Source organism: Trachurus japonicus, chromosome 15 (genome assembly GCF_045865225.1).
Source record: "Trachurus japonicus isolate A0001 chromosome 15, Traja_1.0".
In the NCBI taxonomy this organism is placed as follows: Eukaryota; Metazoa; Chordata; class Actinopteri; order Carangiformes; family Carangidae; genus Trachurus; species Trachurus japonicus.
Window position 1 is genome coordinate 6,281,893 of NC_140921.1, and position 72,089 is coordinate 6,353,981.

Genomic DNA, 72,089 nt, shown 5'->3' on the forward strand with positions numbered 1-72,089 from the left:
ACACACACAGTCAAAGACAGGCTTGCATGCGAAAACATGAATCATCTTGTAAACAGTTGCCTGTCAGAGGAATATTTTAAGATGGATGAAGGAAGCACAAGGTGAAAGGTGAATGAGCTGAAGAAAATGGAAAATGTGGCTCCGAGCCAGAAGTGCAAAGAAAAACAGTGAGACATACATATACATTCTTAATTTTTTTTGCCAAATACATTTTTAAGATTAAGATATTTTAAGATAGAAAGATATTATTATTAAGAAATGAACTGATCCAAAGTATGACAATTAGTGAGATTTTAAGATTTTAACCGTAAACAGTAACAACACAAATGAAAGCAATGTTTTGCAAAGGGATGCCACAGGGCTGTGTAATAGTCCCACTGTTAATTGTTACTTATCTTGGGAGAAATTTAACATTGCAAAAATGTGTTTTTACTCTGATATATTTATTCATTCATGTTTTGAGAAATTTCCAGATTCATATATATGAAAGGTTTTTTAGATGTATAGATGAGAGACTTTTCTCATGGAAATGTTGAAATACAAAAAGGAGTTTCACAACAAAGGCAACAGCCTCACAAGACAATTTATGTAGTTCCTTGATGCTTCCATCTTCCTTGATGATAGTAATAAAAAAAAATCTATGGTTTTTACAACTTATTCACAGCTTCTAATGTTTCAGTCAGAACAGAAAATGTCTTGTACAATAAACTCAACTACAACAAACCACACGTGAAGCCAGTGAGGCAGGGTAAGATCAGTATGCTTTAATAATAAGATATCAGTGCAGAAACACAAACTTCTTATCGGGTTAAATCCCCCTTATAGTAATAACAATGATAACAATATATGATAATAATAAGATCAATATGATTTTTTAAGCATAGAATGCAGAATCAGCTAATATTACTGTACTATATGACATTGACAAAAACAGAAATAGCTGAACATGGATCCCATAAGGAAAACAAAAATGCTGCTGTTACACAAGACACAACAAAATGCTGATACTGTCATTAAAGAGAGAGTGTGATGAATGAACAGATTAAAACCTGAAACTTTTTGTCACTTTTGTTTGGGGGAAAACTCTTCAAGCAGCACAGTTTGATGAAGACTGGTGATGAGCCTCCTAGAGTGAAAGTAGAGGTCTAAAGCCCCGCCCATATTTGGTTAGCATCCATTTCACTAACATCTCACTAAATTCTCATACATTTGCATTATTCCATCTTTCTGAGTCTCTAAAATCCATTTTTGGTGTCATCTATATTCTAAGATGGACAAATATTTACTACACACTGACACAGGGCAGTAAAACTTTACAATTTCTTCATTCTGGCAACAATAAACAATGTTAGCATTTCAAACAATGCTAACAGAGGTGTACTTTTTGAACACCAACAAGAGACCTTGTTTTTTTTAATCTTGGTTAAATAATTAAAGTGCATAAATTTGTACATTTCTAAATACAAATTGTTAGTCTGATGCTAGTGGAGCAAAAGCTAGCCAAAATATGGGGAAGTGGGGCTTCTCCTCTGTCTACACTTTATATTTTTAAAATCAACTTCCATCTAGCCAACTCTTTCCACATACAATATGCAATTTAGGATAAATCTTATCAGCGAAAAAGGCCGTCTGAGGTGCTGTTCTTCTTCCATGTGCATGTTTCAAAGCACTTAATGTAGATTTCTAAAACCCTTAAAGTTGCCATAACTTTTTAAAGTCTTGAAATACTCCTTATGATCCTACACCATCTGCAGGCGTCTCTTTACTGTCCAATCTGAGTGCCGTCTTATCTAATGCAATTGCTCATGTATCAGGAGAGAAAACAAATGAATTGATGTTGTTGAAAGAAAGTGAAGAGAGATGGAGAGTGAGAGGAGAGATGGATGAGTGATGGTGTTGAGTGGAGAGATATGCATCAGTGGGCAGGCTGAGCAGGATGTACCTCTCTTCAACTCCACATCACTCAACATGGCCTCTCAGGATAATGTCCATCCTCATTACGACTAAAAATCAAGTTTTTTTCACCTTGGGTTTAATCGTTATAGCTTTGGACTTCAATATCATCGCTTTTTGTTTGTTTTTCTTTTTTTTTTGCCTCTAAAAAAGGTACAGTTTCAGATTTGTCTTACAGTTTTACTCCAGATTTTAGTTTTATCAGCATTTCTCCTGGTTTGAAGACTCTCAAATGTGTCGAACACTTTGTCAAACACTTCTGACCCCCTCTGATATAAGAGATCTCTTACTGTGCAGTCAAGTCTCATTCAACTAAACCTAAAAACCCACAAGCAGCTCCATCAACAGACAGACTGTTAGGTCGTTTTGATGAGCTGGGGAATCCATTTCCTTAAAAACCTTTAACACAAAATTTGACTCGTCATCACCAGGGGATCTACAGTGGGTTCTACTGGGGGTTTCTACTGGGATATAGTATGAGGTTTCTAATGTATGTTCCATCACTAGGCTACAAAAGGAGCTGTGGACTACAAAACCAGGGGCTTTCATTATGAAAATCATCCCAACTGTGACGGTCGAAAGACAAAAGGTAAGCAGACCCAACAAATGCAAAGCTTCTGCTGTAATATCAGGCTTTCTTATCAGCTGGCTTTTAATTGGCAACAATCATTGGGAGATACAGTCAAATTAACGTTGCAAACAAAATGGAAATTTAAGAAATGCAACGTCAACTTACAGTAGGATCATTTTCAATAATAAAATAGCCCCTGTGCTGAAGGACGTCATCTACAGGTACAGGAATCAAACTGTGCTCTTGAAGGGTGAACTCAGATATGAGTTAAGACAACCACAAAGTCATGATAAGGCACATAATATGGATTCAAATGAACGTTAAAGAACATCTCAGCATGACATGAAGTGGAGAACGTAAAAATACAGTGTTAGTGGATCCAAGAGATGTAATCAAAGTTCTAAAAATGACATATATGTGATCTATGAAGCACCATTGCTTTTACAGTATATATAGTATATGCAACTGGAAAACTATGCAATTAATTATGTGGCAACTTCACCTTTTTTACAATATTCAAAATGCTACATATCTGAAAAATGAAACTTAGAAAACCGATATTTATCTTTAAATCTGAACTTTTTTTTCCTGTTGTTATTCTCTTTTTTTTTGTTTGTTTTTGTTTTATCTTCTTAAAGCAAGAACAAAAAAACAGTACTGGCCAGCCAACAGATTCAATAGATATTTTAGGATAAAACTCTGGAGGAAGAATAAAAAAAAAAATGCCACAACATGGAAAAACAGCACAAGAGGACACAGCACTGCGAGGGATCTACAGGGATAAAGGACAAAGTACCAAAACACATAAACACTATCTTCAACATTAGTTTTGTCTCTTTTTTTAAAAATACGTAACGTATATGTGTACAAAGCTCTATAATTCATACTCAAAAGTGGTCACCACACAAAGACAATTACCTTGAGAAAAGAGTGAGATTAAGAAAAAATAGTTTGAAAGCACAAGAGAGGAAACTGTGAGAGAAAAATGTCGAGAACTTGTTTTCAGTGAAATAAAACTGCGGATGATGACCAAGATTTGGGTGAAAACGAAAGTATTTTTTTTTACTTTGAAAATAAAATTCAGCTCCATTCCTACTCTTTTAGTCCATCATCATCATTCTTTGTTTTGATATATTTCGGTGTTGAAGCTTCCTGGTATTGGCGGCCACTGTCACTGTGGAAATAGAAGGAAAAACTGGCCTTGTCCGAATCACAAAGAATAATAATACACATGCACTCCACCTTCAAGTCACTTCACAGGCTGCTGCTGCTGCTATGTACATGTACAGTATGTGTCATCTGAATGAGTAAGTGATTATGTAGTTGACCTCACACTGTCTGGTTTCTGCAATGGTGTGCACAGGGGTGATCTAACAGTTTACAGGGCCTAAATATAACATTAAATTGGTGATTTTTCAGGTGTAGCTCTATTTATTTATTTATTTATTTATTTGGCTCTGATGCCCACCTACTCATCTGGCCCTCTGATTGGCCAAATTAGACTTCCTCTAGTTCAACGTTACATCATAGGTACTGTAATAGGCTGGGAATAGTCAGTCATTTGTGGACTGCTTTGAATGGCAAAGCTTGTAAAATGTAAGTTTAGCTGCTCCTGCTCTGCTCTTGCATGTGTCATATTTTGATTTATGGATAAAGTTGTAGTAATTGAACATATTTAACAATGAAAATATTTGTGTATTGTAGTCCTACAGCTTTATAATAGAAATTGTACTGTAATTCCATTTCTAATTCAAATTTATGTGAAAAGCAGACTTCATGTTTATTATTATATTTTATTTGAGAAAGGCGAGTTTTAAAAGTCTGCTGGTGGATAAAATTAAATTTAAAAAAATAATAACAAAATGTGAAACTATACACTATACTTATGTAGGGAGCCTAAATAAAACCTACAGTAACTGTAGTAGAGGTCGCCCAACCCCCCTTACATACTGTATACTGTAACCTGTGCACACACCTGGTTTTTCCATATTGCATGCCTGTAGAGTGTGTATGTGTGTGCATGTGTGTGTGTTTGTGTGTGTACGCCTGTGACATAAAATCGTGTGAACTCTTACAGTGTAAGTGTGCAAGCCAGATTCCTTTGTACAAGCTAGCTTTGTTGCTGACTATTAAATGAAGTAATTGCACAATAAGAACGAACCCTGTAGTCACACCAGAGTGAGAAACATGTTAAGATCAATCAAGGAGGATGAAAAGATAGAAAACACAAAAGTTAACAATATTCAACTTAAAGTAGAGTAGGCCTACATGTATTGCAATATATGTTTATTAATGTGTCTGTGAGACACACAAAAAGAGAATCTGGTAGGTCGAGTAAGAACATAAAAAATAAACGAGAGCAGTATTGATACGGTAAAGTGTCCTGTCGATTTTGGATTACATAACGTGGGGAGATTTGATAAAAGTTAAAGTGTCTCAATTCAATAACAGAAATATAGACTAATTATAATAACTAAAATAAAAATAATAATGCATATGTAATTAAAATTGACCCAAACTGATGCACGACTCCTGTTTAACACCAGTTTAACGTTGACTTACTGCTCTACAGCTGCTGATGTTGACGAACAGTGACTGAGTTGGGACAAGAAGAGACACTTTGATTCTGCTTACTGATGATCCTGAAATTTAAATATCATTAAAGAAGACGTGAAGTGTGTAATGATGCAAAAATGCAGAAATATAGAAGTTTAATGCTGTTTTTTACCTCAATTTTAAATAAAACTAAACTTGTCTTACAGACAAGAAGCAAAATAATATCATTCTGTTTTGTGCAAAATACAAGCTATTTATTCTTAAGAAAATTCAACTAAACACAATTTGCAAATGTTTCCACTGAGTTACGTGAATTTTGGTGGATGTTCTCAGATGCCATAATTTAAATTTTGCAAAATATTGTTTCAAGTTCACTATTTCAAATTGCACTTAAAGCAGCGTCATAGAAACACACCTATTGATATATTAGAATAGAGATAAATGTGATACTTATAATAAATAAAATCTTGTTCACAAATATCTATTAATTATTTTCCAGTCTTTGGTCTAATTTCTGCTGGTTTCATGTTATGTATTATTTCATAGTTTTATCCCTTCTGGCCTCTAACGATGATTACAAATTTTAAGGATAAAATAACAATAAAAAGTATTACCAGCGTTGTTGTTATGTTGCACCTTAGTTATCAGAAAGTTTGGGAATCAATGAGCAGAATCAAAGGCCGTGTTTTGTAAAAGAATCCTCGGTTCTTAATGATTTTATTAAAAATGGCTACAAGTCAGAACCAATTCACGGTGCCCAACTCCTGCTCGACTTGAAAAGTGGTCTGGGGTCTAACTGCTGGTCGAAATGCACTAAGTGAAAAGAACACAGTGTCTCTGTTAATGTGTAGGTAGTATAGTATCCTCTCCTCTGAGCTAAATGAGGCAGCTGGTCAGGAGAAGGTATAAGGCTGGGAACCGAGCTGCATAGAGTTCAAATCAGGGCTGTAGTTGCCCACATCCCCACATCCCCTCCCCCATCGTGGTTTCCCACTGTAGCCACGGCAACAGGGAGTAGCTGGTAGGACGTGGTGTATGGCTGTAGGTGTTTGGGCAGAGCTTGCCGTGTCTAAAACCCCGTTTACACCAAAGACCCGGCGGCGGTGACCAGACAATTTGTGACAACACAGGACATCGTTTTCTACTCTCTTGGTAAATTGTCCCGTGTTAGCCTTTTTATTCCCCCCCCACCTTATCTTATACATGTTGGGTTAGGGTTAGGGTTAGGGGTCTCTGTGTGGTCAGCTCAATCTCAATGCAGGGCAAAACTCTCGCACATCAGTGATCAACTTGCATCTGATTTGATTTAGTAGCGTAAGTGGCTTGACCCTGATGTCTCAGATTGTTTAGTTTAGATGGTACAGAACGACAGAAAGAACCAGTGTGGGGGGCCGAGTCACATCAGCTAAATAAGGCAGGATGTGGTTATGAATACCATTCCCTATAGGTACTGTAGCTTAACCTCAGGACTTTCAGAAAAAACTCCCAGAGGCATGAAGGTGAAGATTTAGGCTCTACAGTAAGTCTCGGGCTGCAGGTTGAGGTTGAGGTTCAGGGCCAGGGTTGAGTCCGGGTCAATGGTGGTGGGGTTTAGGGTTTGGGGTTTGGGGGTCTAGGAGGCTCTAGGAGACCTGGTCCAGGGCTCTCAGCAGGTCACAGCCCTGGAGGAGGTGCAGGTTTCCCTGCAGGGGGACGTTGACCTCGCAGTCGTAACGGGTCAACTCCGGCAGACAGGAGGGCTCAAAGGAGGGGCCCAGCAGACGACTAGCGATACCTGGAAAACCACAAGAGGAAGAGGGTCTGTGTGAGTGATTTAACACTACAGTCTTAAGTTTATCAAGTCATTATGGTCTGTACTAGAGACATAGAAATCTGATATTCCTTAAAACTAGCAAAGAGAATCTGTCAAATGTTGTCCATTTTCCTATTTAAAGTTAACTTCTTCAAGAAATGTAACAGTAAATATTAAAGTACACTGCAAAAACTCTCATTTCTATTCAAAACTAATCTCTTTCCACTTACTCATCACCTAATTAACTTGTTTTTAGATAATTTTCACTTGTTCCAAACAAATTTTCACTTGAAAGCCAGTGAAAGCAAGTGTTTTGTGCTTGTAATAAGAAAGAAAAACTTGCTCCACTATCAGATTTTCCTACTTATTTCAAGTGAAAATATGTTTGAAAGAAGTAAAAAAGTGTCTAAAAACAAGCTACTTTTTAATGTAATGAGTCTTATTTTAAGTATAATGAGATTTGTTTTGACTAGAAATGACATTTTTTGACAAATATTCTTGGTAAGATATTTGAGTTTTTGCAGTGTATAAAAAGAAAAACTAAACTTCTCTTAGAAAAACATGAAACAAGTTCAATTGTACTGGAAAGAGGTTGAAATAATAATAATGCACTGGCACATTTGTCTCCTAAACGACCTGAACAAATCAATCACAGCATGAAATGATTCAATAAGGAGTCTAGGTAATTTAACTCTCTTGAAGTCCGTTCAGCTCACCCTCGCTCTTGTTAGAAGGCAGCATGTTGTAGTTGTTGGTGTAGCTGCAGCTCTTTTGGGGAAAGACTTTCTCGTTCAGACCGGCAATCCCGTTTCCGGGATACTGAGACTTCCTGTGCTGCTGCTGCAGGGAGCTGAGACACGAGGCCATGCTGCCGGGCATCATCCTGCTCATCCCCGACTCTGAGAGAGGAGAGAGAGAAAGGTCAGGTGTGTAGCTGTGTGTGTGTGTGTGTGTGAGACAGAGAGAGAGAAAGAAAGAGAGAGAGATGTTGTCCTGACACTTCACTCTTACCTGTGAGTGACCCTGCGCTGAGGGAGCGATCCATGACGACACAGCTGTCGCCCCTCATCTTCTTCCATGTGTTATCTGATGGCTTATTTTCACCCTGAAAAAACAGTGACACAGACACTTCACCATGAGCAGCAGACACAGCTTTGTTTTTTTTTTAAAAACTGAAAAACTATCCTTTCCTTTCTTCAGGGTTGAAGGAATATTGGTCTTATTATAAATCATGAAGTCGTGATTATAAATGTTAAAACCTTTTTTGTATGCATCGTGATTTGTTTAAATTTCAAGTCACATTACTTCCACCATTTGTCTGTTAATAAGCAACTTACTTTAAAAACTAGACAAAGTATAGTGTATATGCTTTTTTTTTTTTTGCATCATGTTACCAGAGAATCTCACAACTCACAAAGCTATTGTGACGTCATCTACCTCATGCAATAGAAGCTGTGCAAACCTGAAGTTGCCTACTTGAATTAAAATATAATGTAATATTGTGTCAAACTTTCCCTATAACCTCTGGAGCTGTATATCTGTTTGTCTTGGTTATTGTAATGTTGTTTCTCATGCACCTTATTTTGAAATGTCTTATGTCAGGGCTAATGAAAGGAAAAGAAAACAGTCTCATGTAGTTGATATTTGAATTTCTGCGTGATTGAAAACCAAAAGAGACGAGTAGAGCTGAGCTGAGTCAGTCTGCGTGAGTCGTCGTCATCGTTAGAGAAACTCACCACAGCCATCTGGGTGAAGGAGCGCTTGAAGCTGTTGGTCATGGCCAGTCTGGCGGGACTCATGTCTCTGTAGGCCTGCACGAAGTTGTCGATGGACCTGCACACAGACACATGAGCAGAGTTAACATCTCATTTACTCTTTGCATGCTTCTGATTCTTTCTCTTTTTTTCGTTGCATCATCACTAGGGGTGGGAGAAAAAATCGATTCACATAAGTATCGATTTTTTTTTTTTTTAATCGATTTTTTGGGGGGGGGATTTCTTTTTTTAATATTGTGCAATGTGCATTTGTTAGCCTTTTTTACATACGGAGAGTACAGGTTTTGAAAAGGGTTTAAGTTCACTTTATAATGGAGTATGTTAATTTATGGGCTCCTACAGTATTTGTGTGCAGATAAATGTTAAAATGTAGCAGTTTACCTCAGTCTATATCTCATTTTGTCAGAACGGTTTCAGAAGCCTGTTTTTTCTATATTTAAATCGAATCGGCATCCAAAAAAATCATAGAAGAATCGAATCGGGGAGAAAAGCGTATCGCCCTAGCCAGCCGTATAATCATCACCTCTGTTTGTGCATGAGATGTGTCATGTTCTGTTGACAGGACGGGCGAGTCTCTCCGTGGTCCATCAGGTAGGCCTTGGCGGCTTGTGGCTGTTGCTGCTGCTGCTGCTGCTGTTGGTGGTAAGTTAACAGAGGGTCCGGTGGCCACTGCAGATTCTGCCGGCCGCCCATGGAGGACAGTGGGGTGCTGGCCGGGGCCCGGTACGGGGGGTTCTGCATGTGCCCCAACATGGGGAAGGAGCCCACGCGGGGGCTCATGGTTCCCGGGCCGGAGCCTCTCTTCTCCCCCGTGGCCCAGGACGCAGCGGCCGTCTGGGGCTGGTAGAGGCCTTGGGGCTGATGAGGAGGGGAGGACAGGGGCTGGAAGAGGCTGGTGATGTTGCTGAAGCTCTGCTGCTGGGATGTCTGGCGTGTTTTCTGCAGGCTGCCGTTCCCCATGGATACGCCCGGACCCGGAGGAGGACCACCCTCCTCCAGCAGCGGCTCCGAGGACTCGGGGATGATGGGATTCAGCTGGAAGTCTTCTCCGTCCATGGGGATGTAAGGAGCCAAAGTCTCCAGGTCCAAGTCACTTAAGTCCCTCTGGGAAAGTGAAAGAAGAAGACATGGTTTTTGCTCAAAATGAAACAAAAAGTACTTTCGACAAGATCGGACCAAAGTTCGAAAACCCCAGGAGAGAGGAGTGATGCCCCGAGACCACCTCAGAGGAACTTTGTCTGTGGGATTATCTAGTTATTTTTACTGTTCAGACTGGAAAGGGTAAATATGACACTGCCAAAATACTCTTCATTGTTCAGAATAAAGGGATAGTTCAACATTTTGGCAAATTGGCCCATTGCCATAATCACTATAGTCATAGCAGTAGGTTTGTTACCTTTAATTGTCGGTGCAAGCTATTTTTAGAACGGCGGAGCAGAGCCGTAAGCTGCTCAGAGCTACGCTACGGAGGCTCATGGGATTTCTTGGTTTCCCTCATCAAACTCATCAAATACACAATCCAGCAACTCCACAACGCTCTGGTGGACAAGTTGTGACCTGCACATTCACCACGCTATGAGATAATAACACAACGTTACCACACAGAGTCGTTTTAGAGGGAAATACAGAGACTGCTTGATGAAAAACTGACCCCGACGGGAACGCGCATCAGCGGTTTTGCATGAATTTACTGCTATGACTATAGGGATTATGGCAATGGGCCAATTTGCCAAAAATGTGGAGCGATGGCACAATCAGGAAACACACCTCAGTGTTTTCAGCACTGTCGTCCTCTGTGTCCAGAGCAAACAGCTTCTCAGTCAGCTCCACCTTCAGGTCGCTCTCCACGGAGCTGTAGTAGTCACCTGGGCTGCTCGGCTGCAGAGAGGGAGGGAGGAGGGGATGATGGATGGGGTTGAAGAGCAGCAGAGAGGAAGAACAAGAGAAGCACAGAGGAAATCAGAGAGAACAGAGTGCAAAGAGAAAGAAACACAGAGACAAGGAGCGAGAAGTGAGTTTTGACAAAGGCGCCATTCACTGCTAAGAGCCTGTGGCTTCCAAATATCCACCCCCGTTATTCTCACACACACTGCCCACTGTCGGTGTCCTTTACCCCCCCCATCATCCCCACTCACACTCTACCCCCCCACCCACCCCCCTCACCTCACTGAACACAGAAAGTAACAATCTATGAAACAAACACAACCGGGTCCTTCGCCCACAAACTAATTACTCTTTTCAACATCATTGTGTCTTATATGAAAGAGTGGGTTGGTCTTCTCTCACTTCTCGTAGAGAGCAACATTGCCTCTTGTTTATTTACAAAGCACTGATCGGGAAGCTCCCAACCTACTTAATGTCTTTGTTACACTTCAGTCTACCAAGACCCACCCGCTCAGCATCATTCATCAGACTAGACATCAGGAGGGAAGAAAGCTTTTAGCTTCTTTGCTTCTGCAAAAACTCAAAATCTTACCAAGAATATTTGTCTTATTTCTAGTCAAAATGTCATTTCTAGTCAAAACAAATCTCATTATACTTAAAATAAGACTCATCACATTAAAAAGTAGCTTGTTTTTAGACACTTTTTACTTCTTTCAAGCATATTTTTTACTTGAAATAAGTAGAAAAATCTGATAGTGGATCAAGTTTTTCTTTCTGATTACAAGCACAAAACACTTGCTTTCACTGGCAGATTTTTCTACTTATTTCAAGTTAAAATTAGTTTGAAACAAATGAAAATTATCTATAAACAAGTTCATTTTTTAGGTAATGATTCTTATTTTAAGTGAAAAGAGTTTAGTTTTGACTAGAAATGAGACATTTTGACAAGAAATAAGACAAATATTCTTGGAAAGATTTTGACTTTTTGCCGCGTGAAACAAACACAACCGGTCCTTCGTCCACAAACTAATTACTCTTTTCAATTTACCGTGGAGCAGCTGCTGAGGCTCGGGGTGGCGCTGCTCGGCGGCAGCGGCGGCTTCTGCTGCACCGTGAATGTAGCCGCCGCCATGTTAGCCATGTCCCCTGGAGGCGCAGCGGGGGCCGGGGTCTGGCCCGGTGCCGGAGGAGGAGGGGGAGCGGCGGCCTTGTGGCTCTCGCTGGCCCAGGATGGAGCTCCGGGAGGCAGCATGGCAGCGGCCGACACCTCGAACTGAGGGCGAGGAGCTGAAGGGAGACAGGGGGAAGAGTAAAAACACTGTGGAGACGCTGCAACAGCTGAGGCCAAATCTGAAGCTACATATACGTATATAGTATATATATATATACAGTATATACAGCTCTGGAAAAAATAAAGAGACCACTCCAAAATGTTCTTAATAAATCAGCCTTATCTCTACATGTATAGCAGCCATCGATTCCAGTGTCTATTGAACTCCAACACAAGCTCACCTCACTCTACTTCGCTGCTCACCTGAACCAAATCATATTTAACGAGGAAGAAAGATTATAAATAAAATTTAAAAAACACACTGCTGCGATTAAAAATTGGGATTATTCCACCAATTTTGATTTCTAAACTCTTCCTAAGTTTAAAAAGTAGTGTTGTGTTTTAAAATGAATATTAACTTGTTTTTTTGCATTATACGAGGTCTTTTTGTTATTTTGACCTGTTGCCATTTTCTGCAAATAAATGCTCTAAATGACAATATTTTTATTTCCAATTTGGGAGAAAGTGTTCATTTTACTCAAACACATACCTATGAATAGTAAAACCAGAGGAACTGATCATTTTAAAGTGGTCTCTTAATTTTTTCAAGAGCTATATATATATATATATGTATTTTTGTATCCTTGTTTTACTAACTGTCCAGGGTGTCATGGTTCACAGGGTCACAATGCCGCACATTATCCTCCTTTCTTTGGCTTTTCACACTACGTAGGTTGTTGATTTCATGTGCACAGATATTTTATTTGGGGTGGACAGTCTATTTATTTATTTATTATGTTTTATTGTGTCTTTTATCTTTAGTATTTTGTCTTTTTATTGTGTTTTATGGTTTTTATTTACACTACTCACAAAAAGTAAGGGATATTTGACAAAAATATCTTGTCAAATATCTAATACCTATAAAAAGTTCATGCTACAGTGAACTATCATGAAAGCCTTTTAAGTAGAAGGATGCAATGGTCATTTCTTTATCTCAAACAAAAGCTGCCTAACAACAGTGGTGGCTATCACAACAAAAATCTCAACGTCTCATAACTTGATCAATTTGATCAAAGTGTTGTCTTGGTCTCATGATGTCAACATGTGAACATGGTGGAGAGGAGAGGGAGAGAGAAGAGGACTGTATACAAACTGTCATTGAACCAGAACATTTAGTGGTTCAATGACAACTGAACCACTAAATCAGATGGTGCTTGTGTTTTTTGTGGTTAATCACCTTGTTAGAGAACAGCATGTTATTCAATAAGTACTGAAACATTGAACAACTGGACATGTGCATTCAAAAGTTTAGAGAAGGTTAAATTAAGTTCACCTGTAAAGGTTATAGTGCATTTTAGGTGCATTCTGAAATGTAATCCAAACGCCAAACATCCCTAACTCTTTGTGAGTAGTGTACCTGTACAGCACTTTGGAAACCTTTGTGTTCATTTAAAATTGTGCTTTATATATATATATGGATTGGATTGGATCTCTGACATCACCAACAGACACGTTTACAGAAGTGGATACAGACCGAAGTCGAGGGAGACAATGGTGTCTCCGGGCGTGGGAGCCAGCTGGGCCAAGTCCTCCGGCTCCTCTTTGAGCTTGGTGAAGAGGGTTTCTCCCGGCTCTCCGGTCACGCCTGCGCTTCCGGCGGTGAAGAAGCTGCTCATGTGACGCGGCTTGAACAGGGACTCCATCTGCTCCAAGGAGAAGATCATCGACTTGTCCTCGATGTCGCTGCAAAGTTGTGAGAAGTGAAGTTCAGGATTGGTTGATGTGAAGATGCAGCTACAGTATTGAGTTCCTACCTCTACCTTTTTATTTCTTTCTGCTCACCTGAGGACATAGTTTACGCAGACGATGCACTGGGGCTGGGAGTTGCGGCTGTTGTATATGACAGTTCCCTGCGTTTCAACCCAGATGTAGCCTCCGTTCTTCGCCAGCATTCGGTACCGACCGCTCACGGCCTGACCCTTGGTGCACACTGCAGAGAGAGAGACAGAGAGACAGAGAGAGAAAGGGAGAGTAGAGTGAGCTGTGAGTGCACAGTGTTTTTGGGCCACAAAAGGAGCTGTAGTATGGAACTGATCCATTTGCCCATGATCATATTCAGACTGACAGCCAGCCATAACAGCCAGTTGTGGTCTCAGCACAGAGACGGTTACTTTTATGGTTTGACGTTGCAGAAACAAACGTCGTCTTCGCTTCCTGGTCTGATCAAGTCTTTTATGATCGTAATATAATGAGTGAAGTGTCTCTTTCAGGTGAACTGGCACCGGTGCCAAGCCTCAAATTAGGATGTTGTTTCCTCCTGTCCCACATAGTGAGACTTGAAGGGTTTTGAGAGTCAGGTTTTTTTTTTTTTTTACTTATCCCTCTTGGGAGAAAATCCTGAATCTGGAGTTTGGTCATTTTTGATTGGAGTTGATCAGTTAAAGGTCATTCATGTTGTATAAAGGCAGATCTCCATGTATTCTGATGTAAAGAAGGTCTGCGAAGAGTTAGGACTACTATTGCTCACTTGTTTTTTGTTTTTAATTTTTATGATGTTTCTGTTTTTGTATTTTTGACTGTATATTTGATACCGTTGGACCCCAGGAAGAAGCTGTAGCTTTGCTGCAGCTAATGGGGATCTGAATAATAAACTAAACTAAACTAAACTAAACTGTGATATTTTGTGGCTAATAAAAACACTTCTTTAAGTTTTTAAGGAGTCAACGCTCCACTTAGTCTCATGAAACCCTTTAAAGGACCTTTGAAGGACGCCAAACATATTATCATTGAACTAAAACAAACTCCTTACTCACAAGTGACTCATGGGCGCTGGATTTATTGAAGTCTATCACTGTTTACTGTAATCTTGTGTAAAGTTATTAAGGCGCTTACATGTTACTGTCCAGAGCAGGAAAAGACGTTGAACAAACTCCTCAGAAGGAAACAGACACTTTATCAGTCCGTAAATGTCGGTAACAGAGATACTGCTGTGATTCTGTGTCTTCTTGGTTTTTCTTTGTTTGTTTCTTTGTAATAAAAATGTCTAGTCGTTGGTTTATTGATTAAATATCTGTGTGGTTTTTTTTGTAGCATAAGGCTCTGAAATCATCTGGAGTTTGCAGGAAAGAAAAAGTGGGATGTTTGACTTAGAAGAGCTGAGAAGGAGATGTGCTGGCTCCGCTCCAAAGTTCAGCTCTGGCGTGGGAAAGGACCAGGACTGTGGTCAGTGAGTGTACATAAGGCCAGTGACTGTGTGTGTGTGTGTGTGTGTGTGTGTGTGTGTGTGTGTGTGTGTGTGTGTGTGTGTGTGTGTGTGTGTGTGTGTGTGTGTGTGTGTGTGTGTGTGTGTGAGACTCTGTGTGTGTGTGCTGAGGAAGATCAGGGCAACGTTACATGATGTCGCAGAGAGGGAACGCTGTTAACATGTGCTGATCGACAGGCTGGTCACGTTGGCCGTGAGACCGGGTCGTGTGTGTGTGTGTGTGCATGTGTGTGTGTGTGTGTGTGTGTGTGTGTGTGTGTGTGTGTGTGTGTGTGAGAGAGAAAGAGAGAGATAGAGAGCCCTTTATCTCAGCATGTTTCAGCCAAGTGAAGATGGTGGACACAAACGGCTGAGACCAACAGGAAACAGAACATAAAGTCCACACAGACCAGAAAAAAAGTCCTCATTCTTGTTTTCTTTAGTTTAAGTAAAAATCTTTAAATGACTTCAAGTCAACATGAATCATCTTGTGCTGATTTTTTGTCTGTTTATTGATTCTTCGATCAAAGATTTCCTGATTAAATAAAGACTTTTGGTAAATTTCATTACTTGATTTTATTTTTCTGGGATCCTGTGTGATTATTTGTTGTAAAACAGTGTTTAAAAATGATGTATTTGATATGTTTTTAGGAGAAACATCTCTTATTCTCAGCAAACTAAAGAAAATAAATCAAATGTGGTTTAGGTTTTCAAAGTAAGTACAGTACAGACGGCAGAAAAACCAGAGCGATGCAGCAGGTCAAATCTGTGTTTGTATGTTTTTTTACACACACAAAGCTGCTGTTACGTTGCCAAGGTTGTTGTTTTTTTAAAGAGGTAAATTACCACTTGTGCTTTTGTTCTCTCACTGTTGTTCAGATCCTCTAATGATGTTGTACTGTCAATGGAGAGAAAAGCCATGACACTTCAGAACACCCGCACCCACGCACACACACACAGACACACACACAGTGTCATTAGATTGTAATAGTGGCCACCTGGTTCCCTGTCCACTATGTTTATGTTTGTGGCAGCAGATGTGCAAACCTCATCAGGCCATCAGTGGCTACGCTTAATTTGATAAAAGACATCTTAATACCATGTCCCTGCTCTGCACACACTCACACACATACACACACACATACAAACAAAGAGAAAATCAAACACACACACACACATATAGCATATAGCACACTGTGGTGTAGAAACTTGAGACGACAAAAACACTTTGCATAAAGAATCAGACAAATATAAACTGGATTTTTGGGACTGAGCCTGTAGTGGTGTTTTGAATGTGTTTTCCTGGTTTCCTTTATCACCAGTTGACCTGTTGTGTTTTTCTGAATCCTGTCTTTAGTCAAAAGAAAAAGACCACGCTTTTTCAATAGCTTCTACCTGGCTACAGTCAGACTCCTATAGCAAACACAAAATAATCCATGCACGCACATGGCAATACAACACGCACCTACCTCAGTAGCACTTTGCACTTTGTACATCTATTTTTATTTCTACACTTTTATTTATATACAGATTTAGATTTATGGTCAATTTTAGAGAATTTTATGTCCTTGTCCTTCCTTTTAGTAATCCCAGGTTCGAGCCTTTTTAAAGTGTTTTTCCTTGTGTCTTGTATGTCCTTGTGTTTCTCCACCGGACTCGGAACAACCGCAGTTTTTGACTTTGAGTAAATACGTGTTTTCCAGTTCTCAATGGGCGTGGCTCTGTTTTCATCCTGTTAATCAAACGACTGTGCAGTCAGTGTGTCTTCCAACTTGGATTCATGTTCATTTTAACCCCCTCAGATTGTGTGTGTGTGCGTGTGTGCGTGTGCTTACAGTTGTGGTGGCTCTTGGTGACGCTGTCTGCGTCCAGGGCGTGGTAAAGGTCGTAGACTGAGCGACCCAGCAGATCCTCAGGAGTGTAACCCATCAGTTCTGTTACCCTGCAAAACACACATACACAAACACACACACACACACACTCTTAATAACACTCAGGATTTCAGGTTATTAGTTCCAACTTCTTATACACGCGATGCTCAGAAGACAGATCCTGCTCTCCATCCTGAACCTCTGCACTTCAAAAGGCTTCGCACATGATTTTTAAATCAGACCGAGGTGGACACTCGTCCAAAAATAAGAATTGTTCACATTCTCTGTCTCCACTAACTCCCTCTGCTTCTGGGAACGGATAATCTCTCTCTGTCACTCTCATCACGAGTTCACTTTGTTAATGAGGATTTTGGTGCTGGCTTTAGTTCGCTCATTTAAAAAATCCCTTTTTTTTTTCTTCCCCTTTTATTTCGCTCCAACTCCCCCTAAATACTTTAATGTGCAGGTGTAAGGAGGAAGTTACAGGATCACAGTAATCTGATCAGCAAATAAGAGACATTCAGGTGCAGCTGTGTTTAGTTGCATGGATATTTGAGCGTGGCACATTAAAAATAAACACAAAATCAAACAGGAAACGACCCTTGAACACAAGGAGTTATGGGTAATAAGGAGAGCAGCGAGGGTAATCTGGGACTAGTGACTTCTTCTGACTCCACCTGCCACCGAAATCTGTCGCTCTGGCAGGAAAAGTGTTTACCAAACTTCTCCTGAATAAATAAGCTGATTGTGAGCGCTTTTTAAAAAAAATGAAAACTACAACAACACAATACAGTAGTGCAACTTTTGTATTAAAACAAGACTGTACATGTATTTTATTCTAAACAAATCAGCAAAACAACGTTAACACTGGTGTTTTTTCAACACATTTTACATTAATAGTTGTTGAATTAAGTCATATTATTTGGTTTATTATTAAAAGATCATTGATATGTTTGCATTCAGTAAAAAAGTCCAGTTGCCTACGATTCAATTTGCCCAGAAAAAGAACGATGACCTGGATGAATGAGAATATCCATAGACATTCAGTAAAAAAGTACATTTTTACATCTAATTTCCAGTTCACTGCTCTGTTTATCATAGCCTACTCCAAGTCCAGTCCAGATGGAAAAAGCAACATTAGATAAGAGCAGAATCTGCACATCCATCGGCTCTGATTGACTATTTCTAATGCTCTGTGGTTCTGATTAAAATGATCGGGAGCAGAACTGACGACTGTTTCCACATTCCCAGAATTTTCCTGGTTAGAAATGTGAAATATGAAGACAAATAACGAGTTATCAAGTCACAGAATGATGAAGATTAATAATCTGTGGATGGTGATGGAGTTGATGTGATGGAGCCAGAGAGAGAGAGAGTGAAAGAGAGAAAGAGAGAGGGGTCTGGTGGTACAGAGGCTCTTGTCCTCAGATTACATAACTCTGACAGCTGCAGACCTCAGGCTGGAGGGAGAGAGGGAGGGAGGGAGAGGGAGGGCAGAGAAAATGAAAGAGAGGCAAAGGGGGTGGAGAGAGGTAGATGGTGAAGTAAATTAAGGACACGGAGAAAAGAAAAATGACAGGAAGATAGAAAAGATGAGGGAGAAGAAGAAAGAAAACAAAGTTCAAATCCAAAAACGGGCGCAACTGAAATAGCATCAAATTATAATAATGATGATTGTGATGATGATGATGATGATGATGATTGATGCGCACACTCCTACCAACAAGCGAACCTATGTAACCTGACCGTCGCCTTCCGTCCGTGCTGCTTTCTCCTTTTGCTAAATTTCTTTCTCGTCAGTCTCCCGCTTCCTCTTCCCTGTCGTCCATTTCCATTCCCTCGAATTTCTTTTCTGATTGGTTGAATATACGTAAATAGAGTAGATTTAAGGTAAGACTGAGAGAAACCAAGTCCTGTCAGGTTGGAGTCACAAAGTCACAGGAAGTCCTGATGTCTGGTTTTAAGGCTCAGTTTCTCTGTGGACTGAGGCTTTGACACTTTAAAGGGATAGTAGCAGTTTTTTTAAAGTGGGTACAAATAGCCCCTAAGTACTTTAATTGCAGTAGCAGACTCTCTACACTCCTCCCGTTAGCAACGCCAGCCCATAGCCCTGCCCAGAGATTTAATAATTTTTTCCAGCCCCTCAAAGTGCAGGAAAAATGCAGTTTTTATTTGGACCTAACCAACTCACGTATCCCTCCGGCCCAGGGTTAGCGCCCGCCGATTAGCAGTTGGTTAGCTCCAAATAAAAACTGTGTTTTTCCTGCACTTTGAAGGGCTGGAAAAAATTATATTATAGCAAACAATGGAAGTGTGTATTTTTTTTCAGGTAAAACCTCTTTTAGGCCACGAAAATAGGCCGTTTCTTTGGGTCTGTTCACAACACTGTATGTTGTAAACCTCTGGGCAGGTGTTGCTAACGGGAGGAGTGCAGAGAGTCTTCTACTGTAATTAAAGTACTTAGGGGCTATTTGTAGATCATACAACCCCACTTTAAAAAATGATACTATCCCTTTAACAGTATTAATATAGAACCTATAGCTGATCTATAATCAAAGGGACATTTAACAGTATATTGCAAACAGACCTTTTGTCTGGTGTAAGTTGTTAGTGTACGATATTTGCAGGACTTTTCTGCAAAGTGATGAAAGGCTGCACAGGTTTGGCCTCTTTCTCTCTTTCTCCACTCAATTTCCAGTTTTCCTCCTCCTCTCACTCTTTCTTTGTCCCTCCTTCCTTCCTTCCTTCCTTCCCTCCTTTACCCTGGTTCAACCACCACTCACTCTGCCAGACATGAGCTAAAGAAACTTTCTGTCCCCTTCCCTAATGAGTGTAAGTCTCCGCTGAGCCAGAAGGGCGAGTCGACCCACCTACAATAAACTCATTTGCGTAATTGGAGAGAAGATTTGGGCAGCTATTAAATTGCACCGAAAAGGCGAAAAAAAAGAGGAAAATGGGTCCTTGTTTGTTTGTAGCACGGTCACGCACGGACGCGTGTGTGCGCGCAACACACACAAGTGCACACTCACTCTCCTCCAAAAGAAACCTTTGTCCTGCATGAGCAGCTTGATAAGATTACACAGGTTTGCGTGCATGTGATTGTGTAACTCCGAACCAGTTCTTTGGCTCCAACATGGTGTCCGTATCAAAGATGGAGTTGGAGCCACAAAAAGGACGAATTATTTCATATGCGATGTTGGTCGTTGTCATGGTGACACACACAATATACATACAGAATAGGCAGCTCTGAGTTGCCAGTGTCATGGCTGAAGTGATGTCAAATAGCAGCGTGACTGACAGCTTTGAAATACAGGAATGTGTGTGTTTTCTATGTGTGTGTGTGTGTGTGTGTGTGTGTGTGAGTGTGTGTGTGTGAGTCAGTTTGTCTGCTGGTGTGTGTGTGTGTGTGTGATCAGAAACACTTGGCACACACAATCTAACAATGTCGTGACAGCATCGTATTAAAGTATTAATGTTTCATCTCTGGCTTACATTTCCCATGAGATCCATGCCAAGTCAAACGGAGTCAGTCAGCACACTGCAATCAGTGTGTGTGTGTAGGTGTGTGTTTAAGTGTGTGTAGCTTGTGTTTGTTTTATAGCTACTTTTAAGGATTGTGTTTTAACTGGCATGAAGATGCTTTCCTTTAAATGCTGGAAATGAACTTTTTATAAAAGTTCATTGACATTAGATGTGCTGTCTATCTGTTAAAATGTAAGTGGTGTGAGTTCAGCCTTTATTGTCCCTTAAAAGTTGCTGTAGTTTGGTAAAAGTTGTCGTTGTTGTCATAGTTACTGTCAGCAATACACAGACAAAGTTGCTAAAGTTGAGTTAATTCTTTAATGTGTTGTCAGTAACTGGTCGATGACTCGATGCTAACCGTTAGCATCTGAATGTATTTTTCTATAGACGTTTGCATGAAGCTAATATATCCATATATTTTTTCATTGTGTACTCATATACCAGTGCGTAAGTGTGTTTTCTGTACACAAAATGAAAGTGTATGTGCGTGTTTTCAAGTATAAAGCTCTATAACAGAAGATCCAAAGCTGAGTTCTTCCTTTTTAACAAAAAACATCTACTTGTATCGATAAAACTGGTCTCAATTGTTCAATTTTCAAAGAAAGATAAAAAAATGAACAAAAAAAAGTTGATAGAAAGGTTTTTGTGTTTGTGTGTATCCCACCCACCTCTCGTCGCAGTAAGTGAACTTCATGTCCATGCTGTGTCTGCTCAGGAAGGTCTTGCTGTCCAGAGGCGTGTCGATGTTGGATGGGTGCGGGATGGGCTCGCACATCAGGACCGCGCAGGTGAGCGGAGGCTCTTTGAAGCCGCACAGCACTCTGGGAGGGCAGCTGGTGTACATCTTCAAGTGTCCGGTGCAGTGCAGCACCTGGAGGGAGAAATGAAGCGCGCACACAGTGAAGGACTGTCCCATCAAATTTGCACCCATGAATTAAATATCTAGCAGCACTTTAATACAGTATTACTGTAGCCCTTATCTCTTATCATATGTTATTTTTTATGCAATTTTACTGTGAAACTGCTGCTAACACTTTGTTTTCTCTTATATTTATGCAGGTAACAATGCCATGCAGCTATGCATGGCATTCTTACCCGTTTTCTTATTTCCTATTTTTTTATTGATACAAATGCTGCTAGTACTGCTGCTACTCCTCTTTTATATTTATGCAGGTTGCTATCTGTTCTCTTATTGTTGTAACTGCTGCTATTACTATGTGTTTCTCTTACACTTATGCAGGTAGCTTACCATTGTTATCTCTTTGTACGGTATGTCTGTCTGTCTTTAAATGTGAGGACTAGCTAAACCCGGTATATACTGTATATGATGTGATGTGCACATCACTAATTGTTCATTAATGTGCATTGTCCTCATCAAATAAACAATAAATGAAATGAAAAAAATGAAGCCTGACCTGCACCTCTACTGACCTGATCTTAAACCTCTTGCAGCCTTGGACATATTTAGTTCATCCACGGCCATATTTACCAAGTTTTTTTTTAAATCTAATTTGTGCTGGTTCATTTCATTTCTTGATTCTGACGCAGATTGAAGACAAATTTCATTTCATGTGTAATCATTCACACGACAGAGGAGCAGAAAAAATTGTTAAATGATGTCCATTTTCCAAACTTTCATCAAATTTTTGCATTTTCTGGAGAATTACTGGATCACTTCCCCTCCTCATGCTTCTAAATATTATCAACATAAATCAGTTTGAGAGGAAGATATTTCTCTCTGGCTTGCTGTTCTCAATATCTGCCTCATGTCGCTTAATTGCTTCATCTCGAGCCAAAGCGCTTCGGCGGCCACAGATCTGCTCTGCAGCCACCTGGACCTGGACGCGGCAGCATCATCATCATCCGCGCAGGAATGTATCGGTGTGTTTTTTCATGCACAGATGTTGCAGATGTGCTGGCTCTCCCTCACCTTCCAGCTGGCTGACTTGAGGTTGACGGTGCGTCCTCTGTTGGTCACCGTGCATTTCATCCTCATGAAGAAATCTCGCTCGGTGCTCAGCTCTTTGCCTTTTTTACCAAAGCCGCTGCCTGAAAAACAAAGTCACAGGAGGGTGAATGATGATTAAACCAGTGTCACTCCTGCAGAACAAAAAAAAAAAAACAAGGCATTTATACCGAGTCTAGCTGCTAGAAAAGCAATTACAAAGAAATGGCTCAAGCCAGACATCCCATCTATAGATGATGGTATGATATTATTTACAATGTGTATGTAATGGAAAGAATCACTTTTTCAATGAGGCTCCAGCAATCTAAATTCAATGACATCTGGAAGCAATGGAAAGTGTACATTTCCCTGAAACGCCCTTCTGTTGTTTAAGTTTCTTTTCTATATCAAGATGTACTTGATTGGTTAACTACTTTGCTGTAATATTGTGACAGAAAACACCCCATGTTCATGTTGTGTTACTTTATAAAATGCTTTGTAAAAGGAAAAACAATAAATAAAAAAAACAAGGCATTAGTTAGAGGAAAACAATTCACACCATTACTCAATTTATTTCCCAAGTTTTTGGTGATAAATTCATAAATTAACAAATGTGTGTGTCTTTTTCTTTGCAACTTTCTCTTTTATAGTTTAATCATTTTAATTTAACTTTCCTCCAACTTGACAGCAGCTTCACGTTCCTATTAATATTCACATCCGTATAATTAAAGCAGATATCAGTGGAATGTTTTTGTTAATATAAGTCCTAAATAGTCCTATTTTCCGTCAGCAATCACTTACATGAAGTATTTCAGCCTAAACACGAGTCTCTCCGTCACTCTGCTCTGCTGTAACCCGAGGAGAAAATTTTCCTTGTGGGATACAAGTGTTATCCAATGAGGGGAGAGAACGGCATGAAGGGCTGTGTGTGCAGCCAAGGGATGCGCGTGAATGTGGTGACGTAGCACGAGGACCAATTGATGCCTGACAAGGGCGGGGGCTGCTAACTCATGGTGCGTTCAAGGAAACTCGTACTTTGTGTTTTTCCTTCCTGTGAAGTCATACCAGTTCGATCTGGTACGAGTTCACGGGTCGGAAGTTACGAGTGGCCGTTATAGGGAACTTTCACAGACAACAGGACGGTAAAAACACGAGCTACGGGTTACCTGGAACGCTACCAAGTCGTAGTTGTGACTTGAAGCTGTAACTTACGGTTTCAAAAGCCTGCCTTGAACACAGCATTAGCCGAAACGGCCGTGCCGCTGTTATCTGCTTTAAGGCAAAATGAATATATAAATAAATAAACAAGATTTGAATCCTTCTTTTTTTTTTTTTTAAGTATATTTTTCGGCTTTTTTGCCTTTATTTGATAGTGATGACAGTAGAGATAGACAGGAAATGGGGAGGCAGAGAGAGGGGGAATGACACGCAGGAAAGGTCTGCCCGACGCGGGATTCGAACCGGGGACGCCTGCGGCGAGGACTGTAGCCTCTACATGGGGCGGCCGCTCTACCCACTGCGCCACGCACCGCCCCTGAATCCTTCTTTTATCCGTCTTTGCTCCCCTGAACAGCCACATCGATAGTCAAGGTTTAGACTCACTGAGGCCTCTCTCCCACACACATACACACACGCCTGCGCTGAGGACCTGAAACGGGGCCAAGCTGTTACATCACAGGGTCAGAGTTCAGCCCCGGAGCTGCAGCCACACAGCAAAGTGGTGAAGTGTGTCTTTTGTCGAGCTGCAACACTCGCCTCCTGTGTGTCTTTTATCTTAATATAGTTGCACTTAAAACAAACCGAGCGACCCACAACTTCTCTCCTCACTGAGGGAATAAAGAAAAAAAGTGTGCTGAAGAGGGAAAAGGGGCTTTAAAACATAACGTATTGTTCCACTTGTGTGTGTTTTGCGGCCACTGCTGATAAGAGTCATTAACTGCAGTTTAGTAAGAGTGAGTGCGAGTGTGTGGGAATGTGTGTATGTGTGTAAGAGAAAGAAAGGGAGCGCGAGAGAGCATGTTTTCCTATTGGTAAACCTCAGTTACACATTTATTTTCCCGTCTTTTCTGAGTAAACTCGGCAGGAAACATGTCGTATGTGTGTCATACGTGTCTTCTTAACTCATATCTTGTGTGTGTGACTTTCTGCAACATACCATGTTCATTATCTCCAGCAGATAATGCCTACAGTAGTTTCTCCCCTTCTCTCTCTCTCTCTCGTTCTGTGTGTGTGTGTGTCTTTTCTCGTCTTCTCAGCCTTCACAGCTTCTTATCGTCTTTCCCCCTCACCAACACAGCAGCTCCCACACACACACTCCTCTTCTATATCTTTCCTCTCTATACGATGTCCGACCCTCATGTTTGTTCTGGACACTTGTTCCATGAGATAGAATTTATTACATAACACCCAACATGCACTGTATGTTTTTTCCTGCCATGTTTTCTTTGGATTGGTTTCTGTCCCAGTATGCAGAAGAGTGAGCGCTGCTGCTGAGTGGTGGTGGGAAGGGGGGTCTTTAAATGAGGATGATGATTTATTTAGAGGCCCCAGGGCTTCACATCGGCCCTTGAACATGCCAAGCTTTATGGATATTTACTGCGTTAGAGAGCTGCAGGCCCCTCCCTCCAGGAGGCTCAGAGGATGTGCACGAGGGCAAGAAAAGACGACCGCTGGGCCGAGTGTCATCTGGAAAGACCAGTTTCCTCCAGCGCTGCCAACAGGTCAACAGGTCTTATAATTGTAAGATTTAATAATATATAACCAAACTTAATTGATTTGTGAAGTATAAAAACAGCTGAATCTAGTCTCTTTGCCCCATTTTTATGTTTGCTCTAACTTTTCCTTATTTGTTCTGAGGCTTTGTGTTCAAATTATAGTTGATTTCTAATAATAGATTTTAATAAACAGCAAGCGACCGAAGGAAATTATATGTTTTTTCTTTTTCTTTAAAGGGACAACGAGGAGTTTCTATTTGATTATAAAAAAGTCTCATATTAATGTGGATGAATCTCCGCTACCCACACTTGTTAATGGGCCCATTTTCGATAAATATATCATTTTGCCTCTATCGTTATTTTGTTATTATTAGTGGTGGTGGAGATGCTGGGCGAGCCGACCAGCGTTTCTTTACTTTCGGTTTTGTGGCGAGTCATGAGAATAACGCCGCCGAATCGCCGTTTATGGACAGAACTACGACGGTCTGTGATCGTCTTCCAACCTCTGACTTTAATTCTTGATGAATGAAAACATGAGTCTGTCTTGCGCCGGTCAAAGAATTTCACGGTGCGCGGAGGCTCATAGATGTAGTGTGAAAACGCTTTGCTTTTCCAAAACTCCTCGTTGTCCCTTTAACTTATTTTTTTTTTGACATACAAACAGGAAGTGTTTGGGGATTTCCCACTCGAGAGGATCTACCTGCTCTTTACCTGCTGTGTGTTTTCCTCCGACCCCATAAAACGTTGCTCATCTACTGGGCAGATTTCCATGTCATTAATACATTTTATGGACACAGGCGGATTAGATTTAATCCTGTGGTTGAATTTCCAGAGTAAAATAAATAAGCTCTACGGTGGAAGAAGAAGAGTGATAATGACGTATTAAGAATTTAAATGACAGTAAGGTCTGTGTGTGGACTGACCAGCTGTCTTCAGGCTGAGGTTTTCTCTGATCTCCTCATGGTCACATGGATGAGTGAAGTCAAAGATGCTGTGACCAGTGAGCTCCACCTGAAAGATTAAAAAAACACACAACAATAATTTAACATAAAAAACCTTTAAAACATCCCTTTAAAACAAAAACACTATGAGTGTCAGTGTTTTCAAGTTAGACGTGCTTCGTTTTTTCACGTCTGGCAGCAACAACAGTGGACTGTTTGGGATAAACTGGAGAAAAACTGGGTTGTGAGTGTGAGGAATAACAAACAAAATCCACAACAACAACAACAACAATTAGAAAACAGAGTGGCCTCTGTTCCAGTATTTACTGGACATGTTCTCCTCCAAACCCACCTCTGTTGGTTTATTTTTGTAACAGTGAGTTAAAAAAAAGGGGGCCGACCCACACATGGGTTGTTATATCCCAGTAGGGTTTGGTTATAAAATGTGTTCTTGGAAAAAAAAAATATATATATATCAACAACAACCCAAATTCTGCTTTATTACTGTCACTGAGATTTAAATTACTTATTCAATGTCAGTCAATTTCTACTGTTGCTGTTCATACACTGCAAAAACTCAAGATCTTTCCAAGAATATTTGTCTTATTTCTTGTAAAATGTCTCATTTGTAGTCAAAACTAATTTCTTTCCATTTAAAATAAGACTCATCACCTAAAAATGAACTTGTTGTCAGATAACTTTCACTTGTTTCAAACAAATCTTCACTTGAAATAAAAGTTTTTTTTGTGCTTGTAATAAGGAAGAAAAACTTGATGCACTATCAGATTATTTTAAGTGAACATATGCTTGAAACAAGTTAAAAAGTGTCTAAAAACAAGCTACTTTTTAATGTGATGAGTCTTATTTTAAGTAGAATGAGATTCGTTTTGACTGGAAATAAGACAATAAATAAAATTAGACATTCTTGGTAAGATTTTGACTTTTTGCAGTGTATTAAATCAAAGACGCACATAACCTCCCAGCCATTTTATTGCTACAACCAAAAAAATGTTAAATTAGCCACGTATAAATTCTAATTTTCAAAATGTTTAAAATACATTTCTTCATTTTTAACCTTAACTGCATAAAAATGAAGAATAATGAGTCGTGGTTTCTTCAACACATCGTGCTGGGTCTCAAACCTTTAGACTCCTTAACAAAAGAATGTGAATTAACTGATTTTTTAGAGTGTTTATCTAATGATAACTTTTATTCTCTTTTATTTATAATCATTCATTTTATATGTTGTTTTTAATTATACATGTTTTACTTATTTATTGTTGAAATTAATGCACTGATCTTGATCTCGAACGGTGGATGTGTGAAACATAATTTCGTTTTTATGTGACGCATAAGAATGACAAATAAAACCTATCTATCTATCTATCTTTAATGCAGCAGCCTGGTTATTAATAAAACCGAGTATGTCTTCATGTGCTGTATGTAAACATGTCAGCTGCCTAGTCCATCACAAACCTGAACACGCCATGGTAACTCATTAAAAAAAAAAGTCTGTGTGTGTTCAGAGTTGAAACTGTGTGTGTGTGTGTGTGTGGACTGAAGACCCACTGCTGGTATGAGAGGCATTTCACACAGACACAACAGTCCTGTCTGACTGACAGTTTACATCCCTGTCTCTGCCCGGGATCGTCTGGTGTGCAACCCTCCATCTGCTTTCCCTTCCCCTTCTCACATAAAATGCTAAATATATACAATTACTTACATCTCATAAGACAAGGAAACAAAGGAAAGAGAGAAAGAGAGAGAGAAACTCATGTCTGTCACTTTTATCAATGTCTGCATGTGACTGTTGGGTTTTTTTTCTGTGTTTTCTTTAATGGTTGTGTACCTGTGTGAGCCCCATGAACTTGTTGATGTTCTCAGACAGGAATACAATGTCGCCGTCTGATGTTACCACGGTGACGAAGCCCTCCAGAGACTTCAGGTACAGACTGTCCATCTGTCCGTCTTCGTCGGCGTCGGTGCTGCTGCTGCTGCTGCTGCTGCTGCTGCTGCTGCTGCTGTTGCTGCTGTTGTTGTTGCAGCCTGGAGGGAAACAAAACAAGGCAGGGTTGTTTCTCTCATTCAATGCCGATTATAAAATAATATCATTGTGAATGTGTGTGAGTGTGTTTCTGTGTTTGCGTGTGTGCACACACCAGACTTGTTTTCCTTATTGAAGCTTTGGCTCGGGGCCAAAACAAACCAGTGCAGCTTCTTCCTGTGTCTCAGGCCACTCCTGACTGATCCCCAGCCCTGACAAATTATACCCAAACTACACTACACTACACAAGCATTCATAATAGCTGCCCACTTTTAGAGCGCAACTTACATATTATGCAATTATGTTCAAATATGTACAGTGCAAGATCCAAACATTTACACACAGAGACTCCAGTGTGTCTCACTGCAGAGCGACCGGCCTGGTTCAAGTGGGAATGTGTGTGTGTGTATGTGTGTGCGTGTATGTGTGTGTGTGGTGGCTTCATGCTGAACAAAGCCCAGTAGTTGATCGGGGGGGTGGAGGGTGGGAAGTTTGCAATTCCTCCAGTGTGCTTCCCTCAGATAAGAGAGACTCTCAGGGCTCCCAGCGCAGCCTGGGGATGGAGTTTGGAGCGTCGACCCCCAGGGGAGCCAGAGCTTTCTCATGCGCCCCGGGGAGCTGCGGAGACCCTCGGGGCCCCGGTCCAGAGACCAGCGGCACCTTTGGCCTAAATACTTAGCCGTGATTACCAGTCATTTGGACTGAGTTGCACTTTTCTTCTCTCTCTCTTGTTCTTTGGTTGCGTAACCGCCCTCGTTTCAAAATAATAGGGTGCAGAAAAGAACGTTTGATAGGGACAGCACAGCTGCTGCTCTGATAATCATGTTCCTCTCTATCTTTATTTAAAGGGATAGTTCACCCAAAATTGAAATTTCACTATACTCACCCTCATGTCCACTAAGGGCTGGGAGAAGTTTCAGAGTTATCTGCACCTTCTCTGAGTTACACACAGTTTGCACAGCAGTATTTGTCCATATAATGGTTGTCAATGGATACCAACTTTCTTCATCCAAAAAGACACACCAAAAAACATCCAAATACCTCCATACTGCTCGTCTGTAATGTCCCTCTTGTATTGAATCCCCAACATGAGAAATTGTTCCGCCGAGGAAGTGCAGTGAACCGAGACACTGGGAGCTTCCGCTACAAACAAGCTTAAAATATAGACTTATTTAATTTTTTTCAGAACAATTTCTTATGTCGGGGCTTCAATACAAGAGGGACATTACATAAGAGCAGCATGGAGGTATTTGGATGTTTTTTGGTGTGTCTTTTTGGACGAAGAAAGTTGGTATCCATTCACAACCATTATATGGACAAATACTGCTGCACGGACCCCCCCGTAACTCAGAGAAGCCACGGAGGACTCTGAAACTTCTCCCAGCCCTTAGTCGACATGAGGGTGAGTAGATAATGAGTGAAATTTCAATTTTGGGTGAACTATCCCTTTAAACTATTTTGTTCCGTTGTACTGAACAGACTGAAGAAGTGACACAGCAGCAGCAGCAGCGTCACACACGACTCACTAACAGGTTATGACTTAGGACAGTATGTGATGTGACAGATTTGTCCTCTGGGTTTGACAGCAGCTTTTCTCTCAGAACAGTTTCAAACAGAAGACTTGAAAAGACCAAATTCAGGGTGTGTAACACCAAACAAAACCGTCAGAGGAAACCTTGTTAACGTCATGCTGCCTCTGATCTGCGCTACAGTGACTGAGGCTCAAATGTCACGTTTTCATTCTTCAAGTTTCATAACAAAACAAAAAAAACAAGAAGAAAAAGGAAGACTTCAATGTCGCTAAATGATGTTGTGTAAAAGCCTGTCAGCTACTAATTTTATACTAATGGGCTACAATATAGGCTGCTGAAAGCTGAATCTACTAATAATAAACATTAGTTCTCCTACAATAAGGAATCACATCAATTAAAGGAGCCATTTGTTTCTCCAATCGCTCCATAGCAAATCATTAGCATTAACATCAGTATGTTTAACAGTTTAGAGGAAATGTTACAAGTTCAGTGTCAAATCTCATCCTTTATTTACCCAAAGCTGTCTCCAGTAGTGGAAAGCATCCAGCCAGCTTCAGCCCAGTAAGACTACGTTGACCTTTTCTGATACCAAGTCACTGTCTAATATTGGCTGTGTAGCAATAGCTAAACTTACAAATAGCTCCTTTAATATTTTAAAAACATTAAGTGGAAATGAGGTTTTAAAAAGACTTAGATCCTAAAAAAGAAAAATCAATAAAACAGTGTTTGGGAAATATATTGTTTGCCTTCTTATTCACATTAAAGCCATCTTATTTGCATATTAAATTATATTTAATGTGTTTTTACTGTAAGACTTAGCTGCACTTCCACTGTTTTAATTTTGACAGCCATGCCAGCAGTTTTAGCCTTGCTAAGACATGTAGGCTAATAAACCAGACCATATCCAGCCTTAATGCTACGATAAAGAAGATTTCTTATTCCAAACTACTTTTTAAATAACAATGTTCAAATTAATTAAAATTTCTACAATTGACAATTTTGACAAAATTGCTCAACTAAAAAAGAAGCCAGATGAATTGATGAACAGATGTGGCTGTTGTGCTAAGCTAGGCTAAAAACTGGCCTAATTAGGCAGCATTATGTCAAATGAGGAAGGTACAATCAGTAAATAAAACGGCTTAAAGTGCAAAGCTTTCCTCTCTCTCTCTGTGCTAAGCTATATGCTAATCACATCCTAAAATAACAAGATGCTATTTGTGCAGCTTGTGATTCATTTTTTTAGACGGATGACTGTATGTAAAACATTAAAACGTTTAATTAAGTTTAACAACTTCCCTCACTTTTTTTTTTCTTTATCTTCGAGCTTATCTAGTTAAACAAACACATCACAAACTCATTGAACTCACTCATGGAGTAAATTGATATTTATCTTCAGATGTGACTCAGGATGGAAGTGTACAGTATTTCCAAAAAAGTATTTCAGAAGCCCAAACACACACACAAGTGGAGCCTAACGATATTTTTGAACTTGCTCTAATCAGGAAAGAAATACATCCCAGTCATTTCTCGAGTGGTTCCTAATCTGTACATCAAGTGTTCTTTGGGTTTCAACCAACCAACCAGCCGAGCTCATGTTATATAACGGAGGTGTTCCCTGCAGCAGCCTGCATACAGTGGGTGCATACTATACAGTGTGTGTAGGAGTGTGTATGTGTGTGTGTGTGTGTCTGTGTGTGTATGTGTGTGTGTGTGAGTGTGCATGCCAGCATGTTTGGCGCCAAGGCAGTCGGGTGTTATGGCTAGCAGGGTTTAATGCCAGCACCAGCCGAACGATGGGCAGAGCTCTTCGCTTCCTCTCCAATCTCTCCTTCCATCACGGAGCAATCAAACCGGCCCGATAACGCTCTATCTGCTGCTGCATCTCACGGATCTCCCTGTCCTCTCCTCCTCCCTCACCCACCGCTTTCCTACCCTCATTACCTTTACTCCTCCTCCTCCTCTTGCTTCTTATGCCTCCTCTCTTTTTCATCATAGCTAGGCTTTCTTCTTTCCTTCTGCCTCCATCCTTCCTCATTCCTCGTCCCCTCCTCCTTACTCCGAATCCCTCTTTGCTTTTGTACAAGTTTAAAATCTTGATTTTCAGGAACTTTGACCCTTTTTAATGTTGAATTTAAAGGGTCTGTTCACCCAAAATAAATATCCAGAACGGTCTTTGTGATGTAATTTCTCACCACCGCCCCACAAACACACTTTAATTTACCTTCATTGTGTTGTTAGGGTGGCGTAGGTGCAGGTTTAGATATTATCTGGAAATCTTGGAACATGAAACTGAAACTATCCACATAACTACAGTAGATACCACTGGAACATTTTTTGAACCCTTTTGCATAACACAGAGTTTTTTTTATACTGTATAGTAAAAAAAACAACTGCTGTTAGACAACTGGAGCAGCAAAATATGCTTCTTTTTTTAATTTAAATTAGATAATTTACAATCACAAAATATTTAGAGTAAATATTGGTGTCTATCAAGATATTCTTCAGAAACTTTCAATGTCAATTAAATAATATCTAAATTACACATTTAATGTACAATTTCTTCTTTGATAGTTTTGGGATGTTTTGGTTTTCTAAGATTTTTAAGTATGAAAAAATAATGACATATAACATAAACAATATTGTTTAGATCCACTTTTTACCATTTTAATTTTTCTGATTCTGTTGTTTAATGAAGCACTGCTTGTGGGATGTTAATTTACTTATTTGTAAATTCAAATAAAGAACTGATTTGACCTTTAAATGGAACACGACCCCTGTGTTTAATGGAGTCCAGGTGTGTGAAGGCTGACGTACTTTGACTAACTGAATGTACGAACCGTTATGTAACGCTGTTAAGGAAAACTACACAGTGTTTTCACCCCAGCTGCTGCGGTGTTGTTGACCACTGACTGTTGTTGTTGCTGCTGTTGTTTAATTGTGTTGTTCTCTGATCTCGTTTGGAGACACCGAGGCCGTGGAGGAATTCAAGAACAATAGGTCCTGTCTCTTTGTGGAGCTTCCTCAGCGGCTAATTTTAAAATAAGACAAGAGGAAGGAGGAGACTCATTCACTTCAACACACGCACACTCATCTGGCCAGATATGATGTAAAGGAACTTGCACGAGGCGACCTGCCATGATTTGCATGTTTTCCTTTGATTTAAATGCACATCACTGCAGCTTGCGTGTGTGTGGTGTAGTGTAGTGTAGTGTAGTGTAGTGTGTGGTACACACCTACTGCAAGCAGCTTGCGTGTGTGTGTGTGTAGGTGTGTGTAGTGTAGTGCGTGGTACACACCTACTGCAAGCAGCTTGCGTGTGCGCAGGAAGCTGATAGCCAGCCTCATTATGGAGGCTTTGTCCAGGTGAGAGCTGACGCTGTGGGAGAGAGGCAGCTGGTGAGCCAGCTCGTAGAAAACCTCCGTCTCTTTGCTTCGCCTGCAGCGGGCCGCATCCCGAGACTTCTCCTTACGTCGCTCTGAGCTGCTCCTGCAACAACAACAACAAGAGCAAAGACAGGAGGATGTTATACCTTCAGTTTGTTCTGTCACACTGGAAAAACTCATAAACAGATCGTTGCGAGTTATGTTTTCAAAGTTCTTGTTGTTTTTCCTGTAAATCAGTTATTCTCACAGATAGCCCTCTCTTGGTTCGCTGGCAGCAGTTTGTTGATAATCATACTTCTCAGATTTATCTGTGTCAGGCAGCCATAATTCCTGTATGAATGCACACACTGTCTGGGCTCTTTGCTACTTTGCCATTGTACAAAACCGCTGTTGGCAACTAAACAGTGCAAAGAACCCAATATCATAAATCCTCATGTGATTCGACAAGCACAAACACAGTTTGTCACAGCGAGTTTACCGAGGTTCACTCACAAGTTCAAACACAAGGCGCTCTTCACTGCGACCTAATCCGCCCGTTTCCATGCAGGGAATTCATTTCCAGGTACTGTCATTGATAATAATATCAATAATATATAAGAAGATGGCTTTATCTGTGGAGCACTTTTCAATACAAGTAACAAAACAGCCAAACAAGTCAAGGTAATATAAAAGACATCATAAAGACATCACATAATAAAAGCTCTTTTTTTAAAAATAAAAATTCTTCCTAAGATGAGAAGTAGATGCAAATGTATCCTGTGGTTTTTAAGTTAAACTTTAATGTTTGGACAACATATATATAAATATTTTTTTTATTTAATTCATATGCACAATGATAAAAACAAAAATTATATTTAATAATGAAAAATAATTGTGCAGGAGAGGAAAAGAAGCCCAAAGAGCTTATATAAAATCCTTCCCCTCAATACAAAATCACTAAAACTGATCAACCAATAGAAAAAGAAAAGAGAAAAAGAGGACAAAACACCATTGCTCCTCTGGATAACAAAGTTAAACTTGAAATGAAGATGTGCATTCAAACACAGTAACCATGTCGTTACGTGCTCACTTGTGTGTATTCCTCTCATTTAGATGTGAGGTAAGGCTGCAGCACGTTGCACAAACTGCCCTGTGTTATCCAGGGAAACCAGTAATACTTAGAAATGTTCATAGGTATTTCAGAGATTTTATACTATTATGACGTTTGTTTGGTTTGTTTGGTGACAACAGTTAACCGTGATCTCACAGGTCAAAGAACCTGACAGTGACTCATCATGTCAGGTTGGACTTCAATGAGTCACCGCGGAACAGAAAAGGCAAAGTCCAAGCAGGTGAGTCAAAGGACGTCTTGTTTATCATCAGCGGGTTTCTCTGAAGGAGGGGCTCTTTCCGCCTGTGATGTAACAGGAAGTCAGTGCGATAGTGGGACTGTTTTTATGGTTTAAGTTTACTTACATCATAGAGAGACAGAGAGAGAGAGGAAGAGAGGAAGAGAAGTAGAGAGAGAGAGAGAGATGCTTGTGAAGATGTGCCACCATTTGCTTCATTTCCTGTCTGAAGAGTTTCCGCCAACAGAGTCGAGTTAATGTCCACAAAGCTCTGACGGCTCTAAGTGTGTCTCTAAGAAACACACACACAAACACAAACATGCTTGTGTTATTGTAACTCTTGTGAGGATCCACACTGACCTAACCCTTTTACCCACAATCCTCCTGTTCTAACCTCAAAACCATCTCACAACCCTGAAAAAACTCCTAAAATCTCCTCACCTAATAAATAGAAACAAACTTATTTATATGTCAGTGTTAAATATTAAAAGTAGTAAATGTTTTATACATAAAAATATATAATTTAAAATCAATAATCATAAAAACTGAAGCAATTTAGCTTCTGATGAATCAAATACAAGTGACAAAAATATTGAAATCCTATAATTTACCTCTGTTACATGTAATTTTAACAACAGGGGAAATCAAAAAAATTATACTGAGGCGACACTTGGAGCTGAGTCGTGTGTTTGTTTGTTCATTTGGATTTGGATTGAGAAAGACCTATTGAGCAAAATGTGATGTGAACTTTGGAAACAGAGGAGGATGCTACGTGTCTGGAGCCGAGCCACCGGCGGAGGAAGGTGACCGCCGCCGCCACTTCACTGCCGCCGATGAGTCGACAACATGTTTCAATGAATGACAGTTCATCTTTAAAAAGAACCTTTTATGAGTGGGCGACAGCTAAAAAAGAAGCAGAGACCGGCCGGTGATTATTATTTTCATTTCCTCAGGTTAATGCAGTTGTTGACTTGAAGATGAGACCTGATGGGTAAAAATAATAAAATAACCTGTGACATCTCACAGAGTTCAATCTAAAACAAAACCACTGCCCATCAGACCTAATCATCACTCAGTGAACTGGACTCTGGGTAATTTTCCTAGAATATGGTTTTATTTTTCTGGCTTTAAGTGGCAAAAAAAATGAAACAAGTCAGATTGTGGATTGTGAAGCTGAAACAGACGGACGGACGGACGGACAGACGGTCCAGAGGTTCAGCGTGTGATCCAACACAGCAGCACAACAAACCATATTAGGACATCACACATGGATCTGGGCTCTGTCTTACACTCATTCAGCCTGTATGTGTGTGTGTGTGTGTGTGTGTGTGTGTGTGTGTTGTCTGTCTGTTCAGTGTGTGCAAAGATGTCCAGGTGGAAGCAACACACCAACACCAGAGGAGGCGTCATAAATAATAAGTCACTGGCATTATGGCAGCACTGTTATGTAACACATGCACACTGGGATGGACAATGACCAAAGTCAATATACTGCAGTGAATACTGAAGTGGTTTTAATCTGTAACACAAGTCAAACAAGCATAGCATGCTGATGAATAAATATTAATTCCAGCAAAAGGTTCTGTTCTGACACAATATTTATTTTGTGTAAAAATATATTTTATTTCTATTTCTATTGCACTTCTACACTAAAGTCTTGATAATGTTCTGGCAGGTGGAGTTGTGCTGTTTAAACTGATTAAAGACAATTAAGAAAACATAATTTACACCAGTATATTAACCGGCATGTTACCAATGAAGGCTGATTCTATACAACGCAAAAGGGAAAATAAATGATTACTCAGCACAAGCTGCATGGGAGACACCTTTGCAACATCTGGATCTGCTCCAGGTTTCTGCCCCTTTCCACTGAGTCCAGCCTGTTGGAAAAGTGCCCTCAGATAACTGCTGCTGGGATTTAATGCCACATTATCTGACTAATATTAAATGTACAGATGAGTGATTTTAATATTTTATCCGGGATATTTTCATTTCAAAGATTCATCGTATGAATATTATCTTAATATTATTAGAAGATTTGATAAACGAATAATAGTAATTCATCTTTAACTTTATGTATTGTGCATCCGTTTTGAACTCAGACATGAGTGTGAGGAGGTGGAAGAGTGTCTGTGACTTTGCACTGAAAAGGTCGACAAGGTTTTCACTACATTATCATATACTGTATGTATGTATGACTGACACAATATCAATATCTAAATGATTATCAAAATCTCTTTATCATGACATATTTCCATGTTTCTGCCACAAGATGAACGATATGAAGGTCGAACAAAATCTTTCTCATCTTTCATCAACTTTTGATAAGTTGTAAGTAAATGTTCCTGCAGGTTGTTGCATTGAGCTCATAAAGCAGCTGTTGTAGAGTTATTTATTCCTCCCCACAGTAACAGTAACAAAAAGCTAATTATTCTGTCACCAAGTGATAAAACTAAGGACGTGTTAACAGAGTGACTTCAGGCCTCATAAAGACTCCACGAGTCTCCAGAGGAGGATTAAAGACGTTTAAACCACGGGCCCCGATGGAGCCGGAGCCACCTCAGGTCCTTCAGCCGTTTCCCGCCTCTGATCTGTCTGCAGGCCCTGTGACGACCATAACTTCAAAAAACCACAACAGACGAGGTGTGTGTCTGCCACCGCTGAACTTTAGATACCCTCCCTCCCCTCTGCGGTGACACAACGCACTTTATCGCGCACAGATCGCATCTGTGCCAGACTTGCAACATGCAGGAACACACAACAAAAACAAATAAAAGAAATTCAACGGTGCAAAAGGGAGAAATGTTTGTGCAATAAAACGCAAAAGACACAAATGAAGCAGAAATATGAACAGCCACGGCAAACACGTGAGCTCTGAGACCTAAAACCCACAAAGATAAGAAAATAGGCTATTAAGCCAAAACTAATAATGAGCGAGCTGCACGAGTTCACAACAGATGAGTGAATCGGAGAAGAATTCAGAAAGAGCTCAGTGCTACTTCAAGTATCTTCAGGTTTAATGTTGTTATAATCTTTGTGCAGGAAAAAACACAAAAGCAAAACAAAGAGAAATGTTAATTTCATTTATTAAATCACTTATGTTTAAAAATCCTAAAACTATGAATCATGCCACAGATGAAATACGTTCAGTTCAGTCTGTTGCTCGATGTGTTCACACTGATTAGTGACTGTGTCAAAGTCCATTTGGACCGGAGCCAATGTACCAGCACTTTATTCACTCAATCCAACAATGCTCTGCATAACTGCCAAGAGAAACACACACACACACACACACACACACAAAGTATTATTTTGGTTCGTCTCTGGACTTTCTGGTCCCATGCAGAGCGCCGGCGGCCATGTTCTACAGGAGGACATGTTCTACCTCTTCTTCCTCCTGAACAGACCTGAGCCTCCGTCTGGACCCCTCCCTTCATTTTCAGCTCATTTAAGACAAACTGTCGTCCGTTAAATCATCTGCAATAACTTTCCTGCATGTTCCTCTCAGTGCAAACCGTTTCTGTGGCATCGGTAGATAACCCAGCAGGAAACACAAACACAAACGTCTTTTAAAATCATTAAACCCAAACTGAAAAACTGTTTAATCTACGACTGAGTGCAGGGCTCGGCACCTCGACCTGCATGTGTGCTGCTGTCGTACACCCTCAGGGGGCAGAAAGAAGAAGAGAAAAAGCTCTTATCTGCCCCAGTTTCACATCTAATCACAGCTGTAGTGTAAAGGCTGCTGGTTTATGTTTATTTAATTGACTTTATTCAATAATCTTTTGTTTTCTTTGCCTTTCTAATCACCACCGTGTCTCTTTTCCTCGTACCTTTATTGTTTGTTCCATTTTGAAAAGTCACTTGTAAAGTTACTAGTGTTGTAATTTTGTACTTACTTACTTATTTATACATATATATATATATATTTTAAATCCAGACATTACTCTTGCATTGCATTCATCTGTCCTTCATCATAACTAAGTTTAGTAAAAACCTGTTCTAAAAAAGGAGGGGTCCTGTTAAACTGTTTCCAAATAAATGATTCACTTTGATTTGTTATATTTATTGCACAAATAAATATACTACATATTGTGTAATGAGAAAGAAATGATAAATAAGATAATAATAAAGATACAGCAAAGATATTTTCATATTTGCCTCTGACGTGAAATATTTTACTGCAGGCTAAATAAAATTAAGCAACAAGGACTCAGTCACTGTTTAGTCAGAAACGACGGGATAAGAAAAAGACATTTTGCTACTTTTGCATCTTGTGCCACAGTATCCAGTTCTTACATCATCACATCTTGGTGACGTGCTGAGAAAAACCTGTTTACAAGATGTTTTGATGCTGAAACTTAAAATCACACTGCAAAAAAAAAAGTAGGTGAAACTCATTTGTTTCATCATAGTTGGTTCAAAGTTTGGAGTCACCGCTTCCCCCTCCACACACACAGAAACACAAACTGCACTTCCAACATGCAAACGCACATTAAGGAGAGGATTGTGCACAATTAACAGGAAAGGCAGAGCACAGAAGCTCCATTATCTTATCTTATCGAGAGTCGGTCCCATCAGTGTGTCTCGCTGCTCGTCTCTCTGAGCTTTAAACTCATTAACCCGACCGACGGTGACACAAACGCTCATTACTGATGAGCCAGCGGATGGTGGAGCGGCCGGCCGCCGACCGCCTCCACTCAAGTCAACTGGAACAGCTAACTTCTGCTATACGCTATCTGCTGGATGTGTGTGTGTGTGCATGTGTGTGTGTGTGTGTGTGTGCATGTGTGCATGTGTGTGTGTGTAGGGTGCCACTCTTTGATTGTCTGGGGCCATTGTTGCTGCAGGTCCCTGCAGACTTTTTCAGGATACGAAACAATGGGAGTCACAGCGCTTCAGCAGGGCACCGAGCCCTGTGATGGACTCGCTGACCCCCCAGTCATATTCACATGTACACACACACACACACACACACACATAAAAACACACACACAGACTACAGGTCAGAGGGGAATAACACTGCAAAAACTCAAATATCTCACCAAGAATATTTGTCTTATTTCTAGTCAAAATGTCATTTCTAGTCAAAACAAATCTCATTATACTTCAAATAAGACCCATCACATAAAAAGTAGCTTGTTTTTAGACACTTTTTTACTTCTTTCAAGCAAATTTCACTTCAAATAAGTAGAAAAATCTGATAGTGGAGTATGTTTTTCTTCCTTATTACGAGCACAAAAAACTTTGTTTGAAATTTGTTTGAAACAAGTGAAAATGATCTAAAAACAAGTACATTTTAAGGTGATGAGTCCTATTTTAAGTGGAAAGAGATTAGTTTTGATAAGAAATAAGACAAATGTTCTTGGAAAGATTTTGAGTTTTTGCAGTGAAGTGCATTTACTAAAATAGCAGATTTTTTTCACCCATTGCATGTTTTATCTTATGTTGAATGACAACATCCAGCATCCATTAAACTGTCCCCTTTCACCAGGTCAGATCTCTAATAATCATTAATAGTTATTGGCTAAAAGTGATAATGATATTATCTGTAACATGAACTAATCAATCTGTTCACATCAATAACTTTGCCACAGTTCATGCTGAAATTCTGGGTCAAGCAAAAAGAACATGAGCACAATACTCATCACATCATGTCTTCAGCTGTCTGTGCAAAAACCAGATGACTGTGATAAGAAAAAAAGCAGAATATATTAAATGACAATTTTAACCTGCTGATCTGACCAAATAAACTAAACCGTGGCCCCTACAGAAGCTTTGAAGAGACTTTTTTTTTTTTTTTTTACTTTTTTAAAAATAAATTGTCACTATGGTAGGAGGAAAATAATTTATTTTAACTCTGTTGCTCCTGTATGCATCATTTAAACTCATTTCTGTATTTATTTATTTACGCTGGATCCATTTTCAGAGCTCTGCCCGCTCGTCCCCGATCCGCTGAGTCCGTATCACCCAGAGGTCACTGAGGTCGTCAGTGCCACCTCCGACTCTGGGTTGAACCTCACGTCTTTCTGTAGAAACCCTCTGAGAAAAAACCAGTTTGGACTTGCCTTTGTTTTGCTGCGTGTGCCTGTTTTGTCTTATTGTGACGCAGTTTGTGACATCAGATTAAAAAAAAGGTGCTGTATAAATAAAACCTCTGCTTCTCTGGGAGTTTCCGCTCGTCGTCGTCGTCGTCGCAGACACACATTCGACAAGACACAACAACAGTCTGGCTGCGGAGTTCATCAGGTTCATGCAGCCAAGCCATGTGGAAAATACTGTAACTACCCCAGTTCGGCCAATTACTGTTCCGGTCAGTCGCTCAGCTCTTCCCAATGAGAGTTGGACACTCATCAAACATCCCAACGACGCTTGAAAAGCATCTAAGGGCCGGATTTATTTTTCTCTTATTAAAGCGTTTAAGACTTTATATTTGTGCAGAATCGGGTGATGATGGGATTTGAGGTGATGCAGCAGGGATCAGTAACGCATCTTATTATCATCACGGGAAAAAATGGCTTTGATCCACTGACTGTGAGTGTTCAGGTCGCTACGGCTCCAATGAGGTGGTTTTGCTTCTTCCCGTTAACGGATCATGAAGGATAATCACATAAAAGGCACCAGAAAGAAAGTATTAGACCAGGAAACTCTTCTTTACACAAGATTAAATTGGAAAAAAACAAAACTTTTCATTATTTTAGAGGAAGTTGTGTGAGAATAAAGTTTGAATATTGAGATAATTCATAAAAAAAAATAAATAAATAAGGTTTTATCTTAATTTACATAGAAAGTTTGAAACCTACGACAGGAAATGGGGAGGCAGAGAGAAGGGGAATGATATGCAGCGAGGACTCTAGCCTCTGTATATGGGGCGCCTACTCAACCCATGATTCCCGAGCTATAAAGTATTTATTTTAAGCTCCAGGTCACATTTCCCCAGATTGTTTTAACTTATCTAAATATCTTTTGATCTTTTCCAGTTAGCGATACGATCACAGATCATAAAAGACATTTAATTTCTTTAATTGCAAATCGGAAAATGTGTGTATGCTAAAATGTGAACATGTGCCTTCTCCTTCTGTTTCTCCAGAGTGAGATTTGAGCTCATTTCAAATCTATTGAAACTTTCTAATTTAAAGTTTCCTTCAAAACATCTGCACAACTTCTGTTTCTGCACTAAACATCTAAAACGTGTGACATGAGTGATGATCCTTCACTCAACAACAACAGATTAATACTGAAGCCTTAAAATAAAGTAGAAACCCAGAAGCACGCTCCCTGACCTCTGACTTTCTGACACCTTTATCAAAATTATGAACCAAACAGGGAAAAGTCACAGCTGCCAAAAAAAAAAAAGAAAGAAAGAAAAGTCTCATGAGTCATAGCTCTGATTTGTGTGTTCTCTGCAGTAAATGATGTAAAAGCCGATATAACATTCTTTGTTCTGCTCCGATTCATTGGCACATCTCTTTTAGACTGTGAGAATAGCAACCCAAGCCGATGCGATGTGGGCTGCCAGCTATTTTCATCACCCTGCACTCACGCAAACATCGCATGCGTAGCCCTAAAAGGATTTCTGCAGTCGACCTGCAGCACCGCCGGGACTGTTTGTGCTGCTTTTGTGCTCATAATGCTGGATTGAGTTTTGTTTTTGTAGCTTTCAAGGAGCCTGTTTTTGTGGCCAGAAGCTCAGATATTAATAATAATAATAATAATAATAATGGGTATATGATGATGATGATGATGGTGGAGGAGAGTAATTCACATTTGCTTTTTTAGGAGTGTTCACTTTTATACAATGTGAGAGAGAGTGAGAAAATACATACCTGGCATTCTGAAACCTCCGTGACAGAAGTAACGCTGTCACTCTAAACCACACGAGACTCACACTAGGCCGGACACACACTCACACACACACACACACACAGTGACTCACAGTGAATGTGAAGCTGCGATGACAGAGTTAATCTGGTCTGAAAGGTTGAAGGAGAAACTGAGAGCTGAATGGACCTTCAACCCTCTGACTGACTGACTGATTGACTGATTGATTGACAGGCAGTTTGTCAGTTTTCTGCTAAGTTTGTCGTAAATCGTGTCATTTTCATTCTCACAGTTTTTAAAAATGAGAAAATGAACTGAGACAGCCTCTTAAATACGATATACGTTTTACCTTTTCCATCGCTGCCCCCTCCCTCTGGAACTCGCTCCGTATCTGCACACACCTCCCAACATTCAAGACCCTGCTCAAAACTCACCTTCTTAAATTAGCTTTTAATATATAATTGTGTGTGTTTTATACTGTTTTATCGCTGTTTTTAATTGTATTTCACTCTGACTTTGCTCTATTTTATAATTTTTAAAGTATAAAGTGTCTTTGAGCATCTGTAAAAGCGCTTACGTACAAATAAAATCAATAAAATATTATTTATTATTATTTCATACGATAACACGCCTTGTGTGGTTGGGTTTAGGACTGATGATGACGTCACTTTGAGCTCTGGTAAATGATTGACATTTTATTGACTTAAACGTATTAATCAAGACAATAATGAGCAGATTATGAGGCTGTTATTAAAATGACAAACAGAATCTGACAGTATTTCTGTCTGTAACCCAATAAAAGCTTTAAATATATATGTTTAACTTATGTCTCAGGACGTATTTTCTTTCTTTCTTTTTCTCTCTGCATTTGAAATTTCCACACAAGGACTGGTTGATTCTCACTGACAGCAGCTTAACACTGATCAAAAGAACGGCAAAGTAAAACCAAGTGGAATTAATTAATGAACAGCTCTCTCTTGATCTCAGCTCTTTAGTGCACATTATTCATAGGAACTAAATCTCAATGAAAGTTTATTTCTGGAGACAGGCTGAACAGATTTTGTACCTTGGTGTCGTAAAAAGTCGTGTCAGGACTCAGACATGCACAGACAGACATCACTTGACAATATTTAATGTAACCTATTCACGTGTTTTAAAGTAGCTGAGTGTAAATAAAGCAGCCGTCAGTCAACATCATCAGTCCACCATGAGATCACAACAATGCAGCCGAGCCAACAGGTTGAAGCTCTCCTCAATTATCTTGTCATTAAAACGCATTAGTAGGTAAAGACGGCAGCCTCCACACTTCTTTATTTTTTCCCTTTCTTAAGCCACTTCTCTTTCTCTCTCTGTAATTAAACTTGTCATTCAGAGGCTGCAAAACAGCAGCCTGGGGGGTGAGATACAGAACAACACACGTGCACATTTACTCACATGCAAAAACACAGTCAGTCAGTCAGTCAGTCAGTCAGTGGGTGCCAATCTGAACGAAAACCAACACCAAAACAATAAAGAGAGGACAGAGCTGCTGCCGCCGCTGGTTGTGTTGTGTCTGTTCCTGTCTGTGTTGGCAGTAATGAGGCCGTTAATACCAGTCTCTCTCTCTCTCTTTCCCCCCCGGCGGTCGCTGCCTGTGCGGCGCAACGTTTGTTTCACATGTTCGTGTCTGCATGCAAGCAACGAGGAGATGAAGTGTGTGTGGTTCAGGATTAACCGAGACCCAGATCGGTGCTCTGCTCGTGGGGTCGACTCGCTAATGACAGGAAATTAGCCTCATGTGCAAACTGCAACATGCAAAACGACTGATATTAAAAGTAAAGTGCATTAACTTGTTGTTTCTACTTCTGGGGTTAATGTAGTTTTTAAAAAAAGGACGAAACATTTACTTGAAGCATGCGATCCAACCAAACATGTTTTGACAGAGTAAATCCATTGATTCCTGAGGTTTTGGCAGCAGAGAAGGTGCTGGTATAGAAATAGAGGCAGTCTGAGCTCCTGCTAAAAGATAATCTAGAAGAATCAGGACGACATATTTACTGTGAAGTTATAGTTATTATAGGAATAGAGGAAATATAAAAAACTAAAGCAAAGTGCAAACTGCAGAAAAACATCTAAATGGGGATGTTTAGCACAAAATGAATCATGAAAGGCACAATCTACGTCTTATTGACTCTGGAAACCTTTTTAAATAAGACTATTTAATTTGAAATTTCACTAATGCAATGAATTTTTTATCTTTTATTCTATTCTATTTTACAGTTTTGCCACCTATTTTGATATGCTTTTATTTATATTTTCATATTCTGTATTTGAGTCTATGTTTGTATATTTTTGTCAATCTGATTCAGAACAGTTTCACTATTGATTTTTTTTCTCTGCCGCCATTTGTGGTTTCTTGCTGCAGCAGGTGGTGATGATAGGAGCTTCAGCCATTGTTGTCATTAAAGGTCAAGAGGTTATGACACATCTACACTGCACTACGACATCAGAGTTAACTGGACACTTCAGTGACCTCGTTTCAGGAAAGAGTAGAAGTGAGAAGTGATGTGAATAAAATAACCACCATGTTTACGCAAGAGAAAAACTCAGATAAAGCACGTTTAAAGCCAAGTATCATTGATGTCAAACACTGACTTCTTTGAACAGATATTTTAATTAGACTGAGCCGTAATATTATTGTTTAACAAACATTGAATTCATTTTGAACGACTTCTACTTTTTTTTAAATAAAGTTTTGATCATCTGATACTTGAAAAGTGCACTTATCAAGAAATCAAAGGAGGCAGCAAATCCATCCCTGTTGCACTTTTCTCTTAATGTATGTAAACTGGATTCGGGCTATGAGGTTCACTGATGTAACAAAAACACACACACACACACACACACACACACATGCACCAGATAACAGGCCCTGACATTAACTCCTGGTGTCCATGTGATTGTTGTGATAACAAGCCAAGTGGTGCTTATAGGAAACAGATCCTGTAACTGGAGCAGGTGTCAGGCTGTGTATGTGTGTGTGTTTTTGTGTGTGTTTCTGTGTGTGTGTTTTTGTGTGTGTGTGGGCCTGAGCGGCATCGCAGGTAGTGTTTTAGATTTTCCCCATGCAGCCACTAAAAAACGCTCCAATCAGCCTCTTGTCGTTTCCATCACTCTCACCGGCGAGGACAGATTTACAGATTTCATTGAAGTTGAGTGAAGCCTGAACATCTGACCGCACCTTCACCCGATCTTAAAGGAACAGTCCGCCTGTTTGAAGATCACTATCACTTTTGTCTTAGGGAGGGAGAGAGGTCTGCATGGGGCATGTTTAGCCTACCTAAGCACAAAAACTGGAAGGTGGAGCAGGGCCGAGGTGAGCTCGCCTATGACTCCAACAAAAGGGAAAATACCAATTCAGAGGACAAAAATGGAAAAAAAACAACAACATGGGAACAAAGTGATTAAATTAGCAGGTTCACAACATCTCAAAAATAGGAAGGAGAACTGTTTTTGCTAATTTTCCTCTCACTCCTCTCAGGAAGTTTCTTATGAAAGTTTGAGCGGACGACACGATCAACAACAGGATGAAGCTTATAAGATTTAAGCAGATTTAAATGTGTGTAAACTTCTTCTTTAAGAAAAAGTCCTGCAGACTGAATTGAATCCAGAGCTGTTGGACGGCTCCTTCACCTTCATGTCTGTGAATTTTCACTCTGAATAAAAAGATGTTATTTTCCACTATAAAGATGGTTGAGGGTCAAAAAAGGCTGAACAGTCTGCACACGCCCTAAATACACACACACACACACACACACACACACACACAACTGAGCAGCAGACATACATATACAGTATATGCACACACACACACCTTTCCTTGCTTACAGTGGGTCTTCCTGTAGTTGTGGCGCCTGGCCGAACACAAACACAGAGCAACAATACAGCACAGGCTAATCTGTGATCCTGAGGAACATAGAGTTCTGGAAACACAGCCAAACACACACACACACACACACACACACACACACACACACACAGCCGAACAAACAGCTATCCCAGACAGGGGCCCCGACTTCAGCTCAATCAGGGGAAGAACGATGCAGGAGATTGCTGATGATTCTGATAGTCCATGAAAGAGAGGCACACACACACACACACATGCAGACACACACATTCTGGCACAAACAAACAAACCCGCCCACGCCACGCTGATGGTCGGGATAGACTGGCTGATTGAAAGAGGCACAGAGGGGATGGAGAGAGAAAGAGAGAGAAAGAGAGAGGGAGGGAAAGAGAGAGAGACCACAGGTGGTGCGAGTCGCCCAGACCGGGACCCTCTATCAGAATACCAAACAAGACACATGGCTGAGATTTACATGGGCAGTGAGTTCAGTGTAACAGTGAAGAACAAGAATGTTAAAGCACTAAAGCGGGAAAAATAAATATATATAAAAAAAAGATCTGTCGCTCTGTTAATCCGAGCTCCGGCTGAGGTTTTAGCATTTCTGTCTCCAAACTCTCTGAAGCTCATCATCATGTTTCAACCACTAATAGAAAAAATAAAAAAAATCATACAGTAACATATCTTTCCAGAAATGTTTTAATGGCGACTCCTTCCACAGAAAGAAATAGTTCCTGTGCATGTGGGTTATCAAGAATCAAATCAAATCAAATCATCATTAATATTACTTATTGAACCTGTGCAAGTAAAACTAAAAACTATCTTTATGCATTGACAATAGTGGATGTACTGTATGTGGGTGAACTGTCCCTTTAAAACAGTCACTGCACTCAGCAGTACAGTGACTGTTAGAGCAAAAAATAACAAGACTCAGCACCACTCTAATTTCTATCAGTACCGACTGCTGCATTACTATTAATTATTAATTATAAATTACAATAAAACAATAATAATAAAAAATTTTGAACCACAACAGACCTGAACTAATTTTTTTTTTAAAGAAACAAGCTGACAAAGTGTTCACAACATGTAGAGCAAAGGTGAGCAGAGCTGCAAGGTCATGACTCATGGGTTTTTTAGTGGGCAGCTGTAGAAAGCACCTGATCTCATCTGACGCTGCTAAATGTCATTTGATGCAAATAAAATTATAATATGTCACAACCTTTAAAGCACTGACAAAAAAGCCTCCGACTCCTCTTTGGAAACGATATAATCTGTGGTTTTTGTTGCACCTGCACAAAGTCTCTGCAGAGGGACGTTCAGTTTCTAAGAGTGTGTTTTCTCAAAGCTCAAAGTGTTTTAGGGCGAAGCCTCAGAGACGTGATGACAGATGCGAAAGCGGAGCGGAGGAGAAAGCTGCAGCCTTTCATCAGTTCTCATGTCCTGAAATGCAAAGTGAAAACAGGAATGATTCGGTGTAAGAAACAGGATTATAACGACTTAAAGAGGAAGGAATGCAAGTCTGTGTTTTCACTCCGTCACTGCTCTCGCCTCGTTCACCACAGTTTACGCTCCAGTTTTCACTTTTTTGCACTAGTGCGGCCTGTGTGTTTTTGTGAACAGCATCCTTTACTGTGGTGTCGACTCGGCTAACTGTGTGTGTTGGTGTAGAAAACAAACCCCCTCTCACAACAGCGTCACGTCTGGCAGCTCTAGGTCTGGTTTCACTCGTCGTCACAGGCAACAAATTCACTTTGCGGAGAGAGAAATGATCTAAAAATGGCTGAAAATGAGGCGGCGGGAGGACGCTCTTAACACACAGGTGCCTCGGACTGAAAAACACAGATAATCATCTCTTTTATATGAGAGAGGGAGAGAGGGAGCGTGGTGGAAACTGCAGTTCAGCTCAGATTCTCCTCTCCAGACTTTATTTTCCACAACTTGAAACTACAGCATCTACATGAAAGAAACAGTCGCAGTAAATCTGAGTCTAAGTGGTTTTAAACCATTTCTGTCTTTTGTTTTGTGTTTTTTTTATGATTTCATTTGATGCAATCAGAGGTATTGAGAAAAAATCTTTGCAAAATCTTAACAGGTTCTGCATGGAAAACCACAAAATCCAACTTTTATCATCATTTATTCCCTGCAGAAAGACACCCAATACCTCTGAACAACAAAACAAACAGTGTTGGGAAATAAATCAGTTTTATCATGTGATAAAGCTCACACATAAAAACAACAGGGTGAGATTTGAATAGAAACAATGTTCGATTATTCCATCTAAAAAAAGAAAAAAACACAGATTTGAATTATTCAAATATCTATATTTGCACCTAAGAGACATAACGTCCTGTACAGGAGCTGATGTCGGTGCATGGAGAGAAAATCTAAGCTAATTGTATCTTACATCACCTGTATAACAACTCTATCTTGATGTTCCACCATTTTGTTGTTGTGTCTCCAAACTGGGTCGGTTTGGTTTGACCTACATTTAATTTTCTTATGTCGGCAGACCGCCAATGTGGTGCCGCCCTCTTTTAATCACAATCAAACATTCATTTTCACATAAATTCACTTATTAAATCAAGTTCAGACTATTCAACAACACCTCTACACTGCAAAAACTCAAAATCTTTCCAAGAATATTTGTCTTATTTCTTGTCCAAATATCTCATTTCTAGTCCAAACTAATCTCTTTCCACTTAAAATAAGACTCATCACCTAAAAATTAACTTGTTTTTTGATCATTTTCACTTGTATCAAACAAATTTTCACTTGAAATAAGTAGAAAATCTGCCAGTGAAAGCAAGTTTTTTGTGCTTGTAATAAGGAAGAAAAACTTGCTCCACTATCAGATTTTTCTACTTATTTCAAGTGAAAATATGCTTGAAAGAAGTAAAAAGTGTCTAAAAACAAGCTACTTTTTATGTGATGAGTCTTATTTTAAGTATAATGAGACTTGTTTTGACTAGAAATGACATTTTGACTAGAAATAAGACAAATATACTTGGTAAGATATTTGAGTTTTTGCAGTGTAGTTTAAGGTTTATGGGCGCCTCGTGGTTTCGAAAACTGTAACCGAGCCTCAGTCAGCACAGATCCGGAGGAGCTGGACCTCCACCACCATCGGCCCTGGTGAAGGTGAAGTTAGGGGAGTGAGTCTGTCTCGGACCTGGACCGGAGCCAGGTGACACACAGTGGATCCTGGAGCTCGGCCATTTTGGTAGCAGAGGAAGAGGAAGAATGGGAGCTGGCGGACGGGAAATAGGAAATGGCAAGGAGACAGAGTTCTGAAGGAGGGGAGAGAGATGGGGGGAACGACGTATAGGTCCGATCAAATGACCTCAAACATGGACCAACGGGAGAGGAGGAGGGGGCAGCAACAACAAAGTAAGCGGTATAAACGGCTCTGGTGGGAGTCTGAGATAAATATGAGAGAATGTGATGCGAACAAAAAGATACAGAAGGGAAAAAAACAAAGACGGAGAAGGAGGAGGAGGGGGGGGGGAGGGGGGGGCTGAGAATGAATGAGATAAAAATAACAATGGAAAGATGCAGAGGTTTCCCAGTCAGACCTCCTCCTCACCCCTCCCTGCCGTTTCCCCTCCGAGCTGCTGGACCTTATAGGTACAGTACAGTCGATCAGGGGCCTCTCGACTCAGGTTGACCCCGAGTTTGTTCAGTTGCTCTTAAAGGGATAGTTCACCCAAAATTGAGGGCTGGGAGAAGTTCCAGAGTCCTCCGTGGCTTCTCAGAGTTACAGGGGGTCTCGGCGTAGCAGTGCATGTCCATATGACGGTTGCAAATGGATACCAACTGTCTTCGTAACAAAAAGACACACCAAAAAACATCCAAATAATGTCCATCTTGTATTGAAGCCCCGAAATGCGAAATTGTCCCGAAAAAAATTAAATAAGTCTATATTTCAAGCTTGTTTTGTAGCGGAAGCTCCTCTTCCAGGTTCGTCAAATTTGGACGAACCAGGAAGAGGAGCTTTGGGAAGCTTCTGCTACAAAACAAGCTTGAAATATAGACTTATTTAATTTTTTTCTGAACAATTTCGCATTTCGGGGCTTCAATACAAGACCGACATTACATACAGTACGAGCAGCATGGAGGTATTTGGATGTTTTTTGGTGTGTCTTTTTGTTACGAAGACAGTTGGTATCCGTTATATGGACATGCAATGCTACGCCGAGACCCCCTGTAACTCAGAGAAGCCACGGAGGACTCCGAAACTCCCAGCCCTTAGTCGACATGAGGGTGAGTAGATAATGAGTGAAATTTCAATTTTGGGTGAACTATCCCTTTAATCTTATGCGGCCTTAGAAGAACCGACTCCTGCAGATTTATATTCAAGTTTAGCTTTTCTCGTTAAAATAAAAATGAGAAAATCGGGTTAAGTGTCTGTTGCAAATTTTGGGATGAACAAAACCACTCTCTCTCTCTCTCTCTCTTTAGTGAGTCATCAGACGCTCCTTTTGCTTTTGTCAAAGACTTGGCCTCGGTTACCGCGACTAAATGATTGAGCAATTAAGTAAACAAGCAGTGTGAGGACAGTGTGAGTGGTAATCAGCTCCCTCAGCAGGAAACCACTGATTTCTGAAGCACCATATTTTGTTCCTCTGAGAAAACACTGCTGTCGTTATCAAGCTGTGTGGAGGGAAAAAAAAAAAAAACACTTCATCCTGAGTTTTGACAATGAAAAAAAAAAAAAACCCACAAACAATCTTCTGCCTCCTGTTGCTGGGTGTGAGACTCAACTGGAAAACCACCGCGTCAGGTTTGAAGTCTGAGCGCTTTAAGAGCTCTCAGCGGCAATGTGTTAAATAGCTGTTGGTCTGGATATACACAGAACTACAGAGTATAAAGTCCACAAGTAGCAACCGACTCAGTTAAAACTTTAAGTCGCTCTTTCACCCTGGTAACGGCCCCCGCTGCTCCTCCTCAGAGAGCTAATCACAATAAACCGCAAAGAGTCACACAGCTGGGAAACACACTACATCTGTATCTCTATCGCTCCTCTGCTTAGTAACTCAAAGCCCGTCTCTCTCTTCACTCTCTCTCTCCATTCGCCCTATGCCGTCTAATCTCCTTTTTGTTCAGTGTCCATTGTTTGTTTCGGTCTTAGTCGGCCTCTTGGTAAAACTCTGAATAAGAGCTTTGAATCCCAAACACTCAGAGACTCAATCAAACCTGACAAGTGACTTAACGACTTAATTGGAACATGGATATAAAGAAAGAGGTGAACACTGTTTATATGTTAGAAGAATATATGTGACAAAGTTCAGTTCAGTTCAGTTCAGCTCTGGGAATCAGGCTGCGACACGTTATCAAACACTGAGTAAAACGTCGGTGATTCGTCATGATGAAAGGAAAAGGATTTGGGAAATCCCATCATCTCCTCTACTGTAACTTATATTAGTAATGATTAGATATCATACTTGTGTTTTATTCGAAGTGTTGATCAATAAAAATATATATTAGTGGGTTTTAACCATTTAAACCATCATAGTGTAGTGTTACTGTACATCTCCTCTCTCAGCAACAGCCAATCAAAAGAGAGGACCCTCTGATTGGCTGTTTTCTGAGCAATCCAATAGAAATAGAGAAGATTTCAGGTTAAAAAAAAAAAAGAAAGAAGAAAAAAAAACATGCAGAGAAACCAAATCCTGCAAGTGTTGGATGGTGGTAATGATTGTCTACTTGTGACATCACAGAGTCACAGAAGTCCCAACAGCTCATCTGAATACAGGCTGTGTGCATTTCTCTGAGGCTTTGATACTTTCACAGTATGAATACAGAACCTAGAGCTGATCTATAATCAAACTACACATGGACATCTACCTTTAAATAATATGATACCTTTAAATATTAGAAATACTGTATTTCATGGTGGGTATTTGAGAACCAGAACCACAGAAAAGGACTGAAACAAAATGTAATTCTCCTTAATTGACCCACCTCCTGTCTAAATCCACTCATAGCTTCACGTTCGAGTCGTTTGGATCCCACTCTCTCCATCTCTCCTCACATTCCTCTGTCTTTCACAGCGCAGGTTTAGCCATTGCTATAAGTGGCGTGATGTTTGGGTAGTGCCGGGAGGGTTAGGGGGTTGGCAGGGGGTTAGCACACAAAAGAGGCATGACGGCGCCGTGCCAACCAGGCCTCGGCCTCGGCTGCAGGCTGCAGAGCGCCGCGACAGACACCATGTGAACCGCTGAGTTGACGACGGGGCCCGCGAGGTCCGACATGCCAGAGCCTGAGCGAGCCGAGCCGAGCCGCCTCTCCTCTCCTGCCCTCTACTCGTCTTTGGATTCCTCATTCCTGGTTTGTTCGTCTACATAACCTCTATGTCCGTTTGATTATCTCTCTCGTCTTGTTTTACAAACCCTCTGTCCTCCCCTTCTCTCCTCTCTGTGCCTCTCTCTCTCTCTCTCTGTCTCTCTGTCTCGTTTTTGGCAACTCACTTTACACCCCCTCCTCTCAAACTATGAGTTAGCACAACAACTGTTCACAATAAACAGCAGCAAAAGGAACAGAGAAGACAGAATAACAAGCGAAACTCATGAGTTAGGAGGGGAAAAAATCAATGGTTTGGCCTGTTGTTACAGAGAGGAGATGAAAAACTACACCAAGACGGTTTTTGGTTCTTAAAGGGATAGTTCAACATTTTGGCAAATTGGCCCATTGCCATAATCGCTATAGTCATAGCAGTAGGTTCGTTACCTTTAATTGTAGGTGTAAGCTATTTTCAGTACGGCGGAGCGCAGCAGCTGGCTGCTCAGAGCTACGCTATGGAGGCTAACGGAATTTCTTGGTTTCCCTCATTAAACTCATCAAATACAAAATCCCAAAACTCCACAGCGCTTTTGTAGACAAGTTGTGAGCTGCACAACCACCACGCTATGAGATAATGACGGAACGATACGAAACGGAGCCGTTTTCGAGGTAAATTCATACAAAACCGCTGATGCGCGTTGCGTTCAGGGACAGTTTTTCAGCAAGCAGTCTCCGTATTTACCCTGTATTTACCTCGAAAACGGCTCCGTTTCGTATCGTTCCGTCATTATCTCATAGCGTGGTGGTTGTGCAGGTCACAACTTGTCTACAAAAGCGCTGTGGAGTTTTGGGATGTTGAATTTGATGAGTTTAATGAGGGAAACCAAGAAATTCCGTTAGCCTCCATAGCGTAGCTCTGAGCAGCCAGCTGCTGCGCTCCGCCGTACTGAAAATAGCTTACACCTACAATTAAAGGTAATGAACCTACTGCTATGACTATAGCGATTATGGCAATGGGCCAATTTGCCAAAATGTTGAACTATCCCTTTAAAAAAAACACAAATTTATCTTCTTCTGGATCAAAACTTGAGATAAAACAAAAGCAGAAGAGGGAAATATGGAGCTTCAAAGCCCTGACACTTTGTCAAAGGGTCACCGAGGAGATCTTTCAAGGTGGAACTGGCTTAAAATAACTTTCTATTATATTCTTTAAAAATGAAACAGAAGATATTTGATAGGCTCCAGTAACAGGTTGATCCAGATGTGAGGTGAAGTGTTGTCATGAAGATGATGACATCTGGGAGTGACAGTAGATGCGGCTGAAATTTCTGGAAATTCCAACTCAGTTCACTTTAATAATGATTTCAATGACCCTTATCACCTTCAATAACAAACACACCTCTTGTCTTGCTCAGATTAAGATCATAAAAACCACCAGGAACAGTGTTGTTGACCGTAAATAGTTCCATATTTCTCGTAGTGACTCATTACTACAGAAGTTTGATGTGTCACATGTGAACAACGCCTACGACAGGTCCCTACACTATGTCTTTATTTGCATAAAACTTGAATAGGGAAAAAAAAAGGAGCCATGCATGCAGGTGAGGTGAGCGCACAGCTATTTCCGCTCATATTGTGGAAGTATTTATAGATCCCAGAACCCCCCCACACATCCTATTGGTGGCGGCGGTGGCGGTGGCAGTGGCGGTAATAATGGCGAGATGTCTGAAGACAGAAAAAACACCCAAATGGATCCATCTCTCCACAGTCGTGTAATGTATATGTGTCTGGCTGCAGCTGCCGTGCCTGCATGGACTCTGACCTTTGGACATTGTTTCCAGTGGAACGACATGTTGATAGAAGCGAGCCCTCGATTTGTTTCTGGCATTCGACTGACAGGAGGATGCAAAAATAATAAAGCTATTTAGCTGCAACAACAACAACAACAACAACCAGAGCTGTGGTGGTGGTGGTGCGTTCACTGACTGGCCGACGGTCGGTGGTTTCAACCCCAAGCTTTAAACAGCTGGCTTATTGCAGCTGTATATGTGAGTTTTTACTATTTGACTGTCTGATACGTGAAGACATAAAACCTGACTGGTAACTGGTGACTCAACAAATTTGCTGTAAGACATAAAAGTCAAGTCTATAATTGTCCATTAGAAATTTTATTTGGTCCTATTCACTTTTTTTTTTTTTTTACAGAATTTGTTATTATGAAGGTTCAGATAAGACGCACACATTCCTCATTTTTAGTTCAACTATAAATTAGAGTTGAAATGATTGATTACTGTAGTTATCAGCTAATAATTTGATTGCATGAGTAAAAGTTTCACAATTAACAATTACTAATCAAATAAAATAAAGCTATTTAGCTGCAACAACAAGCTGTGGTGGTGCGTTCACTGACTGGCCGACGGTCGGTGGTTTCAACCTCAAGTTTTTTTCACACTCACTGCATTCAGCTTTAAACAGCTGGCTTATTGCAGCTGTATATGTGAGTTTTTACTATTTGACTGTCTGACACGTGAAGACATAAAACCTGACTGGTTGCCCCGAGTAACAGCTGGTAACTGGTGACTCAACAAATTTACTGTAAGACATAAAATTCAAGTCTATAATTGTCCATTAGAAATTTTATTTGGTGCTATTCACATTTTTACAGAATTTGTTATTACGAAGGTTCAGATAAGACGCACACATTCCTCATTTTTAGTTCAACTATAAACTAGAGCTGAACTGATTGATTACTGTAGTTATAAGCTAATAATTTGATTGCATGAGTAAAAGTTTCACAATTATCAATCACTAATCAAATAAAATAAAGCTATTTAGCTGCAACAACAACAACCAGAGCTGTGGTGGTGGTGGTGCATTCACTGACTGGCCGACGGTCGGTGGTTTCAACCTCAAGTTTTTTTTATCACACTCACTGCATTCAGCTTTAAACAGCTTGCTTATTGCAGCTGTATATGTGAGTTTTTACTATTTGACTGTCTGATACGTGAAGACATAAAACCTGACTGGTAACTGGTGACTCAACAAATTTACTGTAAGACATAAAAGTCAAGTCTATAATTGTCAATTAGAAATTTTATTTGATCCTATTCACATTTTTTTTTTTACAGAATTTGTTATTATGAAGGTTCAGATAAGATGCACACATTCCTCATTTTTAGTTCAGAGCTGAAATGATTGATTAGTTATCAGCTAATAATTTGATTGCAGGAGAAAAAGTTTCACAATTATCAATCAATAATCAATCTTCATTACATTAACTGTGATGTGATGTTATCTTTCAACACACGACAAGAAAGTAAAATTGCTGCTTTTGTTTTTCAGAGCCGTCAATAGAAAGTAAAAAATATTCTCAGGTTTTACTTGTGGTATGAAAATTGTCAGTGGGATTGATTGAATAATAATTGACTATATTTTGGTTGTGGTCACTATTAAAGAGACATAATTCATTCAGTTGAATGTGCCTTTAAGTAGAGAACCAGTGATAAAGCAGAGGAACTGCCACAATGACTCATCCGTGGTTTCCATTTATCAGGACGTGTCTTTGATACGGAGTCTTTGAGGTGCCAAGGTTTTTTTTGTGTGTGTGTTTGTTTTGTTTTTTTATTAATGTGCTTCTGGGACTTTCTTTGCTTGTGTGTTACATTTCCTCTGAGGCTAATGAGTCCTGACAGGAAATAAAACTGAAAATAAAAAGCAAAGAAGTCGTAAATTTCTTTTTCTCTAAACAGCGTGACAGGGAAGCGGACGCTCACATAAACATACCAGCGAGTTCATCCTGTCACATCAACATGAGTTAACGAGCTAACCCATTCATTCTAAATAATAAAAAGGGCATTTTTAAATAAACACAGTGTGTGTGTGTGTGTGTGTGTCAGTGTGTGTGCGTGCGTGTGTGTGTTTGCTGTTGTGTGTCATGAATCACACAACTTATCAGCACAATTATGACTTCCAGGCAGCAACACTGTGCTACTGTGCAACACAAAAACAAACACACAACACAACACAGGAGAGAAGAGACAAAACTAGTGAACTCTCACACACTTAAACACACACAGACGCTTTTCATCTGCAGCCACACACACACACACACACACACACACACACACACACACCTGCAGCTCCCCTTTCCTAAAATGGCCGATGGCTCGATGAGCCGCAGGAAAACGCTTCTGGACTCGTCTCAGTTTCTCCTCCTCTTTTCTTTCTAATGTCGTTTTCTCGCTCTCATCTCTGACAACAGACGACCGGCCGTGTCTGTCGTCCGTCCTAATACCATGATATGATGTGTGTGTGTGTGTTTGTGTGTTTGTGTTTGTGAGACGAGAGCTGGAAAGGGAGGAGAGGAGGAGAGACAAGAAGGCGTCAGACAGAAAAACCCATCTCAGCTGATTGAAATCTGTTTCTCTCCTCCTGGTGGTGTCGATGCAGAAGTTAAAAAAAAATAAAATAAAGTTAATCCTGTGTTGCGTTCAGGGTCAAAACTGAACATCTTTCTACTGTGAGATGGGATAAAAAAAAGCCAGTTGACTTCAGGTGAATCAGGCCCGTGACCTCACCATCACCACTGGTGAACAACTACAACCAAAAAGACATTTGACATCTGATTCAAACATGCTTCAAATATTTATGAAAATGAATGCAGTGTCGAGGCCTACAGTATGTGATTCTTTATTATTGTCCACAGGTGAATATTTTTGATATTTAGAGGACAGGACACGGTGTGATACAGGACGTCAGCTGGAGAAGCAGAGGGACAATGTCCATGGCTGCTGCTGCTGCTGCCACTGTTTGTGTGAAATGTGAATGTTGCCAATTAATCCACCAAATATGTGGCAGCGGTTCCTCGGAGCTGGACGAGCTCCAGGCGGTGACGGGACGGCCGTAATCAGAGAGTTTACGGCTCCAACGATGATAAACCTGCACTTCTGGAAATCTCTGCTGTAATAATAACTTTGATTGGCTATCGTCTCACACATTTGACACATAAAGGAGGTCAGAGGTCAAGATCCTGTCCTCACACTGTCCCTTCTGTGGAAAAATCTGTATTAACTCATCACTATTTGTTTAAAACTGAACATAGACGTCTTTATTGTTAATTTTTCTATAATTTTTGTTATTTCTAAGACTCTGCTTGTGTGCTATCTGAGTATTACACACTGTCTGCCCTGCATCCTCCTCTCTGCTGAGGCAAAATGTCTTCTGCAGCTCTGTGAACTCTTCCAGGAAACTGAAGCTTCGTGTTGAAAAAGCCACAGCTTCCACAAAGAAGACTTTTAGCCCCTATACTAAACCACAGTGCACATACACATATCAACTGATACCTGGAGGATGTGTATTTCCCTGTATATTAGTTTGATTTTGAATTTAGTGCATGAACATGCTGCACTTTTAAGCTCTGTACTTTACATTGCACCCTTATGCGTGTCCTATCTATCTATCTATCTATCTATCTATCTATCTATCTATCTATCTATCTATCTATCTATCTATCTATCTATCTATCTATCTAATGCCAATTAAATAATAGATCATTCACCTGATTTTATCTTCTATGCTGCTTCAAGGTTGCATCGCATTTTAAAAACCAAACAAAAGTTGACCATTTCTGGTTCAAACCCAATCTACCATCCAGACTAATAAATCTAACCAATCACTTACCTTACACCAGTCTAATCACAACTACTAATCAGTGCAATGAATGCATTCAGAGGTTGTGTTTAAAAGCTCACACATAGAGACGCACAGTGTCATTTCTATCGAGCAGCAGCACTATCAGAGAGCAGAGAGATCCAGGCCGAGTCACATGCAGCGCTGCAGCAACAGGTCTCCCTCTGAGTCACAGTAGCTCCAGTGTCGAGCCGCTTCTGCCTTAAACAAACACCCGAGTTGCGCTGCCGCTTAATCAACTCACAACCGACGGGAAATTAAAGGCGGAGGAAGGAGGAACGATAAATAAATAAATCAGAGCGTCTTTCTTACCTCTTCTTCTCCTTGTCGGCCGTCATGTCTGTTTGCGGTGTAATTCCCGACAGTCTCAGTTAAGTCCAAGTTGAGTCAAAACAAGTAAAAAGTAAAAAAGGACAAGAAAACGAACGTGTTTGTTTGGCTACATGTGAAAGCGCAGGTCAGAGGAGCTCTGACAGGTCAGGTCATGAACTAATAAAGCTGCCAGCTGGAGGTTAGTCCATGAGCTCTGACCGTCCGGACTGGAGAGCTGCTGGTCGGTGCTGCTGCTGCTGCTGGTCGGTGCTGCTGCTGCTGCTGCTGGTGGTCTTGGTGGTCTTGGTGGCGCTGGTGGGGTCGCGGCCGTACAGTCTCAGAACACTGCCGAGGATTGTACAGCCTGTGGCCCGCAGGAGCAGGAGGAGCAGGAGGAGCAGGAGGAGGAGGAGGAGAAGAGACAGTCCAGTCCTCTCAGACGCAGGTTCAGTTCCCGACGCTCGTCACAACTTTTCTTTTCCTCACTTCGCTGATCTGAAAACTCCCAGAGCTGCTCGGTCTTTGACCTGCAGCTCAGCTGGCAGCGTGACAGCCGCTGTCCGAGTCCCCGGCAGCCCATTGGCTGGGAGCGCCGCCGGGAGCCGCCCCCCCTCCTCCTCCTCCTCCTCCCTCCTCTCTACAGTATACGCACGCGGCCCCGCCCCCTCCCGCGCGGCGCTCCGTACCTGCCTGCTGCCTGCCCTGTCCGCGAGCTGCAACAGGTGGAGCGGGAATAAGCGGCGCGCGAAGGCCACAAATCTGAAGCTTATAAACATCCAGACAGAGCTCATGAGAGTCTCATTATGATGATTTACCATTATGGTGATTTATGGAGGGAGTCAGACTTTTATGAATTAAAAGAATATTCCTCTGAAAATCACGTTATTATTTTGGGTTTGTTTTAAAGGAATAGTTTCCACATTTTGTTTAAAAGCAATCGACTTCTAAATTAATTGCTTTGCCTTTTGGATGAAAGTTAATAGGGAAAAGTTGTTGTTTTTTTATTTCCCACAAATCCGAGTTTGTTCAAAATCTAAAATGTTTCAGCTTCCAAACTTTGAACAGGAGTTATTATGAGAAAGATTAAAGCAGAAGTAAGCAGAATGTTAGTGTTAATATAAGTCTTAAATAGTTATATCTTCCGACAGCAATCATTTGTATAGAGCAGTGTTACTCATTGCGCGGCTCGCGAGCCACATGCGGCTCGTCAAGCTATAATTGGTGGCTCGCATGGTAGCTTCCTATGTGGTAACACAGCCAATACATTTTTTCATGTGCTACATAAACATACAACACTGGACTACAAAAACGCAAACATCCGAATTATACTTCTCCCTGCCTTCACCCAGATAATGAAAGTGAAAGGAAGTATTTTAAGTGGAATTAAAAAAAAAAAAAAGGTCATCCCTAAAGGGGGCATTGTCAAACCTGGCAACGCAGCCCGCAAGCCATGTGGCATTGTTTACAACACTTGACCACAGAGCACGTCTGCAGGCAGGCTAACGTTACGTTAGCTCCGTTAGCTCCGCTAGCCAGCGTGATGGACCGTTTTTAACAAGAAAAGGGACAGAAACCAGCTCAAAAACCAGACGGACAGACACACAGTGTTGTAACGAATAGTGGAGTGGGTGAGGAAAATGAGTCTGAGGAAGCAGCAAACAAAAACCAGCACAAAGACACCAGAGAGGGGATGAAGGCAAACGGCAGGTGTAATATAGGAAGCATACAAGATGAGCACAGAACATTTCAAGACAAGTGGACAGACAAATTCTTATTTGTTCTGTATGGCATGAACCCTAACAAACCCTCACTGTGATTGCAACAACAAACTACAAGAAACACATTAAGAAAGTCAAGGACATGCATGGCCAGCTTCCGCTCATCCCAGTATTAAGGTAAATATGGTCTTAAATGAAAATGTATTGGCTGTGTTATTTCTTTTTTTGTGGGATGTCCAATTTATATGTAGAAATACACATTTGCAAAGGTGACTTAGTATGTTGTCGCAAAAGCGGCTCTCCCCTTGATTTTGCACTGCCAATGTGGCTCTTGTGAAAAAAATAGTGAGGATCACTGGTATAGAGTGTTTGGTCTGAAACACGGGTCTGTCAGTCACTCTGCTCTGCTGTAAGCCGAGGAGAAAACTTTCCTTGTATCTTACAACCTTTATCCAATGAGGAGAGAGAACGGCATAAAGGGGCGGTCCTCTCTGTGTGTGCAGCCAAGGGATGCGCGTGAATGTGGTGACGTAGGGACAAGGGCGGGGACTGCTAACTCCATCGGCTGACAAGAAGTTAGCCAAAACCACCGGATCGCATACTTGCTTTGCCTTTTGGATGAAAGTTAATAGGGAAAAGTACTTTTTTTTTAAATTTCCCACAAATCCGAGTTTGTTCAAAATCTAAAATGTTTCAGCTTCTAAACTCTGAACAGGAGCTATTATGAGAAAGATTAAAATAAAAATGATGACAGTATTTGTCTAAAAAAGATAAATTATCATTCTTTGAGGATAATCGATCAGCTACTCGCTGCAGCTCTTTTTAAGATGATGATCACCACTTCATGGTGAATGGTCTAGTGGCTTGAGTCAGAAACTCAACAAGTGGGTCGTCGTGGAAACTATTGCTGCTGCTGAGGAGGAGGAGGAGGAGGAGGAGGAGAAGGAGGAGGAGGAGAGTGGATGCACTCAGAAAACTACAGCATCTCTGCAGATGAGAGGAGTCACAGCTGTGCAGCCACAACAAATGATTTCATGGCACAGAGTAAAATTTCTGTTTGACCTTGACACATTAAACTGCCAGTGTGTGTGTGTCATACACACACATTTTCTATTGGGTGAGATGAAAACACTCTTCTTCTTCTCTCTGCACCTCCATGTTTCTGTTTGTTTTGATTTTGGAGAAAGTGAATCTCAAACATTAGGAGCATCATCTTCAGTATTTCTTATCATTAATGTTTTAGTGAGGTGGATTTAAATACCTGGTCTCATCTGCTCTGACATTATGAGGTCGCAGTGATGTCGACCTTCTTTATTTCATCCTATTACTCATTGCATCCTTGACCTTTGACCTGTAACCACCAATTTCTAATCAGTGCATCCTTGAGCCTGGGTGACTATGACGTGTTACTGAGATGTTGCCTTCATGAGAGTGGGATTTATGGCTACTGTACCTCGGGCTTAAAACCACGAGTGGAGCAGCGACAGCGATGGAGCTTGAGGCGTCAGACCTGCTGTTGATATTTGTCGGTGAGGACACATGAGCAGGTCTCACCACATTTTTCAGTGGCTGAGAAACAGATAACAGCTCGCGGCATTCGACCGAGTCGTTCCATGCCGACCTCTCAAACGTTTTAGATGAAAAGATGTGAACTGAAGAGGCCGATCAATAATAAACCTCTGTCTGTCTGCAGAGCTGCTGCCACCACGGCGTCAACTCCCTGGATGGTTTCTGTTCTTCTGCACTGTCAAAGTGACAAATAGTTTACCTGTCTTATTGATTTTGATGTTTAATCCAGATTTAACAAAAAAATTATAACATGAAATGATAAAAATGTCTTACTGTTTGTTTTTACTGCAATCACAAGACTCATCTGGTATCTGAGAAATCACCAGAATGACGTACAACACACACACACACACACAACTGGCAGATTACATAATTTCCAGTTGTCCTTGAAACGTCTCACTTAGACATTATTGATAAACGGTACAATTTCTAAAACAATTTTCTAAACAACTCACATTCAGATTATTGGTGGTAATTTAAATGTTCATCTATAATCTATAATCATCTATAATCTTGAGTGCACAGCATCAGGAGGATGTTGTGTTGGCTCTATGGGAGGTTTAAGGACTAAGGTATACGTGCCAATACGAGGGGCCATCAGGGGCATCAGGCATTTACCCGGTTTGTCTCCTGTGAGTTAATTAAAAGTTAATATAAATAACTGGCTTGTTAACAGCCAAAAATGTGAGCACTAACTATGTCGTGCATTGAGTATCTGTCATGTATTTTCCTGTATGTAGTAACCAGATAGTTATAGTGATTCGTTTAATGAATCCTGTTCCTTAATACTATGTATTGCTGATGCCCTAGGATGTGAGCACTAAGAACTGATTATATTATGAGCACTAACTACCTTGTGTCTTCACAAATGTGCGTTATTGTCTTACAAATGTATATTTATTAATGTGTACCGAATGTGTCTTTGATATTTTACCTCATTGTTGCTCTTTTTAAAGGTTGCCCTTTACAATCAGGCAGAGGGACTGGCGATGAAAACTAGCTTTTTTTTTTTTTTAGCTAACTCAGGTGCATTTACATTTGTTTTTTACAATGTTTTATTAATGTACATTGTCCCTTGTCAAATAAATTAAACTGAAACTGAACATGCGTTTGAAATAAAGCACCAAACAAACCAAAGTTTCTTTCTGACATCATGATATTTAATTCATTTCAAAAATTAAAATACACCTTCACATCCTTTTAAAATACAGTACATTTGGCACGCAGCGCAACAGAAAAAAAAAAAAAAAAGATCATAAACATGACATAAACACACATGTAAGGCATGGAAATCATTCATAAAGGAACGCAACCACAGGTCAGGTGACAAAATGTACACACGAAGCTTCACAAATACAGGGACCGCAAAAACAAAACAGAAACAAAACATGTACAGTAACAATTCTGCATAATAATGACCCAAGGAAGATGAATGTTTGATACTGCAGGTGAAATCATAATACTGTCTCATGCCAGCTGCACTCATCTCCAAAACAATTACAAAAAAAAGCTTCCTGCATGAATAGAAGTGTATTTTCTATTTTCCAAACAGTAAACTAAAGGGATTGTCAGTGGAAAATTTGGAAATAGAATTTGGCATTTAGCGTGGAGGAACTTGTGGGAGAGGACGTCCTACTCGGGCCGTGGTGGGACAAACAGTTTGACATTTTCAGATTAAGACTAAACAAGGATGAGGAGAGGAGAGATGATGGTTTCATTATAAATCTGCTCTGCTATCCATGTGTGTGTGTGTGTGTGTGTGTGATGAGGTGCTACTACTGTATATCAGCTGCATCTTCTGCTCCACTGCTGCTACATGTGTTGTGTTTTTCCTGCTACATGCACAGCCGTCACTCATTAAGTCTCTGATTATAAAGACTCATCGTAAACGTCCTGTAGATCACATTCATACGAAATGTAAGGTTTTTGATATGACATCTTTGATTTTTGGATGAAAGCATCTGTTAAAAGTGACTTGAATGTAACGACGACACTGATTATTATTATTCCTCCAGTCTCTGTGTGACAGCTGTCTGCACATCTGTTTCCCATCAGGAGGCTTAAAAAACACCTGTTGGGACATTAACAAAGCCTGTGTGACTGACAGAAGGTGCCTTACTTACATTTAGACCACATCATTGGGGACATCTATGTGTTTTTATTAGAGGTTTAACAGGGTTTATACATAGTTCTCAATGTAAAAACTAGTTATGTAACATAACATTCATTTCCTGTTTGGTTCAACTTTATTTTATGGGACAGTAAGTTCCTGGGGTAAGATATAACCATACATTTTCACACTAATTACACTGAAATTCTGTTTTTGTTCCTGTAAAACCAAGAAGATTTGAATTCATTATTCACAGATGTGCAGCCTGTGGACAAATTTCACTTTCTAATCAATTAAAGATTCTTTGAGTTTAGACAATTTCTGGGAATTAACTGAACTGAACTTTCCACTGAAACTTCAAGGAATTTATTTCAAATCAGCCTTGATATTTCTGTGCTGCACTTGCACTGACGTCATCTACCGACCGTCGCTAATAACAATAAAATAAGTAAAAGGTAAATTTAAGAATAGAAAAGAATAAATAAGCTGGAGCTTGTGTTTGCACCTGCTCCTCCAGCTCGGTGTCGGTCGGCCACTGCACAACGTGTTTAATAAAAGTCACTAAATGTTCCTGTCAGCGCTGTCGCTGTTGAAACGCTGTCACTAATGCGTGACAGCTGCAAACGACTGTGTCCATGAGCGACTTGGGAAACAGGCTGATTGACTGACATGTTGCCAAATATGTGTGAATGTGTGTGTGTGTGTGTGTGTGTGTGTGTGTGTGTGTGTGTGTGTTGTCCACTTTGTACCTGAACATGCTTGTGGAAGAGGCTGCAAGAGAGAGAAAGAGGAAGGAAACAAATAAAAGAAGGATGAAAATAAAGAACTCAAAAACAACAACATCATGAAACTCTTTCAGAGTATTGCACATGGACTCCTCTCCAAGATGTTTGGATTCTTTTCAGTTTCACTATGAAATCCTCAACCTTGTTTTTTTTTTTTTTTTTTTTTTTCCTCTTTTGCTTATTTAAAGCTTATTTTCCCTCCGTGTTCAGGCTGCACGGAGGTGAAGAGTCTGATCAGCTGAGTCTCGCTGCTCCAACATGAAAATACTACAGACGTCACACGTCCGTGAAAACAACACGACGACGATGGAGAAAAAACAACCAAAAACAAAGACTTTAAATAAAAAGTAATACACAATGACGAAGAAACAGAGGGCTCTACACACATGCACACACACACATACACACATACACACATACACACATACAGACACACACTGCAGAGCCAATACATTCAGTTATATCACACATTCAGTCACATGTGCATTCAACACATTCACCTGTGTATGATCCACGGCTTTAATGTGGAATCATGGGAGTTTGGTTTGTCATGTCAGAGACTGTAGGTCCAGTACACCTCTACTGTACACACACACACACACACACATACAAAGCATTTCAAGGATCAAGTGGTCATGAAGGGATTTAAGGAGTCGAACTGGAAACATCGGGCTCCAGAGTTTCCGTATCGACTGTCTGGTCTGTTTAAAGGGCTTCTTCCTTCACATGTCAGGCCTCAGCTCTTCATTTGGCTTTATCTCTGTGTCAAATATCCTGTTGTATGAAGAGCAGCTTGTTATCACTGTTTGCATACAACTGGCTAAAAACAGGCACACCCAGTGGTGAGCTGGTTTTGTTAGCCGGCCGCTAATATGGTACCATTCGGTTTTAATGGAGAACGGGAGCATCGAAGCTAAAAATACGGAGAGAGGAGGAAAAACGTAGCAACTGTGACTGCTGAGATAAAACGGAAGTTTTCAAAATGTTGCTTTTGTGGTGCATCTTCTAAAAATAACATTTACTTTGCCAGTTTTTACCTCAATTTAAAACAAAGCACTGACAAAAACTGAGACTAAAACTCTAATTTCATCATGATTTCCTCTTTCTTTGATTTCTTTCATCTCCTTTTTGACATCTTTTTTTTTCATAATGAGTAAAGTACTTTTCAATAACTTTTTTTTTTTAACTTTAAATACAATCATTAGTTCAATGATTTTTTTTCTCCATTCACATACATGTCAAGGGAAGAAAAAACATTCTTTAAACACAGATAGACAAAGGATACAGCACACCGTGTACAGAAATGACAGTCCTACCCTTTCTGGAGGTATGCAGCTATGCATGCATGCACTCGTGTACACACATTATCTCTCTCACGCGCGTACACCAACAGCCCGTGACCTCGTCTGTGTGGCTACATCAACACACCCCGCGTCTGAAAACACAGCGTTTGGTTGCATCGCTCCCATCAGAAACACATCCAGACCCGACTACAGGAGCATTAGGGGAGGGGGGGGGGGGGTTGGTTCTCTTACAGTGTCTGAGCTGCGCTTACATGCTGCTGGAGCGTACAGTTTGATGGCATATGCACAAATGGACAAACAACAAGAGCACAAAAACCATAATGAGAGATACAGGTGGTCTAGTATAATTCCTGGAGAGGTCAGAAGAACCGAGGGGGGAAAGTTCAGGAGGCCATGTTTCTTTAAATACTGTGTCTGCTTGATTTTTTTTTTCTTTTTTCTTTTTTTAGATGTGGTGCGGTGGTGGTAGAAGTAGTAGTAGTGGTGGTGGTGGTGTGTCTGTATATGTAGTTAACTGCTCATGTATGTGTGTCAGTGTGTGTGTGTGTGTGTGTGTGTGTGTGTGTGTGTGTGTGTGTGTGTGTTCAGGCCACAGTCTCGTCTCCAAAGTAGGAGAATCCTTTGAACTCATCTTGATTGATCTGCTTGATGATGTTGTCCTCCACCGGCGTCAGGACCGGCTCCTCGCGGGTGAAGTCCTGGTCAAAGTTGTTCACGTCCCTTTTGGTTTTCTGGAAAAAAACAAAGAGAGGGAGAGAAGAGTTATTAACTATTTTAATATGAACTATGTTTATATATATATTTTTCATTACATATAACAACTTGCAACCGCCTAATGACACCCAGTCTGTGTATAACCCAGTGTATAAGAGAGAGAGAGACAGCACTTCATCAGCACACACATACACTGTAGGTAGGGTATATAAATGTATATATACTTTTTATTCTATTTGTATATATTTGATTCTGTGAGTTGTATTTGTTTTATTTCACTCATTCTTTCTTTTTTTTTTTTTTTGGGGGGGGGGGGCTTTTTATTGCCTTTAATTTAATCGTATGATTGTTTTTGTTTTATCACTGCTATTGTTTTGTTGTCACTGTGTATTTTTACTGCCTGATTGTTGATTAATACTGTTTTTAATTGTTTGATGATTTGTTTAAAGCACCTTGAGATGCATTTCATGTATGAAAGGCGCTATATAAATAAAATTATTATTATTATTATTATTATTATTATTAATTGATAGCACAGTCGAGAGAGACAGGAAATGGGGAGGCAGAGAGAGGGGGAATGACATGCAGGAAAGGGCCACCCGATGCGGGATCTACCAAGTGAGCTAAACGCCGCCCTATTTCATTGATTCTTGATGCTTTGGCAAAATAGTTCTTGTAACATTCATTCCAATAAAGCAAATTTGAATTGAAATTACAAAAAAATCGAGAGAGAGAGAGGCAGGATCAAACAAGGAGAAACCAGTGTGTGTGTGTGTGTGTGTGTGTGAACTCACAATGCGCGGTTTGAACGGTGGTCTGATCTTCCTCTGCTCCAGCAGCGTCCAGTCGATCTCTCTGAAGAACGCGTGGAGCTTGATGGCTTCCTCCAGACCCTGAGCCACCACGCAGCCCAGACGCTTGTTAGGACTCTTAGTCATGAACTGAGCAGAGAGAGACACAAAAGACAGGAAATACAGAATATTAAATACTTTGAAAGAGAAATTAGATCATTTAAATAATCTTGATTTTCTTGACCATATGCTTTTGCATTATTGCTGTCAATTTAATTTCTAATATTATTATGATAATTCAGATTTCTTTTCTATTGTGTTTGTTTTCCTTTTTTTTGTTGCTGTTTTGTTGTCTTTGTATGAAGCACTTTGGATCATCCATGCTGCATAAATAAGGTTGAGTTATGTTGAGTATCATATGCAGAGATCACAGCTGAAGAAAAAATATGTTTTTTTTAAAACTGTGTGAAATGAAAAATCATTGTCATTATCTTGAAATTAATTAAACCTACATTTTGATACAGGTTTTCTATAGTGGACGACAGGCATTTATGTTCTTTGAAGGGGACATTGGGTTTTTCTGTCTGTTTATTTTACCTGTTTTACGACTCATACACAGAAACTAAAAATACATCAGATGAGGAGCGTTCACAGGCTGTTTGGAGGAAACTTCTGCTGCGTCAAAGAAAAATAAACTAAAAAAAAAAAATCCACTTTCAAGTTCAGAGGAGTAAATGATAACAAATAGCAGTTGAGTATGACGTATATGTCAAACACACATACCTACATATTTGTCTCTACTGGCTGCATCAGGATGCAGCACTGTCCCACTGTGTAATCAGTCAGTGTGTGGCACATCCTGCTGCAGACTGTCTACTCTGTACGTGTGTGTGCTGCAGGCTTCAACTGCTGCACTTCAAAGGTTCACTACAGCCCAGAGTAGACCTTTAATAATGTTTTATCTAATGTAAATCCTCTTTAATCCCTTATCAAATGCATTTAGGCTAAAGTTCAACATGTTCAGCAAATACATTTAATGTATTAAACTGATTAGGCTTGTTAGATTTACAGTACAATCAGCTTTTGTTGTCTGATTGTGGTTTTGAGTGGAGCGGGATCACAGGGTTCCTCTGGTTGCACCGGTGCCACCAACTTTCTCAGTTGGTTGCTGCAGCACATGATTTTGTCACATGTGTTTTTTTTGTTTTTTTTCCATTATCAATGATGCGGATGGAGACAATCTCACATTCTTTAGTGGAGACGTTGGTGACTCCATCCATCATAAGTGACAGGTAGCTGACGGGGGCAGTTTTTTTTTTTTTTTTTGGTACACTGTGCTATTTCTGATGTCACTGTGATAAACTGAGCAGCACAGGTTGTTTCTGCAGCCACAGTGTTCACATTCAACCTGTTGTTAATCAGTGTGATCTGGTATTTGAGTCTTGTTAACAGGAGTTCCTCTGTAGCTTTGTTATAGTTTGTTTAAAACCTCATGATCATTTTTTTTTCCTCCTCTGCTTGAGCGAACACTCTGAAGAAGATGGGCGGGACTAAATGTTTTGATTGATGTGTGATCTGTCACTGCAGGTTTTTTTTTTTTTGCTTCACACTGTGCACTTACAGAGTTCATCAGAGTTTATCAGGGTTCATCAGAGTTTATTATGTCCTGCATGACTCATTTGTGGCAAGTAAAATGCAACGCTACTGAGCTAACAGTAATTAATGGATGAAATAATGCAAAAGTACAGCTTCGGGGCTCAGGTCTGCTTCGTGTCTCTGGGTCTGGTGCTCAGGTCTCAGTTTTTGGCATTCAAGCTAAAATGAGAAGTATGAAACTATGAAAAAAGATTTTAATGAATTCAATTTCATATCTTTCTTTCTTTGTACTTATTTAATCACAAAGATGATATTAAAATAGAAATTCTGGGTCACAAAGTTCTTCATAATAACCCATTAACATTATATAAACAACCTCTAGAAATGTCTCCTTATAGGGAAACAATGGCGCCACTGTAGAATATCCTTCACTCTTGACTTCTATACTGAAAAAGTGTTGAATGAGCCTCTGCTCACAGAGTTCATCATGTGACTTGATGCCCTTCAGCTGGATGACACATCCAATCAGAGCCCAGGGCACTGGTCAAGTGACCGGCTAGAGTCCAAGACATTGTCCAACATAAACACACACACACTTTCCCACAAGGCTTTGCAGTCATACCGTACCAACAGCCAAGGTAAACGCAAGGCTTGTGATGGAAAAACTGAACGGACAAATATACAAACGGACAAGTGGCATTACACACATAGACACAAACATACACACACACATACACACAATAACACACAGGGAGAAAAAAAAAAGAGTCATGGAATCAAACACAGAGGGAATTATCCAATGTTCTTCCAGTGGAGGAACAGGAAACACAGATCAACATGTGACACTAAGAAAAAAAAAAGCTGCATCCTCTCTCACATGTGACAGTGAGAAAAAGACAAACACAAAACTAAGAGAGAACAAGAGCGAGAGAACAGGACCTCCATGACCCCCTCATGGATCCTTATTGCTACGTCAGTGATTGTATAAACTGCAGTTTTTTTTAGAAAGTACAAGTTATGAGCAGAGAAAGTAAGACTGCACATGATATGAGGAAGACTATCGGCTCTTGAAATTTCAATAACAATTTGTGTGTGTGTGTGTTGCAATAAAAAGTGGATTTGGCCTTCAAAAGACTTGAGTAAATAACTCTTGCTATAACTGACCGCTTTGAGGATAGACACAGCCTCCTTGCTGAGCCAGACGGGGTAGAGGACGTCATCGTGGAGGATCGACTCAAACAGGTCGTCCTCGTTATCGGCTTCAAAAGGCGGCTGGCCGGCCATCATCTCATACATCAGCACCCCCAGAGCCCACCAGTCCACTGATGGGCCGTAATCCAGCTCCTGAAGGATCTAAACACAATACAAGCAGAAAATAGAAAGATGAAACAATAATGTGAAGAAAAATCTGAAGCTGCAGTCCTCAGATGGAAAGGTGTGAAGTTTGACTTGTGGTTTTAGAAAACTTAGGATATCGTGATTTGAGTAAGCTGGTTGACTGCAAGTGTGTTTCATCGTAGTTAACGTCCAAATCTTCAGCAACATCCAAAACATCCCACAAACAGGCAAAAATTTAAAGCAACGTCTATTTTTGAAGCATTTAAATAAAACACAGTATCGTCCGCAAAGAGTCGAACATGAATACAAATCAAGCTCTAAGAAAACAAAGCATTAAAAAACATACTGCTTCTGACAAACCACTCACAATCACATACCCACAAGCTTCACACTTAGTTTCAGTCCATATGTCTTAAAAAGTTCTAAAGATTCAGTTTGTTTGTTTTTTTTTTGTGGTCACCTCAGGCGCGATATAATCTGGCGTCCCACAGAAGGTGGTGGTCGTGACTCCGTTGAGGATTCCCTCCTTGCACATGCCGAAGTCCGCCAGCTTACAGTGACCCTCTGCATCCAATAATATGTTGTCCAACTTCAAGTCCCTGCAGAGAGGGAAGATTGCACAGGTAAATTATGATACAGGCAATGGAAACTTTCATTATGTGGAAATATCACATATGTATAAACACAATTCTAACGTTACTTATTGAGTGTATTTTCTAATGTTTGACTTTAATCTAAAAACAACGTTGGAACTCCTGTATGATGCACGTTTCTCATAAAAGACCACATATTTGAGAAAAAGAACAAATTATGTGTGGCAAATTGGGCCTCACATTTATCTGTACCTCAGGGAGAGGTATAAGCAGAGGGAGAGGAAGGGGAACAGACCGGAGAAAAGAGAGAAAGTTGAGGGTTGAATGGGAGAAGGAGATGGAGGGGCGAGAGCGGGAGAGTCGGGGAGATAAGAGCAGCGGTGTTGAGAGATGACAGGGTTGGCCATGAATGCAGCCGCTCTGGGCTTGATGGTTGATCGCTACAAAAATGTCAACATCTTCTTGATGCAGCCACCGCAGCCATTCAAGCTCGAGGAGTTTTCAAAAATACAGCCGTCCTGACAAGCCAGGGAGGGGGTGGAACGTATGTGTGTGTGTGTGTGTGTGTGTGTGTGTGTGTGTGTGTGTGTGTGTCTAAAGTCAGGATCTTATGCAACTGTTCTGTTTTTGTAATCCCCCAAAATAAAAAACACAGGTTACCAGTCTTGTTTGAGAACTGTGCTGTGATTTGTTGATGAAAAGCTTGTTTCTTTTCTGCCCCATCATGCCGAGCTCTGGCAAGTTCTTCGCTCCACAATAGAAGGTTGTTAGAATAAAAATAAAGAGCTTGATTATGCACAAAAATCATGCATAATGCAGGTGTTTTTTTGCACTCAGTGAATTTTCAATTTCCAACCATTTCAACGTACAGATCATCTAAATTGTTTGCTTATTTGAAGAAAAAAAAATGGAGAGAAATCTAAATTTATTCATCAGCTCCACTGCAGTAAATGGCTTGGCTTCGGGCTGTGTGAGAAACTGGGATGTTTTCACATGCCCTACCCCGAATGGATTTTTTTTTTTTTTTCAGTGACAGTTTCCAGACTTTGGAAAATCTGACAGTTTCAGTCACACTTGCCAAAACGATTTCTACCTCTAAAATCTACTGTTAAACAAACACACATACCTCTTCTTTATATATAATATTATATCTGCTCCACTACTTATGAGTATTACTCATAATAATATCATTTACAGTCATGTTCGGTATTTTATTAAACTCCTGAACAATTTGCGGTGAAGGCAGGTTAACTGGATCGCGT

At 40.3% G+C, this 72,089-nt stretch overlaps 2 protein-coding genes across 2 annotated transcripts in view; both read right to left on the reverse strand.

Annotated features, from left to right (window-relative positions):
• Positions 1–739: 739 nt before the first annotated feature.
• Positions 740–58,862, reverse strand: epas1b (endothelial PAS domain protein 1b). The gene is made up of 16 exons (XM_085799370.1): positions 58,310–58,862; positions 32,908–33,098; positions 27,885–28,081; positions 26,018–26,105; positions 22,366–22,484; positions 21,104–21,306; positions 16,878–16,984; positions 13,644–13,791; positions 13,336–13,544; positions 11,580–11,818; positions 10,415–10,525; positions 9,171–9,751; positions 8,609–8,705; positions 7,884–7,977; positions 7,589–7,771; positions 740–6,854 (listed from the first exon to the last, which is right to left on the reverse strand). Exons 1-16 carry the CDS (start codon positions 58,333–58,335, stop codon positions 6,703–6,705), a joined length of 2,745 nt encoding a protein of 914 aa, XP_085655496.1. The 5' UTR covers positions 58,336–58,862; the 3' UTR covers positions 740–6,702.
• Positions 58,863–66,217: 7,355 nt separating this feature from the next.
• The window catches only part of LOC146973116 (protein kinase C epsilon type-like), an 86,365-nt gene continuing 80,493 nt past the window's right edge, over positions 66,218–72,089 (reverse strand). The window contains exons 12-15 of the mRNA XM_085799371.1: positions 70,695–70,833; positions 70,061–70,249; positions 67,304–67,450; positions 66,218–66,526 (exon numbers count right to left, since the gene is read on the reverse strand). Of these exons, the coding sequence (XP_085655497.1) occupies positions 66,380–66,526; positions 67,304–67,450; positions 70,061–70,249; positions 70,695–70,833 (622 nt within the window). The 3' untranslated portion in view covers positions 66,218–66,379. The remainder of the gene's footprint in view (positions 66,527–67,303; positions 67,451–70,060; positions 70,250–70,694; positions 70,834–72,089) is intronic.

Excerpts from the sequence above, each read along its gene's own strand:
- epas1b (XM_085799370.1), bottom strand. The coding sequence starts at position 58,335 with ATGACGGCCGACAAGGAGAAGAAGAG. Across the intron at positions 13,545-13,643 it reads TGCGTAAACTATGTCCTCAG|CGACATCGAGGACAAGTCGA; the intron begins GTGAGCAGAAAG and ends ACAACTTTGCAG. Across the intron at positions 6,855-7,588 it reads GCCTTCTAACAAGAGCGAGG|GTATCGCTAGTCGTCTGCTG; the intron begins GTGAGCTGAACG and ends GTGGTTTTCCAG.